The 71,660-nt window shown below is 34.6% G+C and overlaps 1 protein-coding gene across 1 annotated transcript; it reads left to right on the plus strand.

The window, feature by feature from the left end:
• Positions 1-39,486: 39,486 nt before the first annotated feature.
• LOC150109169 (major facilitator superfamily domain-containing protein 6-like protein A) lies at positions 39,487-58,617 on the plus strand. The gene is made up of 3 exons (XM_090405913.1): positions 39,487-40,916; positions 51,072-51,236; positions 57,686-58,617. The coding sequence occupies exons 1-3, from the start codon at positions 39,599-39,601 to the stop codon at positions 57,754-57,756; spliced, it is 1,554 nt and encodes a 517-aa protein (XP_090262039.1). The 5' UTR covers positions 39,487-39,598; the 3' UTR covers positions 57,757-58,617.
• Positions 58,618-71,660: the final 13,043 nt, after the last annotated feature.

Below are 71,660 nucleotides of genomic sequence, written 5' to 3' on the forward strand. Positions count from 1 at the left end.
TCCGCGATGAAGTGATGAACCTAGTTTCGTTTCCTGTGACTGGGCGAGCGAGAAAACCCACGCCTTTTGTCGCTGTATCGCAACAGATTCTCCAGACACTTCCGCATGCGTGTCGTTCTGTGCTCCACTGACAATTGCCAGAGCACCCAGCGGGAGCACACTTTTCAAAAGCCAAGGACATCGTAAATAATTTCGTAAATGATGAACTTACTCACGTTCACCATTTGTGCAATTTCACGCAGTTTCACTCGCCGGTCTCCAAGAGCGATGCCCTTAATGCGCAAAATGTTTTCTTCTGTCTTGCTCGATGAAGGCATTCCGCCCAATGTCGATTGTCACCACGGCACGCTTTAAATTCATTGAACCAAAAACAAAAGAAAAAAACTGCTTCTTTGACATCACCTTTTCCCCATACACAGCAACCATTTCACTCTGAATGTCATTTCGTGAAGACCCTTTTGCTTGCAAAAAAGAAGGAATAACTTTACGAACCTGTTTTGTTATCCGCCTACTTGCCAATGGATGTATGAGGCGACAGTAGCGCCATTGCAATGCAGTTCTTTTTGAACGTTATTAACAGAGCTATCTGTCCACCGAGTTTCATCTCATATCCTTTCACCATTATTAAGAAAAAAAAATGTATTACCTTACTTTTCGGAAACCCCTTTTATTTCGTATTCCTCTTTTAATTTTACAGTTTTATATATCTTATCGATAACCTCTTAGGATATTCTGGTATGCCTAAAATTTCTATATTACTATTACTGTATTATATTATTATTTTTTTCTTTAGTGTCCTTGACTAAATTAAATTGCATCTAAAATTAATCAAAAGAAGTCAATGGACTTCTTAAAGTCCATCTCCATATTAAATTTCATTAAAAAAAATCAAAGAATCGTTCAGTTATTTTTCATGCTGTCTACCGTGTCTTTCAGTGTGTATGATATATTTGTGATCTGCTAATCTTGATGTGTTGTAGCAGCTATCAATGCTTTTGGAGCAGATGCCAGAGTAAAAAATATCCAATCGTTGAGCTTACTTAAGGCAATTTCATGTTAATTCTACTTATATTTATGTACCTATTTGTTTTAGCATAATAGAGGTTTGACTTTCTTAGTCAGGCTTATCATAAAAGAGTCGTAGGGCATTCTAGACATTTTATTTACTTCATGGAGTCACCAATATGTCTGCTAAAATGATTTTTATACTTATATGAACAATCCAAGTCTTTTCTGTCTTCGCTGATTCTTTTCTAGCATACTAAGCGTTCCTTTTCACTTACCAGATTTATTATGTTTGTCATTTCCGTTTTTAATTATTTATTTATATTATTCATGCATCATAATTCTAAATATATAATAATATTTTATTATTATTAATTATTATTTATTAATATTAATAAGCAATAAGTCTTTGTTGCTTCCTTTTTTTTAAAGTTTATTTTAGTTATTTTTATTTTATAAAACCAAAATAGCACTACTGGAGTTTCACTGGGTTATACTCAAGGCTATTTCTCGCTATTTCTGTTTAAATGTCTGGGCTCACTTGTTGTGGAGTCTTGCAGTAAGTCGTATATCACTTAGTCTAGACACCCGAGTGTAGCAGAATGTAGTTATAAAAGTAAACAATACATTTTGAAAAGGATATAGGTAGAATGTGTTTAAATTCACCGGTAAATCCGCATTGTAAAACCATAAATACGGATTACTTTAGTAGACATATTATTATATATAAAATTTTCACTACAGATCATAGTTATGTAGTCACTTCTCAAACTATACCGTTTATGTATTTCTTATAGGAAGGTCTGCGTAATATGTTTCCAGACACCGCTAATAAATTTCAGCTAGAAGCAGCTTAGATTCCTATATAAATCTGCAACTTTACTTCTAATCTGACATACATATTCTGTACTTAAAGCTTTAAGCGTTCAAAGAAGGACTTATAATACGTCCCACAAAAGAAAAGCGGAAAGCGTAGTACATATTATTATTATTATTATGATTATTATTATTATTATTATTATTACGTGACACCTCCAGGGAGTCCAAGGACTCAACGTTGGGGGAGCACACTACCCTACTTCGCTAAATACATCTCATCCTCTCCACTACTACTTAATTCTCCAACTACTTCCATCAACGCCATCTATCGCCCATCATCACCAACAACAGTATTTTTGTCTGTAAATTGCGTGTGTTCTGGAGACCGATTTGTCTGTATGCGGGATGAAAAACCCGAGTTTCTGGGAGGGAAAAAACCTGCTACCACCATGTGAGATCAGCTAACTCACTATCAACCGAAAAAGTCCATATAGTTTAGATATAACGGCGCTAATGTTCAAAGGATTTAAACTTTTATAGGTGGGATTATAAAAATATCGTGGCAGACTTTCAGTATTGTTAATTTTTATTTTTTCCCCATTTTTTTTATTCGCTGCATAAATCCCATTGTCATTTTACACCTGCTTATCTAATGTTCAACGATTATTTCACCTGTCACTTGGTTATGGACGAATTTATAAGACTAACATTAATTGATTGAACAAACTCAGACTCTTAAGTTATATAAACAAATAACTCTACTGACCTGAAGTGGACTGTATTGGCTGTCCCAGTTATAAGTTGATTATCCACTTATCCATATTACCATCCACATTTATTGGTATTTATTACGTACATTAAAATACCTCAAATGTAAACAAGAGAATTTCTGAACTTTTTTTGTGTCTAGGGATATTCTAATTAGACTTCATACTGTTTTATTAAAAAGACATGTCTTCAGATTTACTTAATATTTAAATAAATTCAACCTGTCTAACTATGGCTGAAGGTTAGGAAACGATTATCCCTTGACATTCAGCCTAATCTTGAATATCAGGAAATACGCAGTATAATTTCTTGACCTTCAAGCTGCATTCCTTCCTCCACGAATTCCTTCTTCACTTTAGTTTCTGCGCAGGATACATTTATTTCATTTAGCATTCCTCCGATGAATAAAGTTGATCTCATACAGTGAGAAGGAGTGTCGCTTCACACTGCTCGTGTGAAGACTCAATATTTTATATATTTATTAATTCTTATGTATATCTTTTTCCGAACGTTGCTAGAATTTTAATACTGATTTGACTTGCTGCTATACTACAATTCATGATTCCATAGCTTTTGTTCCATTAATATGAACTATGTGTTTCCTTTTGAAATTCGATGGGTTTCATTATTTGCCACCGAAGGATTTCTAGCCTTTTGCATGGCGACGCATTCATTCATTATCTTACACGCAGTGCCGCATCGGTCATACGTGTGATATGACTTCCGGTGCTATTGCAGAAATACTGTCTACTAGGTCACGTGATTTTCTTTATTTCGCTGTTTTTGTATAGTCATACCACGAATTTATTGGTCGATGAAATTTATTGCCACCTAAAATCATTCAAAAAATCCATATCCACGGTGTGATTTGAAACTATAGCCTATTGCTTCAAAAACAGAAGCATTATCCACTCGACCAACCAGAATTATGTCTGTAATCAATGTTACAAATTGAGTTCCACAGGGTTTGAGTAAGTATCATTCACCCTTTACGGATTACAGGAATATATTCAGTTGTTCATAGTTAATAAAATCTAGGGATGATTATTCCGAATGATGCCGATATATCATTCCTAATAACGATCCCCGGATATATATTGGTCCTTCAGAAGATCTGAATAGGAGAGAAGGATGGGAAGGAAAATGACTGAAGTTAAGAGTTTACTGTAGCTAATTGTCGAGTTGTATTAATTTTTAGGATCTACAGATTTAATCTTGTATATTCTATTGATGGAGGAAGTATACAAGGTAAGTATTCTTCGTATGATGCTAGAGAAGAAGATAAAGGTTATACGAAATATTGTAGTGGTATGGACAACCATACCACCATATAGACAAAGAGATATGGATAGTTTCTATGAATTATTATTATTATTATTATTATTAGCGTAAGATGATACAGCGACCTTGAGTCCCCTATGGGATGTACGCACCATCTTATGAAACCAACATGAAGTTATTCGTTCTAATGTATTTTTGTCTGTCAGTTGCGTGTGTTCTTTAGGCGGGTTTGCCTATCCGGAGGGACAAAAACACTCGAGTTTCAGTGGGAAAAAAAACTCTTCAGCTCTGTATGAGACCGGCTAACTCACCTTTATTCGAAAGAGATCAGAATAAGGTTTTCCTCGCGTCATTGACGCGAATCGAACACAGGTCTTTCCGACCAAAGGGCATCGCCTATACCAACTGAGCTACGGAGATGAGATATTTTGGTGACTGAGCTCACCAACTGAACCCATACGGAGACAAAGTGAGCCTAGCAATGTTTTGCCTTGCCACTGTATAGGTGAATGTATTGGACTGGGGAGGGATTGAGACAACAATCGCTCCTAAGAAATTTCTAAAATTAGGTTTTACGGATCAATTCGGACAACCGCAGATCCATTGCCTCTGATACATCAACCATCTGTCTCACCTATTAATGAGAAGGACATTGAAGCTGAGTTCGATGTCCTTCTCATTAATAGGTGTGTGTGTGTGTGTGTGTGTGTGTGTGTGTGTGTGTGTGTGTGTGTGTGTGTGTGTGTGTGTGTGTGTGTGTGCGTGCGTGCGTGCGTGCGTGCGTGCGTGCGTGCGTGCGTGCGTGCGTGCGTGCGTGTGTGTGTGTGTGTGGTAGTTCCTTTATATAAGACGCTGATAAGGCAGCACTTAGATTACTGCACATAGATCTGGTTGTCTGGACTAGGAAATAATGAAGAAACACTTTGGAGAGGTACAGAAACGGATAATTAGTGTAATAACGGGATTATGAATTATCATATATGCGAATAATGATGTCTGCTACATCATTACGTCATATAATTTTTGTTCTGAGGATAGGAGCAATAGAAAAGACATGGGTAAGAGTCCATTTCTGGAAATTTCTCGTGTGAGGGAAAAATTAATTCTTGGTTGTAGTAGGAAATACTTTTGTGCTGACTATAGAGAATGTCTCTGGAAGAGCCATCAGTACTATAATCAGTACTACATCAGTACTAAAGAAGAAGAAGAAGAAGAAGAACAACAACAACAACAAAGACTTATGGACAAAAGAATTTCATTTTCCTAAGAAAATATTTACTGAACTTGAGCTGCAAGAATTACCTAATAAACCAACAACTCCAGTAACTGCAAATCATCAGGAGGTAGCTATATCAAACTTTGGAATTCAACTCAGTAAGCATCAAGTTGACAACATATCTCAGACTGTTTGACAAAAGTGCAGTGTAAAATGAAGTCTGGATATTGGAAAATATGAACTCCATAAATGATCGTAAAACACTACCACCATTAAAAGCTTTACATAAATCTAAGCTAAAACAGCTCCTCTTAGCCCCAAATGCTGTAATTAAAACCATCACAACCAACAGTGTAAAGGACACTGTCCTATACAGCACAGCCTATATCGTTACAGTGAATCTTGGTTGCAAACCGCAAGAGCAAAAGCCGAGGATGAAACAATCTGCACCATGGAAAATCCGGTTGGAAAGTAAAGTCATGCTGATATGAGCAAATTAAAGAAGGACGGCTGAAAAATAATAACATTAAAAACAAACTGATTAACACATATAATTTAGTCGACAATTGCTGAAACAATTGCTGAAACTACCGAAGAGCTAAACAAATTATAGCGAATGCACAGAAAATTAAAAGATATGAAGATTATTCTTCATATCTTTTAATTTTCTGTGCAAACAATTTCTAGAAAATATGTATAAAATTTCGACTGAACCAATGTATAAAATATGTATAACATTTCGACTGTCAATTCTTTAAGTCTTTGAAGAGACTTAAAGAATTGACGTTGCAAACAATCATTCACCAGAAAAAGAAGAAACACTCAAATTTTGGAAGTCAATCTGGGATAATCCTGTTGAACATAATAAATAAGCCCTCATTGATTAAAGAAATAGAATCAGAAATGAAACAAAAACAAATGCAAAATGTCATTACCTCTATAGAAATGGTCATTGCAGAAGCAAAAAAAAAATTAAAACACTGGAGTGCACCTCGCAGTGACGAACTATATGGATTTTGTTTAAAGCATCTAACCAGTCTACATAGTCGAATGGCAGAACAGTTTAATTATTTGTTGCAGTCAGTCTCAGTGGAAGACTGGATGACAGATCACTAACTTCCAATAACATGCCTACCAGCTATGCTTAAGCTGTTCACTGCAATCATAGCAAATTCCATATACAACTACTTATCAGATAATCTGATTTATCCGATTGAACAAAAATACAATTTTCCAAAATCTAGTGGAACAAAAGACCAGATCCTTGCTCATAAAATGATTCTCATAAAATCAAAAACACGAAACACTAACTTAAACTTAGCATGGATAGAATATAAGAAAGCATTCGATTATCTCCCACACTACTGGATCCTAAAATCACTACAAATATTTAGAATTAGCAAAAACATACGTTCCTTTCTGACCGCTGATATAAAATTATGGAAAACAGCTTTAGTAGTCAATAATAAGCGATTCGGTGATATTAGCATTCAATGTGGAATTTTCGAAGGTGATTCCTTGTCACCATTGCTCTTCAACATTTCTTTGATATCTTTGTCTATGATTTTGAAGAAAACAAAACTTGGATATGAAATTCCTAAATATAATATTAAAAATTGCCATCTGTTGTATATGGATGACTTGAAGTTATATGGAAATTCGGCCCAGCAAATAGACTTTTTACTGAACACAATTCACATTTTCAGTCAGGACATCAAAATGGAATTTGGTTTAAATAAATGCGCAATTTTATCTATTAAACGAGGGAAAAGTATTGTCACTAGTAATTTTAATTTTGATCAAGAGAAATATATAAAAGCAATTTCAGCTAACGGACACTATAAATACCAAGGAATATTAGCAGCCAATGATATTCTCCAGTCGAAATTAAAAAAAAAAAAAAGAAACAGGCAGCAGCAGAATACATCAAAAGATTTAGAAATATTCCCAAAACAAAACTAAATGAATTAAACATAATTATAGAAATGTATTCTTGGGCTATACCAGTGATCCGATACACAGCTGGCATAAATAAATTGAACAAAACAAGACCTGGACAAATTGGACCACAAAACTAGAAATCAACGACTATGCATCATGCATTACATCCACGAAGTGATGTTGACCGGTTATACCTACTCGTCCACCTATTCTAGGTAGATGAGATTGTTGCAAGTGAAACAGATTGTGGAAGAATACATTAGTTTAAAAAGTTACATCGACAACAGCTGTGAGCAAATGTTTCAAGCAATTACAAATGAGGGCCTTCTAAAAGCAATAGTAAACAAATCCGTTTACTATTGACAAATCGGTTCACCGATATGTGCACTGCAAAAATGAACCCTTTCATGGCCAATTTCTTCGAGATACTGAGGAAAAAATTGACGTGAACAAGATGTGGCAATGGCTACAATATGAATATTATTATTATTTGACACCACCAGGGAGTCTAAAGACTCATCGAGGGAGGGCACCTGCTCTACAACTCTGTCTCCACCACTCAATCCACCAACTGCACCAACGCCATCTACCGCCGACCACCACTAGTATTTCGAAAAACAATCACAAACATCCATGCCCACGACGGGATTCCAACCCGCAGCATTTTGGCTGGATAGCGGATACGCTAACCACCCGGCCAGCCTGGCTGGCATATTAAAAAAGAAACAGAAGGATTTGTTGTAGATCAGGATCAGGATCAGGGTTTACAAACTAATGCAATCAAAGTAAACATTTTGAACATCAATAATAACAGTAAATGCAGATTATGCGATCATAAAGATGAGACTGTAGCACATCTAATCAGTGCCTGCAGCAAAATAGCTCAAACCGACTATAAATACCGCCATGATCAAATGGCTAAAATAATTCATTGGTATGCATGCAAAAAATATGGCTTTCCTACTTCTAATAACTGGTGGCAGCATAAAATAGAGACAGTACTGGAAAATGAAACAGCAAAAATTCTCTGGGACTTTATAATACAAGCTGATGGGCATTTGGAACACAATAGACCTGACATCACAATTATCGAACTTCAACAGGTTTGGATTATCAATATTGCAGTATCCACTGATAACAACATTAACAACAAAGAACTGGAAAAAATTACTGAATATCGAGATCTGGCAATCGAAGTTGGGCGGCTGTGACTTAAACACACCAAAATAATCCCAATTGTTATCGGTGCACTTGGTGCAATTTCAAAGAATCTGTCCAACTGTTTATAAGAATTAAACATCAACAAAGTGCGTATGATCTACAACAAACCGCATTACTTTGGAACAGTCCGTATTTTGCAACGTTACCTGACAGACTATGCCCAGATTCGTGGGCGGAATCTGAATTGCTCTGTCACCAGTCAAATTGTTGTTTAAATGATATCTTGTTTTGACTGTGTATCAGTTATGTTCACCGCCTCAATAAATATAGTGCGATTTATTTGCAACATTCTCTCTCTCTCTCTCTCTCTCTCTCTCTCTCTCTCTCTCTCTCTCTCCCCTCTTTCTCTCTCTCTCCCCTCTCTCTCTCTCTCTCTCTCTCTTTCGTGAAAAGCGTTGATTTTATTCATAGTTCGGGCTTGTTGTTAATTAGTAAATGTTTGAAGGATATTGAAGGATGGTAAAGACTACTCACTAGTCTTCAAAAAGAGCTAATGGAACTCCGCCTCCCTTTGAGGAATGAAAGGCGTCAGATGATTTATTAATTTTTATTTCATAATCGTGGTTATTATTTTTCCACTCGACATTCGTAGAGAATGCATATCGAGATGTTCGTCCGGCTTTGGAACAGAGAAATCATTTTGTCTCGTGTGTGTCCGCCTCTTATCGGTTTCTGCAACAAGAACAAATTATTATTCCCGGCTGCTGATGAAATGTTCGTTGCATACTTTCACATATTGTGTGTACAAATAGAGTTTTGGGCATAAAGCCAACATAGAATATACTGTATATAATAAGCAATGTTGTAGATCTACAACAATACCGCTTATTATATGTAATAAGCGGTATTTATAGTCCGTTTGAGCTATTTTGCTGCAGGCACTGATTAGATGTTCTACAATCTCATCTTTCTGATGGCATAATCGGCATTTACTGTTATTATTAATGTGCAATAGTAACGCTTCTTTCATGTAACGAGGCTTTATTATTATAAAATGGCAGAAGAAATTCCAAAGATTCCACCAAACCCAGAATTGTAATCATGGTAGTACGGAATACTTGAATTTAATTTAGTTTTATCAGGTGAAAATTACAATTCAGTGAAGTATCAAGAGTCGATCGCATCAAAGGGGATCGTCACTTTGCTAGTAAAATGAGCGACTTAAAGATACTAGGCTCAATGAATATTTGATGTAATTTAGAAACTATTTTCCTGCGTGTTTTCTTTGTATTTATAATCTGGAATTATTATCCATATTTCAGAAGGTTTCATTGCGTTCCCTTCAAGCAATTGCACATCAAAAATGTGGCAACTTTTTGGATGGTTCATAGAAATTTTCGAGATGTAAAACTCCCTTTTAGGTCAATATCTTTCAAAAGCTGTTAACATTAAATGATGAATTAGAAGTGATAGAGTAGGCCATGAAAGAGAAACGGTGAAATTTATGATTAGTGAAACATTTCGAACCATTTACAAACAAGTTTCACAGTAGTCATAATTGAAAATCAATAGTTCAAAAAAGAAAAAAAAATGGAAACAGAATCAATATTCTTTCTAAAGGAAACGGTTGTAGGTTCTTCAATGTATAAATTGATGTTTAAATAATTGTGTACAGGTAGTCATAAAAATTCCTTTTGTGGACCTATGATTCAAATAATAATCTGGAAATTCTTCTATAAAGTTATATAATTGATTTTAAAACTTCAAATGGGCGATTAGATAACTTTCACGGATACTGTGATCGTATTGACAAAAGAAAGTGATGGGACTAAACGGATCATCTTTAGGTTGTAACGAAATATGTTATTTAGCTCCTATTTGTTTATATATATTTGTTTCCATTACAAATAATCTATTTTGTTATAGAGCATCTTTATTATTTGTATAAAACGAATACTTTAAATCAGTGCATACTTTACACAAATTCTTTGGTACTTTTTCATTTACATTATGCAACTTACATTGTGTTTAATAAGCTTCGGACCATCTATACATCAGAGTAAATTCTTACTGCTTTCAAATTACATAATAATTATATAGACTGAAGAGATGTACCGAAAAGCTATTAATTCAAATGCGTGACTCATCAAAATATAAAGAGGAGAAAAAGGACTGTAAAAGTTACTTAACGTATCATCACGTGAGTCTTCAAGTTGTGGCAAAGAATCGGCTGAAGCATGACATTCGCTCGCTAGAGTATGAAACCTTCTAAACTGCTATCTCATTATCCTAAACAATGAACGTCACTAGAGAGCATTCCAGGTAGACAGAACATATTCTTTAAACAAGTCATCTGGTGAATCTGATTCCAATGGTATGTTATCTCCGTAAAGTTAGGATCCTTTTCAAACAAAAACTGACTACTTCTCAGCTACAAAAAAAAAAAGTACATCGATCGGGAACAGTGAATTGCGACCAAATAAGGGGGGGAGATCAAAACTAACATTATTTTTAGCAACGTGGAATGTTTGAGTATCAGCAACTAACGACGAAGAAAAAGAAATAATGAAGCAACTAAACATGTGAACATGACTATCATTTTAGAACAAAAAGGGGAAAAAACCCTAAAGACACGAAAAAATGGAAATTATATCTGGAAACAATCCACATTGTAGTTGATCAGCTCAGAATGAAATTGCAGTTTGCCTTGATGCTGTTCTTTTAAAACAAACAAAAAAATGGAAAGATGCAATAGAATTTTACACAATAAGTGAAAGAATTAAAGTAGTAAAATTGAAGATGTTTAGAGGACATCTTATTATTTTTGGAGTCTATACACCAGACAATGGAAGACAAAAGAAGAAAAGGAAATTTTACGAAGAACTGTGTAAACAATAGATGCAACACAAATTTTAGTGTAATTACAGCGGGATATCTTAATGCAAGGTTGATAATCAACTCTTTTGTAATGGTAATGTTATAGACATTTTTGCGAGAATCTGATAAATGAAAATTGAAACTAACTAAAAAATATATAAAAATATATCTGGAATACTAGAAGGTTGCGGATCTCTTAACTATTACATAATTGTAAATAGAAAACTAGCACCATAGGTTCTACACATATACGCCTTCTGAGAAACTGACATTTTTCTGACCCTATAAAATACTGACCCCAAAATACTGATCCTATAAAATAAATAAAATTGAAGTATACTTGTGACAAGATTAAGATATCAAAAACCTTTACTAATAAAGAATAAATAAATTATAGAAAAGGCCCTTATTAAAGACGATGTATGTTGAAGATGAATGGGGAAATATAAAAATATATTTTTAAAAAAGGTACTGAACTTTAAGGATTAAAAATAAATAAATCACGAAAAACATGGTTTAAATGTTAGCATGAAATAAAACCAAATAGCACATTTTACTTATCTACACTAGAAGAAAAACGAGGCAGAAATGTATAGAACTCAAAGAAATGTAGCCAAAAACATAATAGGTGAAGAACATGAGGAGTAATGCGAAAATTTTATAAGGAACATTGAAAATTACGTTCACGGTTCAGTGACTATCTAAAAGCACCTTTACAAAGTCAATAAAGGACGAAGCTTTTTTTATGTCATGGTTTTTATTGACTATGGCAAATCACGAAGCTAACTGAATATCGAAAATACCTGATACAAACAAGTCAAAGCATATAAAGAACAAAAAATCATTTTAAATGACCATTCCGATGAATTGTTATTAATCAAGAATTAAAATTAGATACAATCATTATCTTTATTTACTCTGTATATAAATGACATCATACCTTAATGGAAAAAAGAAATTGATACAAGCATTAAGTTGTATTATCAAGTTTCTCTTGATGGAGCACTTTTTTATTAAAATTAAGCGATAATTAAGCGATAAAATTATCGCTTAATTATCGCTTAATTAAGCGATAAAATAAAAACTCATTTTTTTTAATTCTAGCAATATTCTGAAGATTATAATATGAAATTTTCATATCCTAAAACTAAAGCATTTTTTAATTGGAAAATTCTCAGTAAAACAAAAAATAGTTGTCTACATCTCGAACAAGAAACAGAGTTCAACTATTTTTGGTTCAGCATCAACATTACATTTAATAATGGAACTGACATTTTCAAAAGCTGAGTAGAGTTCAAAACAGATTCGAAGAAATGAGTAGAGCTTTAAAAGCAAAAACCAGAAAAAAAGATGAAATTTTGTCAAGAATGATCACAAGTATATTAATGTAGAGATTACGTAAGACCCTAACAAGATTATTTATTAAAATTTAAAGGAGAAATGAAATTCCTAACATAAGTAGAAAATTCTACAAGATTCGATCATATCAGAAATGAAGATATTAGAAAAATGTGGAATGTATACACCCTAAATGATAAACTAACTGGATGCTGAGAAAGATGGAACTATGTCGAAAGAAACACAGCGGGAATATCAACTCTGAAGCCTAACAGGCACTGTTAGGTTTCAAAGTTTCTATTAGTATTAGTAGTAATGGTAGTCATCTTACTAGCCTATTAGAATTAGTATTAGCCACCTTAATACACTATCAGTATTAATCACCTTAATTAGCCTTTTTCACCTTAATTAGCCGATAGTAGTAGCTGGTCGTACACCAAGTTCATATCACTGTACTTAGCAATATGCATTTTAGGACGCGGACGATCTTCGTTAACCTCCACAGGACAAAGGTAAGTGGACGCGTCAGTCCACTTCCGGAAATGCTAAAAAATTAAATGGATTAACTTTGTGGTTTAATCTTAGAAGTTACACGAAGAAATTTAACGAAAGACAGAAATAGTTCAACGGCATTAGAAAATAGAACGGGAACGCAGTTGCCTTTAAATTCTTAACTTGTTAAGGATATTTATTTTCTTAGCAGAGTGTACAACAATTTGAGAGCACTGTCAAAGTTAACATCATATTCAGACACGTTACTTGGCAATTATACTGAATAGAAAAAGCAGATTGCAATATTTTCTCCACTAAGATGGCAAATACTTGTCTTCATCAACCAATTTCTTGTGTAGCCTTGATACTGCTAACAAGCAACAAGTTGTAGTTTATTTACCATTTAGTATCAAGTGAGCCAAAAACATACAAATAATAAATTTTGCTTCTTGAACACATCAAATACGAATGGTCTGATTAATAGAATTTGTCATATCTGTGTAAATTTTATTTTAATACATTAATATATTAGTCAAAATATTTTTTTCATTTTCTTTCGAATAATCGAATAAATAATAAAGTTCATATATCAACTAGAAAAAGAGTTCTTTATTAAGTATTAAAAATGCATACTCTCATGATACATAAGTAGGTTGCAGTATTAATACTCTGAAATGAAAAACACCTATTTTATATGTTTACACATTTGTACTCTTCCATTCTATTTATAATCTCTAGTAACAAAAGCATTTATCATATCTGCTAACGCATTGACTCTTTTCTATTCAAACGCAGTCTGCCATCTTTCAAATAGTTCTTCTTCCAAGAAATAAATTCCAACCTTCAGCAGTTGTGTACGCTGTTTCACGTCTTAAATTAAAATACAAAGGCAATGGGCATTATTCCCCTGCTGTCGTCCCTGGACCGAATATTGGATAGTTTGATATCTAGACTAAACTCTATTCTTTTTCTTAACAAGTTCATTATACTATCCATCTAGCATATTGTTTCTTTGTTAGCAGTGCCATTTGTGCCAATAGTGATGTGGATGTGTCCTTTTGTATTTCACAAGAAATCTAAACGCTCTGTTTCATTCATAATCACTTCTCCCATCTCGTGCTTTCTCTTCTATCTTTCTTGCATATAACAGATGGGAAACGATCAGGACTTTGCACACAATTCTTGGAAAGAAGTCGACAGACACCATAGTTTGAGGAACAAACAGCCATGGCGACCACCATAATAAGTTGTAAGATCTTTTCGCTTCAGTTACTTCAACATTATGGGGCATAGTTTCCGCAAACATACGATAGCAATCAATGGGAATTTTGTACCATTCTTCCTGTAGGCATGTAATGAGGTCCTGGACTGTTCTGGGGACGGACGTCTATTGATCTCATCCCACAGATGTTCAAATGTTCAATAGGTTTGAGATCAGAGCTCCATGAAGGCCAGAGATTCATGTTTCAGTCGATCCCCATAATTCCACATTCAACGTGTCGGGTGACGGATGGCGATTTTTACATATTATCCTTCGTAGAACCCTACAGTTGCGTTCGGTGAATGTGGTGGGTCGTTCACCGCAGGTAATACTTGCAATTGACTCTAGTGCTTCCATCTCAGTATGGTATCACTGATTGTTGACCTGGGATGGTTCAATTTATCAACAATTTGTCGAACAGCTCTCCGTCAGCCATTTCACCCGGCCCAGTTGCACTGACTTGGGAGCATCATATTCCTCAAATTTATGCGGGCTACAAACATTAGACTCGTTACATGACACGATGCACCTTACCCATTGACTTCTTTCCACGGTGTACCTTATGTAGCTCATTCATTCATTTCATTATTGTTAAATTTGCTCTGGAAATTCGTGTGATTTGTTTCCGATTGCTTCTTGTCGATTATTTTATCTATTCCCCTCTCCCTTCAATGACGTCCATATTGTGAATTCGCATTTTTAATATATTATGATAAATTTTGCCCATTACAATTGGGAAATGTGTATAATTATCACAAAAGAATAATCACACGTATACTCTAAGCCAAGTGAAGTCACATCCAGTAAACTGTGGTTTCTGCGGAACTGAATTATTGTTTCTTCCCAGGTGTTCACTGCATGATGATAGCAAAGCACTTGGTATTCATTAATAATTTTGACATCAACGCTGCAAGTCTGGTCTAGCTCTATTTGGTAGGATTGGTTACTTCACCTTGTGTGACTCAGTAGCCATAAGCTGTCCAAAAATAATAAATGAATGAATAATATATATTTTATATAGAGGCCAAACATAAGATTTTTTCAAGCCGTTTCATGCCTCCGATAAGCGATGTGGTGGTCTCACACAGGACGATGAAATTCATCTCCGATAATCACGATCATGCGTGCCTATGAAAGGATTCGAACCCGCGACCTGTTCGGTGCAGAGGGAACACGCTAGCCACTCAACCAGCCACTCCGACGTTAAGAGGAAAAAAAATAATAAAATAAAATATAAATCCTCTATAGCCAAATCTCATTCACATGAAATTTCCTAAAAAGCCATGGTTATCAATAACTTCTGTCGCAGTTATAGAAGAATAATTCTTTTTTTTTCTATATCAGACATTTTGCTTTATGCCTTATCTATAGCATTCTACTCAACTATTTTCTGTTAAGTTCAAATATATCGAAGTACAGTAATTATTTCTCTCCATTTAAATTTAATAACTCTGTAAAAATATATTATGAAAGCGGAACAGTAGCAATATGAAGAATATAACCGACTTTGTTCTTTCTTTAATGGTCCCTTATCAGTAAAGTGAGTCTAGAAAACTTGTACTATTTTATAGGGTTAACCTATTTTATTCTGAGCCAATACATGCTCATTCATCTTTCAGAGAGGTTCCAAATTCCATTGTAAAAAAAAAATAACGAACGATGGATTTGCTCAAAGAAATTAAGAAACCAAGTTACTGATCAGAGAGAAAGGCTACAAATGGGAAAACACTTCTCGTGTTTTTCGAATAATCAGTAGGTTGTCACACTAGTGTGGTCGATGGAGAATAATTGCTTTCATAATCATTAACTCGCGTAAAATGAGATAGAAATCTGATCCTTTCCTAAAACTAAAACTTCCCCAAAACTCTATGGAAGTTGTATGTTTGTGTTACAAAATGCGCCTGTTTGTAGTATCCAATATGACATGATCAGTTAGTAACTTATTATCTTCATGAACTCAGCCGTGCGGAAGATATAGAGTTCAAAGTTTGTTTTAACAGACAGTGGGGGAAAATGCAGTTGTTAGTCATTTAGCTTTAGAGTACGGTGTTGTAGATACATAGTCAGTGAAACAACAAAATAAGAGAATTGAATTATATTCCGACGCTTCTGCCTCTTTGCATATTTGAAATAAGTCAATAAGTTACTTCCCTCTTGCCATCCTCTTTGTCTGTATGAGGTTTTAAATCATAAATGAATATTATAAAAATTTCCAATTCTAATTATGCGTGAAAGAATATACAATCATATCCATGTTTCCATTTTCCCATATTAAATCGAAATTTAAAAGAAAAAAATTAAATAGTTATTACAGAATATCAACATGAAGATAAAGGTAAGTACTTTTTGTGGTTTTTCTTCAAAGTAGTATTCACTAATATTTATGTAAAAATAATTACTCAAACAAATGAGAAATCTTCTGTGACAATCATTCATGGTAAATGAACAAGTAACCAACTTGATCGAACAAGACCTTATTCGTCTGCGTGGTACACAGTCCGTTGTCACTAAAAAAAATGCTGGAAAGTTGTAGTTTAAATGTGGGGACGTAGTTTTGACTTTAAACTTGAATCTCTTGTCATAGTGGGTGTTAAAGAAAAAAGTGGGCACTGAACATTATTTCAACATTCTTGGAAAGTCTGTATTTCCTAATCCATGGAGTACAAGAAGCTACACCTCTAATATGTAGTAATACGTTCAATACTACTGGATATGACTGCCATTTTGGTGGAGATAGCAAACTGGTTCACCAACTGGAGAATTCAAGTAAACCCCTCAAAAGCTCAGCCATGATGTTTTCAAGAAGAAAGATCTGCAACAAAGAAGACATCCTGCTCTCTGGTCAAAAGATCCCATGGCATTCAGAGACCAAATATCTTGGGGTATTGATGGATAAGAAACTCCTTTTCAACAAACACATCAATCTCGTTTGTTCCAAATCTTCCAAAGTCATAGCTCAGCTCTACCCATTGATCAACCGCAAGAGCAAATTGAACCTACATAATAAATTGCTTCTTTACCAGATGGTAATACGTCCAGTCATTACCTACGCCTCACCAGCATGGAGTCACACTTCAAGATCAAACATTTCAAAATTACAGAGAATCCAAAACAAATGCCTTAGGATGATCCTGGATACACCGTGGTTCATCAGAAATTCACAAATTCACCGAGAAACCGGCACTCCATACATCTCCTCTCTTCTTCGTGATCTTGCAGAAAAATTCTTCGTGAAGTCAAGTTCACATTCAAACCCACTAATCGTGCAAGCTGTCAATTACAATGAGACTGATTACTACAAACACAAAAGACCGAAGGCTATTCTTCTCTCAACTGATCATAGCTAACACTACTGCCCTCAGAGGGCGAGCTTAATTGCTCACAAATCTCCCATTCCCAAATAACTCTCATTACAGATAAAGGGAAATATGAAAAGCACTTGTGCTTCACCCATCCTGTCAGTAACGTCAATGGTCAATGGTCAATGGTTTGGTGGAGAAATGATCAAAAGATCTAAATCTATGATCAACGTTTTTTAGTGGCATCGAATCGGATAATATAGCATGCCAACATGACACGATGCAAGGTGCATCGTGTCATCTAACGAATTAGGTGTTTGTAGCCGGTATAAATTAAAATATGATATATGAAGTTCCGAAGTTATTGCAACTGTATCCGGGTGAAATGGTTGCTAGAAGAAAACTGACGGAGTTTGAAAGAAGCGTTATGATCCGATGCCATGTTGCAGACCTATCTGTTTGGCAAATTGGGCCATCCTAGGTCAACAATCAGAGATATCACACTGAGACGAAAGCGCAGGAAGACAATTCTAAGTGTTATTCACAGTGTAGACGACTCACCGCACTCACCGAACCTGACCTGCGATAATATTAAAAACCGCATTCATCTGACAACACGTTGAACGCGGAGTTCTGCGCATCGATTGGAACATGAATCTGCACAAAAATATTCTCAACCGAGGCTCACAACATGAGTTTCCATGGTGGAACAGTAACATGCAAGCCCCACATTAGCGGAACCAACATGAGCGTCGCCTTCAGTAGTGCAATGAGCGTGTTCAGTGGGGCGAGGAAGCTTGAAAAGCTCTGTTATAAAGCGACGAATCACGCTACAACCTCTACCGATCAGATAGACGCGTGTGTCGGTGTGTGTGGGTGGGTGTGGCTAATGCCCGGTGAATATCTCACCAGAGTTGGTAACCCCAACTATGAAATTTGGAGGTGGCGGTGTGATGGTATGGTCCTGTTTTTCCTGGTTTGGCCTCCGACCTCTGTTTATAGTGCCACGAAGATTGAACTCCGAGAGGTATGTGGACATTCTGGAACTTTTTTAATTGAAAACTAGCAATGGATTTATTTAAAGATTATTTATTTGTAATTTTAAGTATGAAAGTAAGTAGTTATATCTAAATTAAGATATGAGTAATGTTTGTTTTATTTTTTTTTAAGAATAAAATTGAAATCTTTTGTTTTTCAAATTTAAAATGTCACTATAATAATTTTACGAATCGTTATTCCACAAATTATTTTATTGCTTGACTATGAAGCAGTAATTTAAATCAATATCGGAGACTACCTAGCTATTAATCATGAAGGAGTGGTTATTTATTTAGTGTTTATTGTTCGAAATATTTGAAGTTAAAGCACAAACTTCAATAAGCACAACAGCTCTTTCTTACATCAGTACAAAAAATTTTAAAGGCCATCAAGACACTTTCTCTTACTCCATTATTTTATAGGTTTGTAACCTATCTGTACATTAATACTTGAGCGGATTAATTGTCGATAATTAGAAAATGTTGTTCTGTGGATCAAACGTACAACTTTTTCATGCACACCATCTATATACTTTCACAAAGAACAATGTACTCATGGAAAATTGGGTTACTTTTATACCTTTCTCTATATATTTTAGAGTCTATCTCCCATCTATCCATCTATTGCTATTTTGTTATTTCTTAACTAACATGTTACCAAACATATAAAGTTAATTATTATATTACGAAATAGGCAATCAAATAACATTCACATAATTAGAAACCGTTATCTGAGGGTCCCGTCTTTCTTACTATCATATTCTGAAATTACTCCATTACTGCATTTTGTAAGACACACCAAGACAGTAAACATATAATTATGACTGTTTTCTTGAAGTTACCTAACTTTTCATTAGATAGCCAAAAGGTCACTGACGTTGTTCTGTTGTCAAATGTCCCCCGTAATCTTTTCATTGAAGGGAAAACTTGGCGATATATTCTGATAAAAGAGTGAAAGGAAATGAGACTGCGTATAATGAAGACCATGTAAGTACAAATAACTCTCACTTTTCTTTCAATACTTGAAATAAGCATTGCTTGATGTGAGGACAGTACACAACATCCTCTTACAGAGGACAGTTTGTTTTCCTTTTCTTGATGTTATAATAAAAAGGCTGCAGTTGTGCTATTAATGCACTTTTCCTCCTGCAGTACGCATACACTTTTTACTTGAAATACATGAAGCATGACGAAACATATTTTGGCGAATTAGCTGTGCGGAATCAACTGCTAGTAGCTGTATGTCAAATGTTATCTCCGTAAAAAAAAATTCTGACATGCATAAATTCGTTATGCATGTCAGAATTTTTTTTAATGTTTAATTAATATCATTTCTATATATTTACAATTTAAATGATATTTACGACAAACATTTTAGAAAATAACAGAATGTTTACTGCAAGCCTCTTTTGGGATATTAATGTTACTTAAAGGGAAAAAAATGAAAGAAAATTGTCAGATTGAGTCCACAAGGCACAATTAATATATCCGGGGATATTGATTATGGATAAGGGATTATTTAAATCATTGCAACTGAATGAGCTTGTACATTATATGCGTTCCTTCTTTCGTAGTGAGAGGGTACTCGAACAGTGAAAAATATATTTAGATCTTCTTGTTAGGATTCCGTCTGAAGAGAGACGGAATCTAATACGCCCACACGGAATCTTTACACACACGCGCGCGCGCGAGAGAGAGAGAGAGAGAGAGAGAGAGAGAGAATAATGTTGTTCTATGAAAACGTAATCACAAACTGACGGCTCCAAGTATGGTAAAGGAAGTAATTATTTACTGCGCTGACATGAAAAACTATGATGTGGATGCCACTAGGTGACACTTGGGACATTCATTAAGCTTCATAATGACTGATATTGATCGATGCCGTGGTCCTAACGAAGAAAGAAAGAAACATAAGAATCCAATTACGAAGCGCTGTGAAAGTAAAAGATTTTTCTGTGATTTAGCAATTCCATATACTGCATCCGCCTATTTTTATAAAATGGATTCACATTCATACACGCTCCTAATTACAACTTACGTAGCTACGGTTTGAGTATTTATTTGCCATACTTTGGTTTAGTGCATGTTTTGATCTTTAACACTTGAATTAATAAACTTAAACTAACGGATAATTGAAAATAATTAGTTGGAGATGTTGCCAGTTTTATTAAAAGTTCGTCTTCAGTTTAGATCGTTATGCCTGGTAAACGGATTTTTTTTTTCTCTTAATGAGAATATTTTTTCTTCTGGTGGCTCAGATTTTATTGCTGTGAGATCTGTTTTTTGCTTTATCGTTAACCGTGACCTGATTTAATTTGTTATATTTGTTGCATTAAAAGGATTTTTTTAATTTACTGCAATAAATGTTTGACATGGAAACATTTCAATTAGAGTGGCGTCACCAGTATATTAAAAAAAAGCTAATGAGTTTTAAGACGTATGCACCACGATAACCTTCTTTAAGTAGATGTGGATAATTATGCCCAAATTAAATATTTCTTTTTATTTTTTTATTTCTCAGCAGCCAATGACTATTCTGCACTAAATTTCAGATCCAGGATCTCTACAGAATTGCTATAGTGACTGATTCTGGCCAATTTGTCACGCTAATTTGCATGTTAAGGTTGATAATAGAAAGGCGAAATTTTCGTATTATAATTCGTAGAGACTCATCGAGGGAGATATCCACTACACAACTCTCCGTCTCCACCACTCAATCCACCAACGAACTGCAACTGCACCAATGCCATCTACAGCCCACCGCCACCACTAATATCACAAACATCCATATCCACGGCGGGATTCGTACCGGCAGCCTTTTGGCTGGAGAGCGGATACGCTAACTAATCTGTCTACCACCACCTTTAAATTTCTAGCTTCATCTATTTCCGGGAGTACAGTGCCGTCAATGTGATACACGGATTGTAATCTATTTATCCCAAAATGCATACCTTTACTTTTCTCGACATTAAATTGATACCCATTAACTTTTGCCCATACTGCAAGTTCCTGCAGGTACTTTCAGTATGATTCCTTGCAGCAAACTTCCTACAAGCTCTCCATTATTACTCTACCTAATTTCGCACCATCAGCAAACAACTGAATATTTCCTTTCAGGTTATTTCCTATATCATTTATGTACAAATTAAACAGAAATGGTCTCAGCACTTAACCAATCTTGTGGCACACCACTAGTCACCTGTTTTCTCCTCGATTGTGCCACTCCATATACTACGTTTTGATATCTGTCCAGCAGCCATCCTCTTATCCACTTAACCAATGTCATATCCATCCCCATTTGTTTTAATTTGCATAACAATGTTGCATGTGGTACTCTGTCAAATGCCTTTGCAAAACCATCGTTTGGCCATTTCATTTCCTTTATCCAACTCAGCTGTAACTCTATTATAAAAAATAGTAAATTACTAAGGCATGACTATCTCTTCACAAAGCCATGTTGACTCTTATCCAGTATCATATTTTTATCTACCCATTCTCGAATTCTCTGTTTTTACCAATTTTGCAAGTATGTTTACCACCACGCCTGAGATACTGATTGGTCTATAATTTGCTACTGCAGTCTTACAACCTTCCTTATGCAAAATAATTATTTTGCCCTCTTTCCACTCCCTTGGAACTTCACCAGAGCTGAGACTTAAATTAAATTAAACAGCTTATTCAACGTTATGGCAAGTTTCCTTGCACATTCTCGCCAAATTCTAGCTGATATCCCATCTAATCCCACAGCTGTATTTACATTGAGATTCTGCAATGTCCAATTCATCAACCTCTGTTCGCACATTAGTGTCTGTCACTTAGGTTAAAGCGATAACCTCACTAGGAAGATATATGCTTGCAAAGTGGTCACTCAGTAACTCAACTATTTTATCCGCTTCTGTCTCCTCGTGACCATCATCACTCATTAAGGTTAATCTTCCATAGTCATTCTTCCTCTGACTTGACACATAACGAAAGAACGTTTTGGGATTTTCTTTGGCCTGCTTGTCTAGATTCTTTTCATAATCTAGACAAGAACGGTCACCTTTCTTGCCTGAGCCATACTGTTCGTGAGTTTGCTAGTCACCTTTCTCTTTATATACCTTGCACATCATTTTCTTCTTCTGCAGCTCGTGCTTAATGATATTACTCATCCATCTTACTCCTACCCGATTAACTCTCCTTACCCTAGGTACACTAGGGTAAGGAGGGTTAATCGGGTAGGATAACCCTTAACTATATCCCTCTAGATAACCCTTAACTATATCTCATGCCATACTAATATCCTTGCCCCACAGTGTTTTATGCCATGGTACAGATTTAAGCTTTTTCCTTCCCTTCAGTTTCTTTCACCAATTGGAGGCAATGTTGTCACCTTGGTTATGGATAGCTCTTCTAATCCTATGGCCAATACCCCTCCATAGTCCCCTCCATTACATGCTCCCTTAAGTAATTATCCCACAGCAGGTGTATAAATTCTATTTGCTTCCTGCCATGTGATCTTTCTTCCCTGCAGTCTATATCTCCATAGTCGAAGTCCTCTATAATAATCATTCGACCTGTACTCATTGCTAATTTGCATGTCTTCAGATCATCTGTGGAACTCCCTGGCCTATAGCAACGAACTTCTGTATGTTTTATCTTATTGGTCTTAATCTCACACTATCCCACCTGTCTCATATTCTTTTGGTTGCAATTCATCTACTGTCATCAGCAGTACTCCTCCCCCCCCCATCCTATCTTCTCTATCTTTCCTGAAAATACTAAATCATTCCCATTCAATCCCTATAACTACATCATCTGCTGTTAGCCAAGTCTCACTAATACCTATAACTTTTGCGAGGTTGCACTAACGAATGCCAGAAATTCCTCCTTCTTGATACTTCCGGCATTATTATATAAATATTGAAAACGGCAACATCCCTTTATTGTCCCACCGACCTTTACTTTCTGGACTGACTACCTTATTCATTATTTTTGCTTGAAAGAATAGATTCCTCACTTGGTCAGTGATAAAATGTAAGTAATAAAATACTCAGCAGTCCATGTGTTCAAAGAATAATAATATTAGGCCTACAAAAGTGAAACTTGCCGAATAGGCTTGAATAGCATACTTTGCCCAAATTTGTTACGCCGATTTCAAAAGTAATACGCATTTTTATTAGCGAGGTGTAAATATTTCTTTACCATTGTAATTTCAAAATTTTATTCTTTTTTTTTTAACATAATTACATAATTCGATATTTTAAAAACATGAATAAAACTAATAGAAAAATAAATAAAAAAATAGTTATTTTGTACAAGTAAATATTAATTTAGCATGGATTTTGTTTTTTAAAAAATCTCATTATTTTGTTTTTAATTTATCGTTCTGTGGTCTGTGTTCTTATGTAATGTACTTGTATACCAGTAGCTTTCTCTTTAAATGTTGGCAGTAATCGACAGTCATGCTGACGTTCCAGTGTGTGTGTGTGTGTGTGTGTGTGTGTGTGTGAGAGAGAGAGAGAGAGAGAGAGAGAGAGAGAGAGAGAGAGAGAGAGAGAGTAATTTTCACTATTGCATTCGAATATATGAAAGAGCCTACTATGTCCTTTATAGTATTTGAGCATGATAGGGAAAAACAAAGTTATTTTATGCTCCGTTGTACTTGAACTACTAAATTACAGCTAAACATCTTTTATATGTCAAAACTATGCACGCCAGTGTAATTATTTCGCAACTAACTGCATCGGCTGGGATTGCTATTTGGTTATTATTACAAATATCCTTGTTTGAACAATAGTAAGGGCTGCACGTTTATTGAGAAATGTTTTGAAAGTATGGTTTGTATCAAGAAAAAATAATTCTCGATATAAGTATATTTTTGGAAATCAGATTTAACGATGACGCGTCATTTGATTAGGAGCTACTGTTATTCGACTATTTTAAATGAAGTACTATTATCAACTATTATATAATCAACTATTATTAATCAACTATCAAAAAAATTAACAATTATTAAATCAACTGCTATTATTTTACTATTAAATCTATTTTAATAGTAAAATAATAGCAGTATTTACTATTACATAATAGTAAAATATTATTTTACTATTATGTAACTATTATAACTATTGTAACTATTACATAATCAACTACTGCTTTATTCTATTATTAAACAATTACTAAATCAACTACTATTATTTAATCAAATACGGTTATTCAACCGTTAAATCAACTATTAGTTAAGTTTTGGCAGGCATAGTAACCAAAGCCATTCACAGAATAGATTGACACTAACAGGTACTGATCATTTGTTTGTGTATTCACCACAGGATTAAAAAGTTCTCAGTAGTACAAATTATCGTAACTAAGGTCATGAAAGTACTGTTCCTCCCATACTTTCAACTGCTGCTGCAGATATTGAACTTGGGATTTTTCAATTGTCTGCTCAAAGAAAGGACTTCAACTTATTTCACAATATAATAAACAGAATGCATACGATAATGTTTCGAAAATTTATGAAAGATTAGATAATTTCAGACACACACACACACACACACAAGAGTGAAAGAGAGAGAGAGAGAGAGAGAGAAATGTTGTTCTCTTGTAACTGGACCGCAAACTGATGACGCTAATTTGAAAAATGAAGTCATTTTCTGAACGACCGTGAAAAGCTACGCTATGGATATCACTAGTGACACTTCTGACATTCCTTAAGCATCATAATGACTGATACTGATCGATGCCGAGGTCTCAACGATGAAAGACAGAAACTGATAGGATTCCACCAATTACGATGCACTTTGAAAGTAAATAGTTTTCTGGGATAACCATTTCCATATATATATATATATATATATATATATATATATATATATATATATATATATATATATATATATATATATATATATATATATATATATATATATATATATATATATATATATCACTTATTTTCTTAACGGGATCACATTCGTACAGGCCTGTAATTACTACATACACGTAACTGAGGTTAAAGCATTTATTTGGCATACTTTACTAGTTTGGTTTAGTACCTATTCTGATCCTTAAAATGTAAAATAACGGACTTAAACTTCACTGATAACATAAATTAATGAAATAGTGATGTTGTTAGTTTTACTGAGAGTTCTTCCCCTTGTTAACTATATGGAAATGAATATTTGACATAGGAAGGTAAGAACTTTTTTTTTTCATTTCCTTATGTCTAATGTCTGCGCGGTTAGCCTAGTGGCTTTGCGCTTCGCAACCATATGTCTGGGGAAGGAGTGTCCTAGGTTCGATTCCCGTCGGAGACGTGAGGAGCTGAAGGATCTTCCTCAGCCATAGCCAATTCCTCTGGTAAGACACTAATTCTAGCCAACCGGTCACTAATTTAAATGTTAAGGTCATCAACAATATAAAACCGCAATTATTATATTGTAACCAAAGAGACAAATTGACTGATATAGTATTTGACTAACTCTACAAGAAGTGAAGGGTTGAAACAAGGTCATTTTATAACGAATGGATGTCATTAAAAGACGGACTGTATTTTAATAACTTACTTTTAAATGCATTCCTACTCTTATACGAATGTTAATGGTTATATTCTGGATAAGATGTTCGTTTGTTGACTTCCGGAGATATAGGGAAGAGAGGTCATCGTTAACAGTTGTTTCGCAATCACATCTTTTAACGAAACATCTGATACGCACTATTATTAAGTTATTAGATGAATAGATTACTTACTTCAGTGCAAATTTCGACATTCAAATACCTTCGACAAAATAACTTCCTTCCTGTGTCAAAATAAAAAAAACAAAGAACAGCTTACGATGTAAAGATTGCGAAACAACTGTTAACGATGACCTCTCTTCCCCTATCTCCGGAAGTAGATAATTAAATTACAGTTAATTATCTACTGATGACATGCTTCTGATGTCACCTAACTAAATACAAAAGCGATATAAACTTTGGAATAAAGATAAATAATTACGTCATTATTATACGTTCTCTATTCTTTCGCATTATCTTCAACTTAATAATAGTTATACTATGTTATAATATAATATAGTGACACACCTTTCTGGCAATCGTATTATTGAAGTTCGCATATAATACAAATACATATATACATATAAAGAGCGCTTTATTGTAAGGATGATTGCTAAATTTTCCATTGTTCAAAGTCGAGTAAGTCAGGTGACATCAGAAGCATGTCATCAGTAGATAATTTAACAAGACAGAATAAAAGATTTTAACTGTTTCATTCGTTAAGTAAAAGCTTATTTTACTTAATAAACAAAAGCGCCTACGATGTTCTGTATAGCAGTTTTACGTGATAGGGAAAAATGCTTGTTATTTTCATGCCTCATGTATACTTGAATACTAAATTACAGCTAAATTTCTTTTAGATGTCATAAGCTATGCACGCCAGTGCAATTTCTTTGTTGTTAATTAACGGGTTCGTGGATCTAATATTGATCATTCCAAGAGCTATTATTAATATTTTGTATTTTATTGCAAATATCCTGGTTTGAGTATTATTCCTTATAAGGACTGGCTTAAAGGGGCGAAGCAAGAATGCTTTTCATATTCCCCGTTATCTGTAGCGGACAGTGTAGGGATAAGGTTATTGAGCTATTATTAAACTCTGATCATGGTAGGAGGGTAACAGCAATAGCCGAGCCTCAGTTAGAGCTTCATTAGCTACAGTATTGCTATCCATTACCCTCCAAGGGTATTGGATTGAATAAATCAATCACCGCATCTCACAGTCGATTGATTCAATTATGAGGGCAGCTCGTTTATTGAGGAATATTTTAAAAGATTTGGGGTGTATCAAGAATAAATAATTCTCAAAGTATATTTCTTGAGATAGGATTATATATTACTTATATATTAATTACTTATATATATATAAGTAATTAACAAGTAGCTTTCTCTTTAAATAAAATTATATAAAATTAAATAAATTATATAAATTTAATTAATTTAATAGTTAATTTTATTAACTATTAACACACACACACACACTGGTGTCCAAAAACCTAAGTACGAACACTATTTCTGAATATTGCAACCGCAAATTCAGACTAATCAATTTGTGGCAATTTGTATAACTGACGATTTCCAGTAGAAATCGGGTTCACAATGAAATTTTCAAATCGCGCGTAAAGGGGTTCGCGTGATAACCTTCAACAAGATAAAAGACTGCGCAGCAAATTGTGTTGAAGAAAGCTCTTTTCGTGAAGGAATAAAGTTGCAAACTTTTGTTTTATGTCTCAAACACCTCCTCTGGATGATTTCGCGTAGGGTTTAATTATTGGAAAGCATTACTGGAAAGCTTCAAGGCGGCAGAATTACGAATATTGGCTGAGAGTTTGGAATCTTCCACAGCGTTTTATCCAGGCTCTGGGCAACGTTTGAAACCAATGGAATGTATTCCAGAAGTTTGGCTAAGTGTTGTATCGCTCTACTATGAGGCACAAAAACAGATTTTTTGTTATTACAGGAAAAACAAAACAAACGCCGCACAACGGTAGTCAGCTTGCAAGTCGGTGCCATTCAAGCACAGTTACGTGGGTATCTCAACAAACTGTGGCAAGACGTCTGCGAAAAGTAGGCCTATAAGCCTGAAGGACTGTAGTCTGCATTCCTTTATCCACAACTCCTCACACATAGAGCACATTTTGAATGGTGCAGTATCCATAAAATTGGACAATGTAAAGACCTTTATAAAGAGCACATTAGAAAATGGTCTAATGTAATCTTTACAATGAGAGTCGTGGTAGTCTTTTCTCCCATTCCAGACGACACTCGATCTGGCGTGAAAGCGGTACTGCTTATCATCGTGGGAATGTTCTTGAAAGATACGGCGGTGCCAGGGTCATGATGTTTGGTAGGTCTTATGTTTAATGGACGCACAGAGCTACAAGTGCTGGAAAAAGGGACCATGACTGGTGAACGATACTGCAACAAAGTTCTTCAACGTCATATTCGATTGTTCCGTGGTGCTGTAAGCGAAGAATTAAATTTTATCGATGAGTGCCACAGCACATCGTACACGAGCAGTAAAGATTCTTCTGTAGACCGAGGATATTAATTGAATCTAACCCATTCCAAATGGTGCACATACTTAACCCCATAGAATACGTCTGGGACGCAATAGGAGATACATAGCTGCTCATAATTCCCCTCCAGGAAAAAAAGGACTTATCCTTGCTGTGAAGGATTAATGGGCCAGTTTGACTCAAGAACTCCTGAATCACTTAGTGCTAAGCATGGTAGGACGTTGTGAGAACTGCATCGCAGTTTGAGGTATACATATTCCATACTGAAATGCCTCACCGCATAGTTTTCTGTAAGCCTGTGCATTAATTCCTTAACTACGTCCTTATAAAAGTTGTAATAACTTTTTCTCAAAAATGTATTACAATTTAATTTGTACGAGATTTATAACACAGTTTTGTATAATATAATTTATTAGCATGCCGGCAATAAACTTATGTCCGCATTTGTCTGTAGTCATGATTTTTTCATATTCAAGTAAAAATGTAGCTCATCCTTAGCTTTTGGACACCTGTGTGTGTGTGTGTGTGTGTGTGTGTGTGTGTGTGTGTGTGTGTGTGTGTGTGTGTGTGTGTGTGTGTGTGTGTGTGTGTGTGTGTGTGTGTGTGTGTGTGTGTGTGCGTGCGTTCGTGTAATGCCCAGTCGAGGCATTACACAAACACACAACCATTACAAATGTAACTGTTTAGTGGAACTCTTATATCATCATATTATAAAATCAGTATTCACAATGCATGTCTTTCTCCTAGTTTACACCTTAAAAGTATTGCATTTGACATTCACTCTTAAACTGAATAAATCAGCCTCTTTGCTTTAATCATACTTATTGTTATCAAATTTTACATCTGTTTTTTTTTTAATGTAAGTATGGTACTGTAGAAGTGTTCATGAAAAGAAATGACAGAATTTGATAAAGAAGAAAAAATTAGGAGCGATAAATTCAGGAATAAATGAAGTTGGTTGCATTGTAGAGCAGTTTTATTTAAGAGGGACAATAATTTAACAAAGAAAAATATATACAACTTGGTTCTTTTGATATCTTCACTTTACTGTTTACATAAATCCATATAAAGTATAAGGGTGAGGAACTAGAAGGTTACTAAGAATTTGGTAGTATCATACTTTTGCAAATCATGCCAAGTTTTGAAACTGATTATAGCACATCCCTAGATACCCTTATCGCTAAGTGCACAAACTTGAGAAAATGGTGTAATTTCTCATTGCACACGAACGCTGACTCCAATTTTGAGTTCCATAAAACACACTGAGGTTTTTATTAAGCAGTCATCATCTCGACACCTACTCATTAAGCAAATTGCACGTATGCGCACAAAAGGCTTTTGAGTTATTTGTAAGAATTGAAAATTAACCTACTTACTGCAGGAGTAAGTAGGTTAATTATGAAATCTTAATAGGATAATTATCCAGTTTTAAGTAGGGTAATTATCAAAAATGTCGTTTAAAATAACTGAATTAAAAATATTATCACTACTTTGTCGAAACCCTTTATATATCCTAAGTTTTCTGATCATTCCTGGGTGTCCACTGAAAGAAATTCCGATTTCTGGGCAAAACATTCGACAATATCAGAAAATAAAATAATAAAATCATCGTAATAAATATCTACACTTTCCATATTATTTTAAATTGTAATCACCATTTATGAGGTCGCTTCCACATCTTTATAGGAAATTAACTATTTTTGAAACAACCATGAAAATAATTATCTGCAACAGATTTTCGAAAATTACCAAGTTTCTTTTAAGTAATAACATGCAATTCTTTGTTTAATTTTCATTTTGTTTTCTTTTGGTTTTAGTTTAAGAAATTAACAGAAGTTAAAGGAAAAACATTTAGGAGTGATGTTCGTTTTTAATGTTTTATTTATTATTTATTTTTTTTTGTAGATATTAACCTCCGTTATTATAACCAAACATTTTTATTATTATAACCAAAAATGTCACTTTCTCAATATTTTCATGGCTACGCGATGTTTTTGCACTTTGATCTATAGGCAGAACGTCAGAGAAGGATTAAAATAAATATTTTGAAGATTTCGAAGGACATTTCGAAAATATTGTTCCTTATCCTAATCATATCACTGTTTACACTATTAAGTGTTGAGCATTGAGAAAATCGTTTCAGTAATTCCAAACTTTAAGATTTGAATATCCTTATAGAAGGATATTTATAAACAACTAAATATTCCATGCTCATCGGGAAATTAAAAATTTAACTTTTAAATTAATAACAATTTTTATCATATTATTCACCTTAGGGTAGAACACTTAAGTCGAATTGTTATTTCAAATAAACCAACTATGCTTTGTTGGTTAGAATTATGGCGAAGAAACTAAGGCTATGAGGACAATTTATTATGTCTGTTAACTGAGTGTGTTCTCCAATCAGTTTGCATGAATTTTGAAAGGAAATCTCTTTCGCCTTGCATGAGATCGATACGCATTTCAGTTAAAAGTCCTCCTTTAATTCCCTCGCATTCCTAGACAAACAAGATTCTAACTTAGGTTTTTCCAACCCAGAATGAATTAGCACTTCGTCCTTGATGCTATGCTAAGTAGGTTCTTCCAGGTTTTAATGAATCCATTAAGTTATAAAGCATAATATTAATATTAAAGCCTCATTAAGTATCGCAATGATTCTCGAATCATAAAAAGATACGTTTCTTAACAGCATGCAATGCGTTTTTCAATAGCATTGTATGATAACATAATCCATGAACACAACAGCTGATCAAAGAATTATTTTCTTTCATTGTAAATTTTCAATAGCATTGAAATTCGTATTAAATAATTCTGCATCGTTTCAAAACCTTTTGTGCCAAAACAATGGAGACGCATTTTTACTCAGTCTTGAGGCTGGCGCAACATTCACTATTTGATTAGCGAATTTGAGTCCGAATACTGTCTAGTAAGAGCACCTCTATGAGGACTTTTCTGCTTAACCAAAAAATTCTAGCCAGTCTCTTAGAAGGGGTTTTACTTTCGGATATTTGCAGTTTTACTCTAGAAAAAATAGGTCAACTGGTCAGCGAACACACACACACACACACACACACACACACACACACACACACACACACACACACACACACACACACACACACACACACACACACACACACACACACACACACACACACACACAGTAATAAATCAGATCAGTTAACAGAGTTAACTGATCTGATTTATTATTGCTTTAAGTCCATTTGTCCTTGGCATTAATTCAAATGAATCTAACCTCTTATCCAATAAATTTGATCCGATTTCAATCAGTAATCTTTGTATAAACACTCTACGCATGTTTCGTAAAACTAACTTTCATCCAAGCAGAATGAAATAATTGCTTTACGTATTTCGAAGCGTTTACTTGACACTGCCTTGAAAAGTCCGCTTTAAACTAAGAGGACGATCTATACTGGGTTTCAATTCGAACTAAACCTGAAGTAGCTCAGTAAATTTCTGTAATGATCTGAATTGTAAATTTTATTGAAATGCATCAATCAAGCAAAATTCTATATGTGTAGGGACGAAGGAACCAAACTTTTGCGATCGATAATTACAAATTTTGTAGAAAGTTTTAAAAATACTGAAATTACAATATTTTGCAAACAAAACTGTTGTAGTCGTATGTTACCCTTTCGCGCAGGCCTACACATTTTATCGCGTAAGCTTCAGTAACCGATAATCCTGCGGAATAGGATGGTTGCTCCTTATTCCCGGTATTATCCCCTGTCTGTCGAAGCGTGTGTTCACGGGGCCGGTTTACCTGCTTTTTTTGGGAGGAAAAATCCCAGAATAAACTGGGGAAAAACCCTGCTGTCCACGCCCAAGACCGGCTAACTTGACTATGGCTGAGGAAAATCCTTAAGCTCCTCACGTCACCGACGGGAATCGAACCTAGGACACTCCTTCTCCAGGCATATGGTTGCGAAGCGTGTAACCACTAGTAATAACCATTTCATGATATTAACAATTGCTGTATATTTGTAAGCGTTTATGAATATTTAGTGTATAAATAAATAAATAAATCCTCTAATGCCAGTTCTTTCCCAAAAGAGAAATGAAAAGGGAATAGATAGTTTATTTGGTCTTAATTGATCCGTTACGTTTTTTGAAATTCGGTAAGCAGTCGGTTTCCCTCCTCCTCTGATTATCATTAAGGTTCAGTGCATTCTCTTAGTTAGCTAGATCACAGGCAATGCTGTAAAGTCTAAACTAGTAATTATTTGTATCTATTGATGGGTATTCCAGTCGATTTACTAACATCGAGTTATTAATTCGAGTTTCCCAGAAAGGCAAAAATGTCAATAGCTGTGCAAATTTTCAACTCCTGAATTTCTGGAAAAAAAATGCCTAGAAAGAGCTCCTCTAATCGGTGAGTAAAATCAAAATCTGATCTTTCTAATACACAACCACTGTCGTTGGACGTTACTATGAAGCTACACAGAGTTTAATACCATCATGATCCTCGTGGTGTTTATTAATACAAATTAATCACTGTTTCACCAAAATCCATTACTTTGGTGGAACAGTGTATAACCTGTATTGTATAACCTGTACTGAACTGAAACTTACTACGGTCCTACATTGATGAATTGGATAATTGATTGCGGGCTATATTGTGCCAATCGTTCAAGAGTCTGTCCCTTTCCACACAGCAACGCGCCAAATCATAAAGATAGTTTAAAGAAATAAATAGCACAATATGAGGATGTCTGTTGCAGTCGACGACCTGACATCCTGCAGAAAATCTTTAAGATGAGGCGGAATTCAAAATAATAACATGGCCAAGGCTGCTGTCCAATGGGACTTATATGTTTTCAAGGAGGAAGAGGAATATATTCTACAAAAATGAGTAGAAAATCTACCCCAGTCCAGATCGTACGGCCACGGGAGGGATAATATGTTATTAAATTCTGCCAATAAAGACTTCTTGTGTTTATATCCAAATGTGGCTCATTATTCTTGGGAAGACGGATGAAGTACGCTAAGAGACTCCTAACATCCGTTTGCTCTTATCCCTATGTCAAAAGGCCATTTCAGAAGAGACATTCAGTTATGGAATCCTCTGCTGACATGATGGTTAAACAAGAAAGAATATCTGCTGAAATGATGATTGTGAACAAGAGACGATCTCGATTTCGAGAAAGGAGTCATACTAAAGACTCCTAAGGAGTCCTATTAAACAGTACCAGAATTTAAGAAGTCTATAACAACATTAAACATCTCATTCACGAAGTTTCAGGATTCTTTGACCCTAGCGAAATCATACCTGGTAACGAATATGGCTCTAATATTATGGGTACTAATTTTAATCAAAGGCGAATAAACTAAGCCTTTGAGACCAATATATTGTGCCTGGTATTTGTATGTGTTCACTGGCTTATTTTTGTATGCTCATGCTAGACAGTAACTATAACTGAAAAAAACTTACAATACAAACAGGTGGGGTCCTACTCACCTGTTTATATTGTAAGGTTTATCAGCCTTCAATTAACTTTAGACGGAAATGGAAACCCGATGGTTTAAATAAAGTTATCAGAGAATGCGGTATACGAACAAATCTATGTCACCAAGCAAACATTAAGTGCATTAAAAAATGTTCTGTCTATTATTATAAGTGACATCAGTTTTTGATTTCGCTCTAACCTGTGATTTACAGTAGGATGATCGACATAGTCATACAGTGCAAACTGATCTTTTTTGGCATATTAGACAAAATGCAAAGCAGCATATCAGTGAGATAAGCGATGCATTGAAGTCCATCCGTTGGGGAATGGTAACATTAGCCTATAAATAAACCAATTCTTAGACTACTATTCGTGGAGATATTAATAAACACATACTCTGGCTTTCTACTTTTAGGTGGTCTATGCTTTTATGAACTACGATAGTAGTAGAACGCTTTTGTATATTTATCATTAATGATTAGTCTACTTATTTTGTTTACTTTATTTTCTGTTGTATTTACAGTATACAGAGATGGCCAATCGAAACCCTGAAAGCAAAATTCAAATATGCAGGAAATGGATGAAAATAAACAAACCGCTGATTCCATTAAAAGTTGTCCTTTTCTGCTGGTTTGCAGGCAAGTATTGTTTTAATCACAGCCATAAATATTAACACAATTGTTCAAAATACTGCTTAACAAATTAAAACAGTGTTTTATTTCAAGGTACTAAAACAGAATTAGCAATCCAAAAAAGCCTACGATAAGAAATCTCGATTAAAAACAACCGACAGTAGATACCATAAGGACCGAGTGTCAATAATCTCAGCCCAAATACTTGAGTATTAGGGCCGAGAGGAGGAAGAAGAGAGTGGGGAACAAATGTTCTTAACAAATGGTGTTAAATAGCATTCCTTACCGTGTATGTAAAATAAATACGCAAATTACAGTCGTTAAAATAACGTGACCTTATAATAAATGATCGCAAACAATCAAATATATTATATGTTATTTACATTATCATATTCGTTTCTGAAATTGCTGGAACTCTATATCGTAAAATATTTCTAGCGATAGTATGAACTTATTAGGACTAAATCTTAGTTTTAATGCTTATTCAATAGGAAACAATTGTATCCGATATTCGCCTTATGATACTATTTGTATTATAAGACAAACATCAGATACGAGATTCTGAAATTTGAAAATAAAATAAGTGTGTGTGTGTGTGTGTGTGTGTGTGTGTGTGTGTGTGTGTGTGTGTGTGTGTGTGTGTGTGTGTGTGTGTGTGTGTGTGTGTGTGTGTGTGTGTGTGTGTGTGTGTGTGTGTGTGTGTGTGTGTGTGTGTGTGTGTGTGTGTGTGTGTGTGTGCTTGTCATTCGATGAATTGTTGGTTTTCGACGAATTACCTTTCGATAACTTGTGTTTTCAATTAATTTCAGTTCAATGAATTGCTTTTTCAAGAAACCGTCTTTCGATCAAGTATTGTTCGATGAACTGGTTATCGATAAATTACCTTTCGGTAAATTGTTATTCTATAAATTGCATTTCGATTAACTGTTTTTGGTGAATTTTCTGGATACCATTGTGCCATGGCTTAGGAAAAATGAAGTTGCACAACTTAATTGGAGCACACAGAGTCCCCAAACGTAATCCAGTTAAAACAATTTTTGTAAAGTATATCATGAGATGAAGTGTCTTTCTTTTAAATATGAATTAAATAAAGTGGAATAACAGTCCAAAATTATCTGACTCGTGTTATCGGAGTATGGCGCACAGTATGGCTAGGAGAGTAAAAACTCAATTCAGGACTGCGTGAAAGTTTGGTTTCTCTGTAAAACAGTGCGTTCCAAATATTTATTTCAATGGGATGTATTTATGAAAATGATAGGTTAATGCATATTACGGTGTGGATATTGGGTATTAAAGAAAAATGATAATTTCATTAATTCTTTGATCACTTTGCTGACTTTATTTACATGCTTTTAAGATTTCCACACTTGAATGATATTTACTTAATAAGCGACATCATCAGTTTCAGCCAAAGAGTTTGTTGATGGTTTACAAATATTGGTTATCACCTCAGGATAGGTATTTTTCTTACTTTTCTGTATCAAAGTCTAATAGAAGGCAAGTGAACCATTTTAGAAACTGTATGTCAGTAGAGAAAAGACTTGCAACGGTAATTATCTGTTTGCGAAAAATTCAGTCTTACATAACTGTTCTCATAAGACATGCAGGACGGTATTTCATCCGCATTCTTTATTTATTCGCGAATATTCAGAACTCCTAGAATACGTTGCGAATTATCTTTATGAATCAAGGCATTCTTTACATATGAATTAGTAATGCTAGATTTTTAGAGCCTCCGTAGCTCAATCGGTATAGACGAAGCGCTTTGGTCGGAAAGACCTGGATTCGACTCCTATCCATGACGTGAGAAACCTTTATCTGGTCTCTTTCGACTAAAGGTGAGTTAACCGGTCTCATAAGGGGAGAGGGGAGTTTCTCCCAGAAACCCGGGTTTTTCGTCCCTCAGAACAGGCAAACCGCCCCATGAACACACGCTGCGATAGTCAAAAATACATTCCCACCTCCCCTAGCTGCAGGCCGATAACAAGCCAGTTAGGGGATTGTACTAACAAAAGCCGCATCAGTTGTGACACGCGACCATGTATTAGAAGCGGGATAGACGCGCAGAGGAAGAAGTGATGATGCTAGATTTTTACACCTCCGACTTTTCAAAACACTAGATTACAACATTTTAAAGTTGTAAAGGCATACTCTATCTCACATTGGGTTGAAATTTCTGGTTTATGCTTTTTGAATCACAGAAAATCGGAGACAAAGACTTTATTTGAACAACCGACTATAAGCAAGCAATTGCTTCAGGAAAACTGAAGGAATTAAGTAAATAATAACAAAAAATAAAGAATGCGTGAGAAGAAGAATAACAAGTACGTTTTTGTTTTCTTTTCTTACTTCAAAGGAGACAAATCTAGTTAGTAAGATCCTGCGGATGATAGATTATTTTCATATAAAAACAGTTCTCAATTTGTATTCAAGTGAACCCATATTTCATAAACGGAAAATATTACTGAAAATTACCTGTAATAGCGTACAAAAATGATTTTGATTTAAAATGAGAAGCTTATTAGCAAGCAAACAAATTTTATAAAAGAGGAGAAATTTTGATATCCACCATAAGTTTCATCTATATGTGTGTCTGATAATTTATCACGTGTTATTACAATGCTTGTCCTTTGCACTGTTTCCCATAAGCATGCGGAAATAGTGTCCCTATTATCTGTTTAAACAAATATCGCTGTATTCTGATAAAGCTAATGCATGACTTTCTTATCAGTATTTCTATCCTTCATACCTTGTAGTATTACTAAATTTTCTAAACACCTTGTCCAAGGAGAAATACCACCACATTTATTCTTATGAAGCATAGCACTGTCTCTTAAGGATCAGTAATAGAGACCTAGAAGTCAGCAGTCACATATTGCTTCGGGAGCCTTTCGAGCTGTTGATAAACATTGATATCAACAGTGATGTGAATCCTTACAGATCAATTACTAGATTACTATTTCGCTTACTATCTGTGTTGGTTATAACCAAAGGGAGGACAGGTGAAGCCCGGCGGTTATGGAGATTTTTTTTTCTTTTTGTCATGTTACTTTCTTCCAAGAAAGTTTCTAAAATTGTAGTTGGCATCGAGTTTTCTTTAATCATCTCTTTTATTTTTTATATTTTTATATAACCTGAAAATGCTGTAAGAAATCGAAGATGGAATTTTTCAAAACATTTTAGTTTCCCACCTGACCAATAACATTCAACTTCCGCTCAAAGACTTTCACATTCATTCGAATTCATGACGAGATCCAAATACACAGCCCGTAAGCTAGGGAGGGATGGTACCCTAACCACTTTGTCCACCAGAACTGAATGTTTAAGATCGCATCTACGGTATATTTTGTGGTGGAACCCTTGGCTTCCATGTTATGCTTCCGTGTTTCATTCGCCTCATTAGCTCTGCCAAAATATGGTATAGCTGTGCATTTCACAGTGTTTTCTGTGGACTGTTCCGGGGGGGGGGGGATTTTGCCTGTCCTAAGAAACCATAAAAATTCAAGTATAGCGGGGGATAAATTTAATCTCCCATCACACTTGAATTTTGAATTTTAGATGGGAGATGAATTTCATTGTCAGATGTAAGACCGTCGCCTCATTTATTGGGGACATTCAAGAAATGAAAATAATTTTTAAAGGCCTTAATCCAGCCACGATATTATTGTATTACGGTTTTCAACCTTTCGTGGATGAAAGTCGCATAAATAATTTACAAAATGGCATATAATTGGTTGAGAAAAGGTAAGCTATAATCGATGAGAAAAATAAAATAAAACGATCCTGTGACTATCGTTTATTCAAAGAGCTTCCGTAGCTGAGTTAGTTTCGACGAAGCCCTTGGGTTAAAAAGATCTGGGTTCGAACCCCGTCTAGGTGGCGATCTTATCAGGGTTCCCCCGATCTCATACGGAGACTGGAGGGATTTCCTTGTTTGAAATCGAGTTTTTCATCACATAAACAGGCAAAACGTGCAGGAGAAGATAAATTTCTGCATATTATACATTTAGACTTAAGTTTATCCTAAAATTATGGTTATGAAAGCCAATTTGGAAAGTTCCTGGACTTTAATGGCTTATAATGCTGCGAATTATTATTATTATTGCTTATTTAAGTTTAATTACACGCTATTTATGCATCTAGTCATAAATGCATGGAAAGTACGAAGTCTAGACTAATTGCCCTGCTGATATCAGATACCAGTAACATTATCAGGTTGGTATTACAGAGAAACTTAGAAAATTACATATACATTAAATGCATATATGACAATTTGGAAAAACCTATCCCAGTTATGCAAACTTTGGAAGTACCGCAGTACAGCACTGTGAACTGAATACTCATTAGCCAGATAGAGGAAGATCATGAAAGAGGTCATATTAATAGTTTTTGACAGCCAGTGCATTCGATAAATAACAAACACATTTCATACATAGAAGATAGCTTAAGAGACAAACCGATGCTGAACTTATAACGGCTGGATCACTTTCTGGAAATGATAATGACGGAGCTCATATACGGGAAAACTTGACCTAGAAAGGGTAAAATTTTTATAGTTTGTAGGCTACTTTTTTCATTTATCCTACGAATAGTATGTTCTTGTAATAAATTAATAGCTATTGAATAATAGTCTCCCTAGATCGTTATATTCCATCCAACAAGATGTAAAATATTCGTACTTAATATATATTAAAGTGCTAGTCATTACAGCTTTAATATGCCATTATTTTTTTCATATATATATATATATATATATATATATATATATATATATATATATATATATATATATATATATATTAATTTTTTTGTTTTGCTTGCAGCTCACCAAACTCTCGTGCCTTTCGCTGTAGTTCATTTGAAGCAGAGGGGACTGAGTGTCACTCAGACTTCTGTTATTTTAACATTTCTGCCAATTCCACAGATCCTCGCTCCTCCTTTGTTCGGAATGATTGCCGACAAACTAGGACGTTACAAGCCTGTACTGGTCTTCATTCTGATCATGTGCCTACTTTCCTCGTTAGGTCTGCTCTTTATTCCATACATATCTCCACCCGAATGTGAACAAGTGCCAATTAACATTTCTTGCAGCAACTCGGAAAACGTACAATTACTACTGAAAGAACATAATTGCGTTGATCGACCATCAAATGGCACTATTATCCTTCCTCTTAATGAATGCCAAATATCGTGTGATTATGTTCATTCCAATGTCATATGTTTCCAAAGCGAAGATGGAGAAGCGTGTGATGAACTAAACTTGAAGAACAGCACAGATATTCAAAACAATTTCACCTTCCGAACGACCCATCAAAATTCTTCTGAAGGAGTTTGCGCATACACTGTGGTTCCATTAATGTGGAATAACGTCAGTTTTCTTAAAGATAGCTGTTTTCTTTTCAATTCTAGCTGTGCGATGAGCTGTTTGGTTCCAAGAACGAGTGATTCAGATACCAATATCTCCAAAGTGTTAAAAAGAGAGTGTGTTTCCGATTCGCAAAAAAACCTCGTAACTATAGCAATAGCGTGTGCATTATTTTTAATCTACATGACATTTTCCCAGGTGTGCTTTCGGTTCACGGACTTCACAACTTTAGTGATGACAGAAAAATATAATGGAGACTTTGGTCGAGAAAGAGTATGGGCATCTTTGGCACCTGTTGTTTGGCCCCCTTTAGCAGGATACTTAATAGATCTTGCAAGCGAGCATTACGGAGAGAAGCAGTACTTTCCTGCCTTCTACATGTACTTTGGTCTTGTGGCTACAACTGCTATTATGGCCATAATCCTTAAACTGGAGGTCGCTGCTCCATCTTCACATATGTCAAGGAAAGCAATTCAACTAGTTAAAAATCCAGAAGTGGTCCTTCTTCTTGTTGGTTTATTTTACTTGGGAGCGATCCGAGGATTTACAGAAACATTTCTTAATTGGTTTCTTGTGGATCTGAATAGCCCCGGATACATTCTTGGACTGAGAAATACTGTGAGTGGACTTTTTGGAGTTCCTTTTCTGTTGGCGTTTAAGTGGTTGAGAAAATCAGTTGGTTTAGTGAATATGATAATCATAGGATTCTTTGGATACAGTATTCGATGTATTGGCTATTCTTACATGTACAACCCTGTATGGGTCTTGGCGTATGAGCTGTTGGATCCACTTTGTTATAACACTTACTGGTCGTCTGTTGTTATTTATACTGCAAGTCTAGCTCCTGAAGGGATTCAAGCTACGATACAGACCATCGTAGGAGCACTTTATTTTGGAATTGGTAAGAACGCACATTATATTTTTATTGTTATGCAATTTATAATATACTGAATACTGAATGACTTACGCTGAATCATTTACTATTTTAAACAAATTTCGATTATACTGCATTTAAAGAGCTACACAAAATATATTCAAGATTAAAATATCTTGAACATAATAGTGCAAGCAAATGACGCTTGCACTGAAAAACTTTGCGAACTTCAATTTATGGAACAGATCACAAAGTTATTGCACAAAACTGAATAGTCTATTCAGTTTTGTGCAATAACTTTATTGCACAAAACTTAATAAAAAAACTTTATTGTATTCATTAGGCGAATTACAAAGCATATTCTGTAACGATAATTAATAGTGCTTAATTTTCTTATTATTAAGAGTCATTTGTAATAATACAAAGTACAAAAATAACATCTATGGAGACTAAATATCTGATATAGTCATCTATCTGTAATCAAGACATTTCACATGTTCTCATGTTTAGGTTTATTTGAAAAACAAGTGGGATTCAGTGGAGCTGTTTTTGGTGACTTTTTCTGTTATTTTCTCAAACATTCAGATCATTTATTGCTGTCGCATTAGTTTGTTAGTACGCCCAGTTGTTTTCTTTATTTTCCATAAGCATTTTATTTGAAATACTAGAAACCATTCACATTTTTACTTCGATCATCTGAACGACGTAGTTCCAGCAACGATACAATTGTAATGAGTAAGATATATTTTAGCGTTTTTGTTATTATATTAATTTTCCAAATTTTTTTCAGTTATTTCGCTGAAGACCATCCTGTCTGTGTTAATTATATCAAGTGTAATAATTTTTTTTCGGTAAAAAGGAACAGTTGTACTTTTGATTCATTCAATATCCTGATTTTACCGTATATTTTTATTGTTACTGATTAAAAAGTGACGGACTGCCTTCATTAGTTTTACTGTTTTCATTAAAATTGAATCTTTATGGTAAATGTAATCTATTTGAATGTATTCTTTAATTTCTTCATCGTCATGTGTGTTAGGTTTTCTTTTATGTGTGCCATCGAAACTAAATGCTGAACATATTTTACATGGTTCAGGTTGGATCAGTTGAAAATGAACCCTTCTTCTTTTTCTAACTACTTAATAGTTGCTTCTTCAAGGCAAGCACAAGTACTGTTGGGCAGTCCTGCATCACATCTTTGTTAATATTCATTTATCTGTAAGAAGGTTGTATTTTCATATTCCTTTAGTGTTTTACAGCAGTTAATAAGCTGTTTAATGTCTTTGCCTCCATTGGTCAGTCGATATTGGCGAAGCCCTTCGATTGGACCTAGGTGTGAATCCCATCTAGGAGGCGGATAATCTTTGCCAGGGTATTTCAACTGAAGATGGGTTAGTAGAATAAGTAGAATTTCACCAGCCATTTGTACAGTGGTTGCTTTTCCCCTTTTGTCCATATTTCTTCTGTATTATCTGAGTTTAACATTTAGAGTTTCTGTATTCTTTTAAGTATGATCTACATCTTTCCGAAACACATTTTTTTCTTGACTTCCCTTTTATAGGATATTCTAAATTTAATCTTCATTTTTTGCTGAGATGAATTCGCGGTCAAGATCAATATAAGTTCACCATCTAGATCAATATTTTGTGTCATTTAACGAGCGTTGCACTCGATAATGTGTCACATCCAAGAGTACACTTTTTAATCAGAAATCTAGAGAGAGACGACTGGGACAATTTTATTTCCGTAATATTTTTAAATATAGAAAAAGAGACACACTATTTTTCGATAGTAATTATCTGTAACATGTAAATTCTTTTTCAATAATTTGAGAAAAGCAGCTAGCTAACCGCTCAATGTGTTGTGGATTCTATTTGAATCGCAGAGAGGTAACATACAAAGTAAAAACAATATAATAAAATAACCACAATGCAAAAACCTTTAAAGCCTGGTTCGCCTCTCCCTATCGTGCCATTTTTAGTTTCCATTGCTAATCTCATTGTCACTGTATTGGTATAATGTATTTTTTTATTGTGAATGCCACTTACGAAAAGTTGAGAACCCGTCATACTATTATAAACATTGCTCTAGAGACCAAATTTATCCTTTAGCAGACTGTTCAGCATCCCTCCCTCCCTCCGTTCTTGTCCTGTGGATCGACTTCATTATTTTCTTGAATAAAACATTAAGGCAAGTTTCTCAGCCGTTTCAACAAGGCGTTTTTGTTGTTATGCGTTTCGTCAACTCCTGTTATTCTTAATTTTATTCCTTTAATCACATTTCGATTTATTAACTTTCATTCCTTAGATATTTATTAGTTACCTCTCACCCAGTTTTCTAACTTATTTTTCCTTCAAGATTAAGTTAGAAAAACCTAGTTTTTTAACTTATTTCTCTCTCTCCATTAAATTACGGTATGTTTAATTCTGTGTTACTCTGTGCAATCTATACTAACGTTTTCGACTGCTTTGCAATATATGAAAAGGTTTCTTTTACCCTGCAGCAGTACGTATACAAATATCACGGGTACAGAAAATAAACGTGTGCTGTTTATTTTCTGTACCCGTGATATTCCATCTATCGGTCGAAGAAAAAATTGTGAAGTAAAAGTTTAAAAAAACAAAATCATTCTTTTAGGCGAAACTTGTTATAAACCATAGACGGCCTATATCCGCTTGTTATCACTTCCGCAGTTGAGTGCTTGATGAAAGGATAACTAGATTAGGGCAATAATCAATCACGTTTTGATTAGGAGCACGAGATCCCGAGTAGTTGTTCGAGATAAACTTCTCGGACAACTTTTCGAGGGTGACTTCGCAGATAAATATGTGGCGCTCTTTCTTACATTTCTAAGCATCAGGCTCCAGAACATTTTGTCATCTTCGTAATATTGAATTCTATATCCTTCCCAAATCCCCTGATGACTTTTATTTGATTGCGGTACATAACTTAGTTTTCTTACATTTATATTATCTGTATTCTTTCAGAAAACCTGCTGAGTTACTTGACAAGATCCTTCTACATTTCGTTTTGTTTTCTCTTTTATTTTAACAGGACTTCTTTAACGTTTCAAATCCACTATAAAGTTCTGAGTTTTAAATCCTTGTAGTCAACTTCTCACGTGATTCCTTAGCTGAATGAAATAATCAGTCATCTTGAGATTTTGCCAATGGGTTTCAGAGTTTCAGTTCTTTTCTTCAATTTTTTTCATTTTTTTTCTAAAATAAATTTGTATATTTGAGTTACCAGTTCATCTCTAAACGATAATTGACTTTGGTTATATTTAAAACGTTCGCATAGGGTTTCCTTTTAAATGTAATACTCATTTTTATTCTACTCAAAACTAAATGATGATCATTTGCTTCGTGTAGTTCAAAAATCTCTCGTTAGTATTCCATCCCGAATCTGAATTACTCCCAAGTTACCGTTATCATCAATAACATAATGAATAAGACCTAATTTTTTGTGCTGTAGCTTCATGTGAGTTTATAGGCATCATTATTTTGAAAAATTGTGTTAATAATGTTAGTCCACGTCTGTAAGCAGAAATTCAAGTACTTATCGATATTTTCAGCTTTATCCTTTTCTCAAAATTTTCGAAAAGCATTTTAGTTAAGATTCACTTCCCACACCGTCTAGTTTCCTATTCTATTTCAAACTTTTTTTTTGCACACACAACTGAGCCTTCGTAGCTCAATCAGTATACACGAAGCCCTTTAGTCGGAAAAAATCTGAGTTCCCGTCTTGGACATGAAGCAACTCTGCTAGGGCTTTTCAGCCGAAGGTGAGTTATCCAGTTTTATACTGTAGCGACATGGTTTTTATTCCAGAAATGCTTTGCCTCCGAAAACAATGAAATTGCCCCCAAGAAGACACAAGACACATAATTTACAGCTATATCAGACAATGTAGATTGCATCAACCGCCCTATAATAAGCAATATTAGGTTTCTGAGCTGTTAGTTAGTACGTGACAGGCAATTGAGCCTAATACGACATGGAAGGCAAGATTTCTGTAGATCCAGAATTTTTGTGGTATCATAGGCAAGAATACATGTAGTGGACTAATTTCCTATTTTGAAATTTTTCCACATCACTTCTTAAAATTGCATGACATGCAAGATTATCTTAGGGTTTAGTAATGAGCACTTTTTTATTCAGTTTCCTTCATCACTACTGCCTGCACATATCAGTGTATAGTTATTATTTAATATTTCTTAATGGTCTTAGTAACGGCAGTCAAGTTGACATGGTATTTCTGTAATTTTCTGGTGATGTTTCTTACACTGATGATGCCTTCATTACTGTTGAGTCCGATGTTCTTCTCTTAAGTCAGTGGTTCTCAAACTGTGGGGCGTGATACGGGGGGGGAGAATAGCTTGAAAGGGGGGAGCAGCATACTTTCCTACAGATAAAAATTAAAACTGCCCTAAATCAGTTTTAAAAATAACAACAAATAAAAATACAGAAAGAAAAACTTTTGATGATACAAGTTTTATTAGCAAGGAATTCCTAACTTTCAGCCAAAAAGCATTGAAGATCCTTATTCCTTTCGTAACAACCTATTTATACGAGAAAGGCTTTTCTGCTTTGGTAGCTATAAAGTCAAAGTATCGTTCAAGACTAAATATTGCTAAAGAACTCAGAGTGGCCATTTCTGATATTACATCACGTTTTGATAAACTTTGTTCTCAAAAGCAGGCTCATCCATCACATTAGACTTTGACAAATAAATGTTTGATTATTTTTACAGAGAAAAATTAAATACTTGTTAGTTAAATATTGTTTCATTTCAGTACATATTTTGGTTAATTGCACGTGTTAAAACTAATTTTTATTGTAGGCCTAATATTGTGATACTTTAATTATTTTGTGTCAAAAACTGTTAAATAGTATGTAGAAAACACAAAATAAACAATAAAACGTCAAATTTAATATGACTTCTATTTAGATAAATAAAAACGGTGGGGGGGGGGGCGCTGACAGTGTTTTCTCTTGTCAGGTGGGGCTCAGGTAAAAAGTTTGAGAACCACTGTCTTAAGTGATTTCCACTACTCATCCTGGTTTCTCTAACGAAAACAACATGACTTTGTTTAAGCCAATGATGCCCCGCTGAGAATGACACCTGATTATGCTGTATCATCATATTTTGCGTATGAATTAGCCAACAGAATAAATTTAGAAAAGTGACGACCTGCTAGTTTGTTTACTATCGAAGCAACGGAAGACCACGAACGGCGATAAATTGATTTTATGACACAAGTGTCAATTGGTTATTTACATTTCTTTTCCTTACATGAGACAGCTATTGGATCGTGTTGCATAGTTCGTGTAAAAAATGTATATTCTTTACACGAAAGGAACCTCATTTACACAAAACGTCTATTGGCTAACATCATAAAAATAAGCGGGAACAGACTGGAGAAAATACACGAGATTTTTTTAACTGTTATTGTTGAAAACAGATAGAAATAGCAAATTTTTGTAGATTTAAGAAACAATTATATAGATGTTGTGGCTGGGTGATAAGTTACTTTAAAATTAATGTATAATTTAATGTCTGATTAATCACTGTTGAACAGGTTTGTTAGGAAATAAAATGCGTTAGAAAAAGAAGAAGCGAATTGTGAAGGTTTATCTTGATATCTACCCATCTTTCATATCCTTATTGACACATCTTTTCCCAGGTATGAAGACAGCCGCCGAGGTCTTCAGAAAATATTGTCATTGCAGGTTTGAACAATGTTGGTATTTTTTCACTCTTCATAATAATAAATATACGTGAAAAAATTTGCATCTACAGAATATAGTTTTTTCTTATGCAAAACTGAAATTTGCATCTACATACTATAGTTTCTTAGACCACATGCCCTATGATTATCAAAGCAAACTTGAAATTTTCATGCATTCTCTGTACCTCAATGCAATCTAGCATTTTGATTTATGCCAAATTAGCGCTTATTATTTCAGAAATTCTTTTCTTTTCAAATATAAAACTTTTCAAAATCTTACAACAGAAAATAATTAATATTTTCTCTAGTATTAGTTAGGTATTCGTTACTTGTGGTATTTCTGGTTTTTATCTTAACTACATACTGTTATTTCTGATGTCAGTAATATATATCATCATCATCATCATCATCATACGTATCAAGGATTTAGGCCTAGCATGGCCTGTTCCGGCCTTAGAAGTCATCGTTGAATCGTTTAAGAGGTCGTCTTGGTTTTCTTTTTCCTAATGGCTTGTACTTTAAGGCTTGTTTTGGTAATCTTTCTGTTTTCATTCTTTGAACGTGTTCCATCCATTTATGTTTATATTTTTAAATTTTTTCTATTACTGGTTCTTGGTTTAATTCTTTCATAATATCTTCATTTCTTTTGTGATCAAATAGGGTATACTTTGCAGTTTTTCTCATAAACTTCATTTCTGCTGTTGTTAATCTTTGTTTGTCTTTTTGTTTTATTGTCCAGATTTCGTTTCCATACCTTAAGACCGGTAAGGCTAATGTATTGTATACTTTTAGCCTGGTTTGTTTTTGAACTAGGTTTGGTTTAAATATAGAGTTAATTACACCTGTTATTTTTAAATATTTTGCAATTTTTACGTTTATATCATTTTCATTTTCATATGTGATCATACATCCTAAGTAGTTAAATGAATTCACTGTTCTAAGATCTTGTTATCTAATACTATTTTAGTTCTTGCTGGATCTTGTCCTTTAAAGGCCATAGTTTTTGATTTTTCCGTTGATATTATCATACCATAATCTTTGCATATCTCATTTAGATTTAAAATAGCTTTCTGTAAGTTATCTTCAGAATTTGTAATTATTATTTGGTCGTCTGCAAAGTGGAGAGTGTTTAAGTTAACTGTAGGTGAAAGTTTAATTCCTTGATTCAAATAAATTTTTACTCCATTTTATTATTATTTCATTTAAGTAGATATTAAAAAAGTTGCTGAGAGGGGACATCCCTGTCGGACCCCTTGGTTTATCTCTCTCGTATATGATAGCTCGTGATTTAATCTTATTTGTATTTGATTATTTTCATATATACTTGTGACAGCTTTTAGGATATTATTTGGTATTTGTCTTTCTTTTAATATGTTAAATCATATGTTTTTTTTTAACTTTGTCAAATGCTTTTTCAAAGTCAATAAATGCAATATGTGTTTCTAAATTATATTCTCTTCTTTTCTCTATTATTAATTTTAGGCAAAAGGCTGGGCTATACATGATCGTCCTTTTCTAAATCCATTCTGTACCTCTAGAATAAAGTTTTCGGAATATTTCATTAGTTTGGTATTTAAGATTCTGGTATATATTTGTAACAGGAATTTAGTATACTGATACCTCTATAGTTTTCAGGGTCATCTCTATTACCTTTTTTAAAGATAGGAATCACAATTGCTTTTTTCCATTCTATTGGGGGGGGGGATACCAGTTGAGTAAATTTTATTTAAAAATAATAGGAGTCTTTCTTTGAATCTTGTTCCTGCGTATTTATATAGTTCTGAACCTAGCTTATCTTCTCCAGGTGATTTTCCGTTTCTTGTTTCTTTCAGGCTGATTTCTAATTCTTCTTCAGTTATTTCCTTTTCATTTTCGTTAATTGTTTGCCAGTTGTCTTTTTTAAAATATTTGTCTCTCCACAGTTCTGTGTAGTAATTTAGAAATTCTTCTAATTTTAATTCAGTGTTTAATTTTATGTTTTCTTTGGTATCTGCATTTAGGTGTTTCAAAATCTTATATACATTGGGTCTTATTTTATATAAATCATGTTCTAAATTAGAAACAAATTTATTCCATGATTCTCTGTCTTTTCTGACTTCTCTTTTAGCTATGGCTCTTATTCTTTTATATTCTATTTCATCTTCTAATCTTTTACTGCTTAACCATTTGTGATAGGCTTCTTTTTTCTTTTTGATTATTTCTTTGATTGTATCATCCCAGATCTTCAGTTTTTTTCTTTTATTGAATTTTTTGGTCTTTCCTAAGCTTTCATTTGCTGCTGCATTTAGTATTGTTTTTATGTTAAGCCATTCTATTTCTATTTCTTCATTTTGTTTTATTTTATCTAGATATTGGTTAATTCTTTGTTCATATAGCCATTGTACATTTGTATCATTCAATAGTATAGTTTTATAAACAAATGTTTCAATTTTTCTTTCTGTTCTTGTTACTTGTAGCCATTTAGGTGGTAATCTTAATTTTTATTTTGACAAGGAAGTGGTCACTGCTTATTTCACATCCTATGTTACCTCTGAGTAATATATATATATATATATATATATATATATATATATATATATATATATATATATATATATATATAAAACAGCCTTATTTGATGAATTTATCATCTTTCCTTTTTTCTGATTTAACTAGACCTTTATTAATGATTCATTGAGGAATGAGGCAGAGCCATTAACTAGAATAGTCATTGCTAGACAATATGGAAATCAAACGAGGAAAAGTATTTATTTATTTGGAATAAATTTGAGAAAATCGTATAAAGAATTTAAAAAAGAACATTGACGAAAGAAAACTAATACCCAACAAAAGTTACAGAGCGGCTTATATGATTTCAATAATACTATTTTTCTTCTTAATTCTTCACTTATCCAATCGAAGACAGATGATGCAATATGTTCACCCCGTGAAACCTACTTTTTTTATAAAAGAGACTGAATGTACCTGCCTCAGATTTACTCTTCTGCATCGTAATGTTGCACAGAAGAAATAAGTGGCCTTGATTAAGTAGTTAAAGAACATTCTCAAGTTTCACTAGAGACGGCACGATGGACGTGCTATCTCCAAAGAAATAGGATTACGGTTAAAAGGTCGTAGGTACCTGATATTGTCCAGGACTTCTCTTACATAAAAACTTACACTTCTTACATAAATGTAGGGTTAATCAGAAAAACGCAATTTTATCAGTTTTTTTAAAAGTTTTTGAAACACTTCTTCAAACCTTAAAACAGGCTGCGTTTTTTTATCATTTTTTACTAAAATATTCTAAAACGTATATACGATTTAATTTTTTTTAATAATAATAAGAAAATGGTGATGATGATGATGATGATGGCGATATCACTTAGACTGCTTCAGATTCATTTCATTATTTATTTAGTATATCAATTTGGTTTATTGCGATCTATTTGTGTCAGATTTTATCATTCCGATGCTTCGAAAAGGATATCAAGATGATATCTATAGAAGAATATTTATAGAAGCCTTTTTGAAAGTCGGTTAGCTGATCCTATAAGTAGGCTGAAGGGATTTTATTCCCTAAAACAAAGCTTTTTGTTCCTTTTTTGTGTGTATAATATCAGTTAATGTCAGAAGTATTGCAATGCTGGAGTGGATACATTTTTAGCAATTGTACAGATAATAAAAAGTGGTTCTAAGTGGAAAATTATGCCGTGTTTTTTTTTTTTTTTGCTGTTGTTTTGTTTTAATGGCGACTGCAGAAAGACGCTATGGCCAAGATGTCTTTGTGTCAGGAAATGTTGTAAGTGTCAGCCCAAGGAGGGAAGTCTGTCTGTCTGGTGAATCTGAATATAATTAAGAGTCAAGAGATCTGTAGTGAGATTTTTATTAAGAGGAATTATACAGCATAGAATAAACACTTCTAAATACTTCTAATAATCTCCGGAGTTCTGTCAATGTGGTGACATTCAAGGACGAGATTTGTAGCACGTCATTCCACTTCGTTCATCAGGTGTTCAGTTTGGTTCAGACTGGAATTTCTAAGTTTTCCTCATATTATCATCTTAATTTCGAAATTTTATCTTGTCCAGAATGTGGAAGCATACTGTTCCTTATACTATACACAAAATTGGAATAATTCCATACCACGAAAAACAATCGCACAATATCGCACATACTTTCATCGTTTAGAAAATTACACACTATAACACTGTCGCTTACTTGTGATTAGAATTGAATATGAATCAAGCCAAAGTCTTTTATTTGCATGGTTCCTGAGAACGTAGTTTATATTTACTTGTTATTTGCCTTATGTTTATACTTGTACAGCCAATATTTCTGATACCACAGTATAATATATATATATATATATATATATATATATTTTTTTTTTTTTAATTTTTGTTTGAGTGTTCTGTAAAAGAATTCGTTAAGGGTTTCTCATGCTTCATAAACTAATGATTTATGAACAGGTAGAGGAATAGGAAGTCTAATCGGTGGCTCGCTAATGAGTAAATTTGGAGCTCGTATTGCATTCAGATCGTTAGGGATAGCTGCAGGAGTGGGAGGATTTATGTATTCTGCTCTGTTTTACTTCGCTTTGCCAAAAAAGCATCAAGATAAGGAGACTAATGCAGGTAACTTATCTATCCTTTTTAAAAAATTAAAAATTTTAAATAAATTAAAGTTTAAAATTTATTATTATTACTAAATTTACATTCAGGCACCATGTTTGTCGCTTAGTTAGATTCTACCCAAAAATTAATCTACTATCGTGTGGTTGACAATAATATCATTGATCGTACAAATGTGGGTGTAAAATCTTAGGTATTATCTCTGTATTTTATCTAAATTAAAAAAGTTGGCATTAATAATATCGTATATTTTCCTAATCTTATAGAGCGATATGAGATGTAATATTTAGATAGATATACAGAGAGAGACAGAGAGAGAGACCATTTTAATGCTTAAATATTCGCACATGATTTTTTTTTCAGTGTTGGCATGATGTTAACTTTCCTGTTCAGGTGTTCCTGGTTGATTATGGAATAAAGTTCTGCATAACATAATATTAATAAATATCTACAAACTCATGAAAACAATAACAGCGATAATATTCCACGCAGCACTAAGTTTGAGGCTATTTGTGAAGAAGATATTCAAATCGTGACTCAGCTTCTGGGGACGATGAACGGCATCGCCAAATTCCCTGACTAGACTAAATGGGTAATCAGTATGGGTGACTTTAATTATCCAAACATTGATATTATGTCAGAGAAAACTCATGATAAGAATGAAGCAGAATTTATTGAATTATTCTGATACTACTTTCGCAAGCAACATACAAAAGAAAGAACTCGAGGTCAAAGTGTGTTATATTTGATCGTAATCTCAGAAGAGGTCTCAATTAATAATGTGACTGCTTTGTAAGCAGTTAGCAACAGTGATCATGCTATTTTGCCCCAATCTGTTGGTCGGTATATGGATGGTCCAATCAGGGCAGGTTACATGCTGAACTACAAATCTGGAAATTATGAAAACCTCAGGAGAATACAATCTTTGGCCCTGTGTAGTATTTACTGAATCGGAAAGGCATCAATAAAGCATTGGAAAGAGTAGGCCAGAAAAGTTACGAATTAACATAATTTTTGACATATTAAACCAGCGAAAACAATTACTATAATGTATATTTCATTAGGTTTAAGTAACATATTATTCTGACCTGGTATAACGCCTTAAGTTATAAACTCTATTCGTATCTAGGGTGGTGCCACTTTTTAACAGACGTTCTACTGTAAAATAATACAAAGTGCAGATAATGAATGACTAAACAGATGTTACGTCTTCAACTATTATTCATTATTATTTCTATCTGATTTACTATCATTCTAAATTTCTGAATAATCCATGATTAAAACTATTCGTTCAGACCATTCTTTATCAACGTTTTCATTGAATACTTTGAAGAAAATAAAATATTAGATATTCTCGACAGGAATAATATTTCGTGTCCTGAACATTATGAACATTATGAACATGAGGCAGGACATTTTCCTCCCAAAAGGGAATTATATATCCTCTCGCAAAACTAAAAGGCCTAGTTTTTCACAATATACAAGTCTCGTTATCCTTTTTTTTTTTTTTTTGCTGTTGTCGTTAATTTGACTGCAATTTTAACCAAATTGAACCTCTATTTAATCATTTCAAAACTATTTTAGACTAATGTTAACACACTAGAAATCATAGACCTTTACTCGCATCCTGCCTAATCCATGCATTTTTAAAGATAACATTTTCATCCATTCCCTTCAAGTTGCACGTGTATTTATTAATATTGTTGTCCAGTGATCTATCTTCACTTGTCTACAGATCGAATTTCTTATAACAGAAGTGTTATTAAAGGAATAGAATTAAAAGTACAGCAAACATAAAGTAAAAGGGACACAAACATATATTATAAATACAATTTAGCAGTCGAAATTACGAGTTACATTTAAACATCCATTCTTCTATCATTTAAAGAATTCATCGAAATGTTCTACAGCAGTCTTTAAAATTGTATTGCTTTCGTCTTTCTCTTTTGATTTTTTCTTGAATTTTTTCGCTACTGGAAAACACATTTTCACCGTCAGTTTTTACAGAGATCAAGAAGTCATTCAGAATTCGATCTCAACAAACAATAATGTGGTTTCGGGCTGAAAAACCTTTGACAGAAAGTGTTGGTCATCGCTGAAAATGAGTGGAACCATCCTTGAAAATTTGTCATATTATATTGAAATATTTAGTAGTATTCTCTAACTATGTGCAAATGCTCTAAATGTCTAAATGCTCTCCTAACATTGAAATCTTGTCATTTGTCTAATAAATGTGTAGTTGTGCATCTAACTGAAAGAACCAAATTTCTTACTCCTTCAATAGCATTTCGGCATTTTTATTTTTATTTTTTTTTAATATTCTTCGCATATTTTACCAATTAAAATATTTTCGCTTTTCACATTATTTGAGTCATATATATTGCTATATTATGTAAATATTTGAAGTGTTCCTACTGAAATTTTTTTCCAAAATTCACTCAAAAATGAATGCTAATTATTTGATTTTTGTAGCACTCACATCATTGTTCTTTAAAGGTATACAGTAATTTTAGCAAGCATTTCTTTTTCGATCGTTTCTACTGTTTGAAACGACGCTTAACTTTGGTAGTATCTGAATGTGTTATCTGAATCTGTGGAGTTCGCAGAACTCTACAGCCAAAGGAAATGCTCTGTCATCTATTCTGTTTTCATGCTCCAGTAATATTCGTCAGTGGATTATAAATACTTTCGTAGTTCAGCTTACTCTAGATCTTTGTTTCTCATCAGCCATACCGGTAACTATTCTAGACAGTGAATAAATGTCCTTCTCAAAATTTTGGCTTGGAGCCAAGAGCAACAATGCAAATGATTAGACCAATTGCAGGAGCTCAAATTTGAAAATAGCAATGTTGACCGGCGATAAGATCAGAAACACTGTTCTAGATTTGTTCTTGAGTATTATATCTTCTAAATAAATTCCTGTCTTCTGATATTTCTTTAATGCTATTTCTTTAAAATAAAAAGAAAAGAACAACATTCCAACTTTATATTTTTCTTAAACCGCAACGTTTTAGAAATTCAATTTTATATTAACTTTTCCTCATCGGATTACCAAATAACCAATTTTATCTGTTTACATTATTTCCATTCTAAATATGTATACTTTAATGGATACGTCTGAAACCTGAACATGATTCTGGTTATTTTAATAGTTTTTTAAAAACTCTCATCTGTTGCATAAAACTAAAAAATTTGATCAGCAAGCATAAGTCCTTAAAAGGACTGGCTTAAAGGGGCGAAGCAAGAATTCTTTTCATATTCCCCGTTATCTCTAGAGGACAGTGTAAGGAGAAGGCGTTATTGATATGGCAGGAGGGCAACAGCAATAGCCGAACCTCAGAACTTCATTGTCTACAGCATTGCCATCCATTACCCTCCACGTTCCAAGCATAAGTCCTTATAAGGACTGGCTTAAAGGGGCGAAGCAAGATTGCTTTTCATATTCCTCGTTGTCTGTAGAGGACAGTGTAATGATAAGGCGTTATTGAGCTATAAAGCTCTGATCATGGCAGGAGGGTAACAGCAATAATTAGAACCTTCATTGGCTGCAGCATTGCCATCCATTACCCTCCTATGGTCAATTACCTCCCAAACATAAGTCCTTATAAGGACTGGCTTAAAGGAGCGAAGCAAGAATTTTCCCCGTTGTCTGTAGAGGACAGTGTATGGATAAGGTGTTATTGAGCTATATAATAAATAATAAAGCTCTGATCATGGCAGGAGAGTAACAGCAATAGCCGAGCCTCAGTTAGAACTTCATTGGCTACAGCATGGCCATCCATTACCCTCCAAGGGTAATGCCTCATTGCATCTTACGGTCGATTCCTTCAGCTCCACCCAAACATAAGAATAATAACTAATAACTTCTGTGGCTTCAATCCCATGGATTATTATCCCTTCATCTCTATGAAAAATGGTTTAAATGAATGAGAATTTATCGAGCACCTGGCTCACCCATTTTAGGGCAGTGTGGGAGCGTCTGTACCGATGAGCAGAGCCGCTTTTGGACGCTTGTGTTTCCACCTATCGTTTTCATCGTAGTTAGATGACTCTCGAATGAGTTGATTGGGATGACTGGCTGCTTTGGTGAAATATGTAATGGCAGTATCACGGAGAAACATGTGAATATCAGAAATGGCAGCGTCTCGGTGGAGGAGAGTATTCCTGACAAACCACGGACCATTGAATATCATACGGACACATTTGTTCTGGATGACCTGTAGCTTTTTGATGTTGCTAGGAGGGGTGTGACCCCATGCCGGTGATCCATTACTTAATGTGGGTCTAATGATTGTTTTGTAGATCTGTAGTTTATTTTCTGTGTGAAACGGCTTCTTCGGTTGAGAAGAGAGTAAAGTTGCATAATTCCGGAGTTTGCCTTGCTGCAGGCATAGTCTATCTGAGAGTTAAAGTTGAGGTGGTTGTCTAGTTGAATACCTAAATATTTGGTGCTGGATTTCCATGGAATAGTTGTGTTGAAATGTTTGACTTCTCCATAGTGGGATGCCCTCCGTCTTGTGAAGAGAATAGCAGTACTTTTGTCGGCATCCAGAACTATTCTCCATTTCCTGAGCCATTTTTCCAGGTGTGTTGCTGTAATCTGCAAGCGCAGTGTAGCTAAGTTCGGCCTGAGAGAGATCTACTCAAAATTGCCATGTCATCCGCATAGCAAGCTGTGGTAGTTGATGTCGTGTTAGGGGCGTGAGCAACGAAGATGTTAAAAAGCAGCGGAGAGAGCAACGAGCCTTGTGGAACACCTGCAGTGATTCTTTTCAAAGAGGATTTGAGTCCTCTCAACTTGACCTGAAATTTCCGGTTTTTTTAGAAAGGAGTCGATAAGTTTGATAAGGTAGAGCGGAACTTTGGCCATAAATAATTTATAGATGAGGCCTTTGTGCCGAACCTTATCAAAGGCTTTTGCTACATCCAGAAAAACAGCTCCTGTATCTTGTAGCCAACTGAATCCAGTAGTGATAAATTCGACCAGTCTGTGAACTTGTTGTGTAGTACTGTGCCCGGTTCGAAACCCAAACTGCTCTTTCGGTATTGTGTTGTTATTGTTCACCACATCTCGAAGTCGATTAAGGATGATTTTTTCTGCAATTTGTCCCAAGCATGAAAGGAGACTGATGGGTCTGTAACTTTGCGGTAACTGAGGCGTTTTTCCCGGCTTATGAATGAGGATTACATCTGTTTGTTTCCATCGGATTGGAAAATAGTTTAGTCTGAGTATTGAATTTATGATTGCTACCAAATGCATGACAGCTTTGTGCGGAAGGGTCTTGATTGTTTTGTTGTTAATTTCATCTGGACCAGGGGCTTTTTTGTTGTTAAGCTTCCTAATGATTGAGTAGTCCTCTTTAGGCGCCAAACATAAGCCCTTATAAGGACTGGCTTAAAGGGCCGAAGCAAGAATGCTTTTAATCTTCCCCGTTATCTATAGAGGACAGTGTAGGGATAAGGTGTTATTGAGCTATTAAAGTTCTGATCATGGCAGGAGGGTAACAGTAATAGCCGAGCCTCAGTTAGAACTTCATTGGCTACAGCATTGCCTTCCATTACCCTCCAAGGGTATTAATCCCGATGTTCTATCGCCAAACATAAGTCCTTATAAGGACTGGCTTAAAGGGGCGAAGCAAGAACGCTTTTAATCTTCCCCGTTATCTGTAGAGGACAGTGTAGGGATAAGGTGTTATTGAGCTATTAAAGCTCTGATCATGGCAGGAGAGTAACAACAATAGCCGAGCCTCGGTTAGAACTTCATTGACTACAGCATTGCCATATTTAAAGGTAAAGCCGTCTCTAAAAATTCGGATGATCCCTAGGCCACTCAATCGTGGGCGAAAGTGACCGTCCATCTTTCGCCTTAAGAGAGCGAACTCAAACTCTCGAATCTCAGCGCCCCAGAGGGGTAACAGCAACAGCCGAACCTCAGTTAAACTTCATTGATTACAGCATTGCCATCCATTACCCTCCAATGGTATTGGATTGAACGTCAAACATAATAACCAGTCCTTATAGTCTTTATAAGGACTGGCTTAAAGGGGCGAAGCAAGATTGCTTTTCATATTCCTCGTTGTCTGTAGAGGACAGTGTAATGATAAGGCGTTATTGAGCTATAAAGCTCTGATCATGGCAGGAGGGTAACAGCAATAGCCGAGCCTCAGTTAGAACTTCATTGTCTACAGCATTGCCATCCATTACCCTCCCTGGGTACCAATTTTAGTCGCTTCATACGACATGCATTAGCTACATTGGTGCCATTTAATATAATATTTATTTTTTATTCTTTTAGGTGTATTTATTTTAGAATATTTTATTAATACAAAACTTAAATTGAATGTATCTTTAATATTTAGCTAGTAACACTATTAAATTGCAATGTTGTTATTTATAAATTTTAATTTACTTATTCAGAATATGATAAATATTATTCCTAAAATGCATTTCAGGTGAAGTGGACAAGAAGGAATCATCAGATCGGGAAAGCAATCATGACAAAGTGGCTCAAGCCAAATTATAAGTGCCTAAAGGTGTTCATTTGTAAATAGCATATTCGTGTGAAATTCAATATTTTTATTGTAATCATTCTTTACAAATATTTCTGGAGTTTCCAAAATTACTGGAGCAAACATTTTTGGACTTATTTCTCGTATTTATGACTATTTAATTGTTTAATTATTAACGTTAGTTTAATTAAAACTTTATGCATTCATTTTAATCAGCATATACATTTTATTTAAAAATTAATATAAGGAATAGAATAAATGTATTTTGTATTATACTCCCTACATCAGAATTCATCTTCATTTAAAGAATTACTTTTTTGTAAAAATATGTCAATTATATTTTAAAAAAACCCATTCCGATCGCGCTATTAGTAATCATGTACTGAAAGTATCGCTTGTTCTATTGCGAACAGATATTATAAATATAACTTTAGTTAAAGACGAGACCTCATTTTAGCTAAATTTATTTCCATTTCGGTTTCATTAAACTAGCACAATATTCACATGACTTGTTGTTCCTAGTCGCTTGACCGTATGGTGTAGTTTCAAAGGAAAGACTGGTTATATAAAATGCCCCTGGATAAATATCACCAAATATCAGATAAAAAATTTGCATGTCCAATAGTTTCAAGTAAGGAAACAAGTTCCTATACTGCGTGAAAAGAATTCATGCAGATGCTATTAGAAAAATGCTTTTGATCTTAACATTGATGTAGCATAGAATTCCCTATATTAACAAGAACGTTGATTATTCTTGTAGACACTAGCGGACAAGTAATATTTTAGTTATATTTTTCATAAGCTTTTATTTTCATAAATGTTTACATAGTGCAATGAGGTTGACGCCCTCGATTAAAAAATTCTTATTATTAACACTAAGAGCTATGGTATGACCTGTGCTATGAGCTCATTCCAACCTTTGCGAGGGTTCCCAGAAAAAGGTTGAAGTGATAGTCGTCCAGTATCTCGATACTCGCCAAGTGCCTTAGACGAGATGATAGTAGTGATGACTGAAATTAAGAGTCTTTCGTATTTTATCTACAAATAAAGATTTTAATCTCAGTAGATATGCAAATAATGTTCTTGGGGAATAAAGTGGACGTTCTAACTTTCTTTCTCCAACACACCCTGAATAGTTGAAATAAATACTAGAGAAAAAACAAATACTTGATATGTTTTTACACTAAAACATATCAAGTGTTTGAAAGAAATTACAGGTTATTACATCGTTCCTGTTTTTTGATCAGTTAATATATTCATCTAAATTTATGTCATTAAATTAAAACATTTCGAAAGTTCTTTTTTTTTTGTGACAGTGATCGCATACTATTCATCGAAACCGTTTGCCAATGATTCCATATAATAGATTCTGTATAAGATATTCGTATTTAAATGTTCCTTTACCTTTGTAAACTGAAACAGCGTGTGGATATTCATTGTCTTTATTTTTGTAATTAAAATAAAATAATATTCAAGTTGTTTTTATTGTAAAGAGCTTCCTGTTATATAATTAAAATAAAACTCCTCACACGATAGTTTTGTGTGCGGATTTTTATTTTATATTTCATTTTTACATTATCTGGAAACCCTGCTCAAAAGACCAAACATGGAATATTTTCAAGCCATTTTACTCCTCCGGTTAGCAAACGGTGGTCTTGCACATAGCGATGACATTCGTCACTCATGTAACAGTTCCCAAACATGACTGTTGAGGAAACTTTAGAATGAAGATGAATCTTATTCATAAGCAAGATGCAAGCCCCAAGCTTAGTTTTTACACTAACGTTCACACTGTTAAATTATTATAATGGAGAAAGTTTAGAGGAAGTTTCTGTTACTTTAGGTAATCATCCTGCAACAAACAAAAGAAATCATTGTTGCTACTAACCAACTTTTTCATAAACACAAAGAAAACTTCCATTGAACCACATATAAACAATGGTCAGCAACCTTATTAAAGAAGTAAATTATTTATTTAACGTATTTATATATCTAAGTCATTAAAGGTATATAAGCCCGATGCAATCAGATAAACATTCAGACAGATATGCACGTTGATTTTTTTTTAAATTTATCCCGATTCATAAGACATAAGAACTGTAACTGTTTAGTAGACCCCCCTCCTCTACTATAAATAAATAAATTCATTAAAGAATTTGATTTTCTAGGAAGTAAGCGAAACCATTTTTTTTCCAGCCTTAACTGCTTTTTTTTTTTTTTTCGTTTTTGTGAAGATTGGTTTCCATCCTTAGCCATCAATGATAGCTAGCCAAGACTACGATTATTCATAAGCATCCAACTGCTGCCATCTGGTGTTCCCTAAACGTAACAGTCTGTATAACTGTTTCAAATAGTGAAGTTCTAAGTAGGGGGGGGGAATAAATTAATAAACCCAGTTTTCGAAAAAAAAACGTATTTGCTTGTGCCAAAGATCAACTATCTCAAGAAAGGAGCTATGAAAAAAAAATAAATAAATAATAGAGAAGAAATTCCTGTAGTCAGTAACTGGAATCGAAACACGCCATTTCCATCGTCTACACGAGCACTTTTTTTTTATTTGTCATTTTTAAATTGTATAATATTTCTATTTTTCGTTAATGAAATGAAGTTCCATTTTCTTTTAGTACCATGTTTAATATTCTTTGTTGTTATATTCGTAATTTTATTATTACATGATGATGATGAATATAGATTGCAGCCACAGTTTAGATACTCAATTTCCTAATCAGATGGCGAAGTGGCTGCACAGCATACGTTTGTTTCTTCACCTGCAGATGTTCAATGAAATTGTGAAATCGAATTCTTTTCCATAAGTTTTTATGCGACCTGTGCAATACACCCACACGGCTGAATATATTACACAATAGAGGAATAAAAAGAAGGAGAAGAGAACCACCTTTCATGGACATCCACGTCACTTAAAATTCAAGCAGTGTGCTAGGTGGTCGGCTTGTGGTAAGCCTGAGCATACAGAGAGATAATTACATCTTTTATTCCACTACCATCGCGCGATGTTTTTTTTTTTTTTTTTAATGGGAATTTTTCAAACAGCAAATTCTGCCAGTAATTTTGCCGTAAATGGCTACAACAGAAATAACATCGGAAACTCTCAGTAAATTGACTAAAGAAAAAAAATCGACCTTCTTTTCCAAACCGTTTCCAGTATGAGGGGAAAGATCACAACAAAGATCACAAGATGTAACTTAATGTTTCCTACTTTCTTGGAAAAAGTAATTTCTGCTTACGCCTGACCCTATCAGCAGCTATCATCCGAGAGTTCAAAAATGTAATATGAGTATGTATTTCAGTGATACGGTTGACACATAAACATCAAGACGATAAAGCAAGTAGTTATCGTATCTTCAAGTAGTTATCGTGTTACGAAAAAGTACCGAAAACATATTTAGTAATAATTTGCTACTGAAGAATATAAATGGAGTGATAGATGAGAAATGAATTTTTCCATTTGTAATTCAAGAATAAAGTATTTTTAAAGCAAATCATCATCCTTGATTTGTTATACCTGTTATGATTTGTTTCGGCCTCAGATGCCATTGGCAAGTGTCTTTAATAGACAACCAAGTTTTCTTTTCCGAATGGTGGTTTATAATGAAAAATAAATATAGCACGTTTATAAATAATCTAAAAGGTTAAATCTAAAACATAATTGTAGGTAATATGTGAATTTGTGGAACAATATTCTTGGAATAAGAAAATATTTTAAACTAAGATGATTCTGTCAGAGAGAGAGAGAGAGAGAGAGAGAGAGAGAGAGAGAGAGAGAGAGAGAGAGAGAGAGAGAGAGAACCGGTTTTTTAAATGGTGAACAATAACATATTCGAACACGTTGAGATTCATCATGAAAACTTTCTGATTGAGGTTATGCTGAAATTAGTTCGATATTGTTTCAGTAATAATTGCTGAAAATCAAGTTTTACTTAGACGCTAATCAGGGACAACCGAAGGACTTTTTTTTTAGTTAGCGTGTAAATCCTTTGAATCAATCCAAAGTTTCAATCCAAAATGTTTCAAGAAGAAAGTTACCTTTCAAAACTATCAGAAGAAAGACTGATTAAGAGTGTCCCTTCGTGTAAACTAATTTATTCTCTTTCGGAAAATGGATTTTAAATTCATAGGGCTGCCTTTCGGGGTTCTTTGTTTGAAGGATCCCAGTAACGCAGCCCTATTAATATAAGACACTGAATAACATGAAAATGTGTCTCAGTGCGATTCGAAATACTCTTTGTGCGTCCACAAGATATGAATTTGTGACAACAAAATGATTTTTTAAGTTGATTTACTTGAAAGTCCCGATGATATTGGAAATGAAAGATAAACTTAAAAAGAAAATGAATAAAAATGCCAGTCATCGTGAATGTCTGTTCAACTTAGTTCAATTAAGCGGTGATGAGCTGACTGAAAACTTCGCAAATGCCCAGTAGTCTGTTTAACCAAATATACCAACGACGATCAAAATAAATATCGAATTAACAGTAATCAAACAAGCGACCTTAATTACAAGTATGCTAAAATTATAAATTTATGCGTGGGTGGTCTAAAAAAGTTCTCGGCCACGATCATAAATGGCAACACTATCGGCAAGATTTTTTTCTAAGTTTGTACATCTGTCATAAGCATCCATGTGAAATTGCAAGTCATTCTATCAAGTAGTTTTTTATACAACTGTCGGAAGCCAAAGTGTTGTCTGAATCCCTTGAAATGGATAAAATAGAGTATCGTGAGGTTATAAAATTCTTTGTAAAAGAAGATTTAACGCCAAAAGAAATTCATTCAAAGTTCACAAAAGTTTATGGGCACTCTTATCCTTATTTTCGACAATTAAGAAATAGGCTGCCGAGTTTAAACGCGGCCGTACTAGCCTTGAAGATGATCCACGTGAAGGATGTCCAAAAAGTGTAACTACACCAGAAATCATTGATCATTGTACGATATGGTATTGGATGACCGGCGAATCTAAGTGCGTGAAATTACTGAGACTATAGGCATTTCAAAAGAATGTGTATTATATATTTTCCATGAAGAATTGAAAATGAAACGGCTTTGAGCAATTTGGGTGCCGCGCTTGCTCACAGCAGATCAAAAATGCATTCGCATGAAAATCTCCGAACAGTGCTTGGAGCGTTTTAACAAGAATAAAACTGATTTTGTGCGTCGATTTATTACTATGAATGAGACTTGGATTCACCAGTACACACCAGAATCCAAACTGCAGTCAAACAGTGGACAGAAGCAGGTTGTTCAGCGCCAAAGAAGACAAAGTCGGTTCCATTAGCAGGAAAGGTCATGACATGGGTGTTTTGGGATGCTAAAGGCATTTTGTTTATTAATTATTTTGAAATGGGTACAATAATAGCCGGGGATTATTATTACGATCTTTTAACCAGTCTAGACGAAACAATTCGTGAGAAAAGACCCGGTTTGCAGAAGAAAAAAATCATCATTCATCAGGACAATGCACCTGCCCACAAAGAAGTTTTGGCAATGGAAAAATTAAGGTATCTGCACTATGAATTGTTGGAACATCCACCCTATTCCCCAGATGTGGCTCTCTCGTACTTCTGGGTCTTCCCAAAACTAAAACTCTTGCTCGCTGCTCAGTGTTTTTCTTCGAATCAAGAGGTGATTGCAGCTGTAGAGGAGTATTTTGCAGATCTTATTGAAAACCACTACAGGGACGGGATAATGGAGCATCGCTGGAATAAATGTATTAGTCTTAAAGGAGATTATGTTTAAAATAAAAAGAATTTTGAAATTATAAATTCGTTTTTTCATTGTTACTACGAGAACGTTTCAGACCACGCACGTATTTAATGTTCTACTATTCTACTGGAAATTATATTTGAAAGCTTAAAATACAGAATATTATAATTACATGACACCTCCAAACGAATCCAATAACTCATCGAGGGACGGTACCTACTTTACAGCTCTCTGTCTCCACCATTCAATTCACCAACTACAACGAAACGCACCCACAATCATCATCTACACCGACGCCATCTATCGCCCATCACAACCACAAGTATTTTCACAGAAATCACAAACATCCATGCTCATGGTTGGATTCGAATCCGTAGCTTTTTGGCTAGAAAGTAGATAGGCTAACCATTCCGCCAACCAGCCGGGCGATTAAAATAAAAAATCTTTCTATTAAATGAAAAGTGTAATATTAACTTAAATTTAATTTCAAATTTAAAAGTTAAATAACTTTTAGTAACAAATCCACACGTTGTTGGCATCAATTCTATTTTAATAATGATATCGTCTGGAAGAAATGCAAATATTCTGTGTGCTTCGTAAACTAATGGACATAACTTTTAATATGAAAATATAGAATTTCAAACATTGAATCTAGTCCTAGTACAGAGGATGCATAAATACTAAATTTCTTTGAGAGAAAGATGTAATCACCCCTTCACATTTAAGAATTTGCAGGGGAAAAATGTTGGAACTGTCGCTATTTTTTGTATCATTCATGTGACAAGGAAGATTCCACTGGAGAAAAATATTACTCACAAATCCAAACCAACCTGATTGGTTCGTTCAAATGCAATGGGATGCCAGCAGCGCCCGTTATGTTAGCCAAAATTAGCCAAAGTTTTCTATAATGATTGAATCAGTATAACATGATGCGCCAACATTATATCCCTTCGTCTTGTATTACTAGCTGCCATTTTTAAGGAGAGAGAAGCACTAAGAGAAACAGTAGCTGCGGTGCAGGGCATTAACCCAATGTAATACGTAGTAAAATACCTTGATAGACAGATGCAGCCAGGACTTCCTGTTGACGTTATCAAGTAGCTTACTGTTCGACCGATTTAGAGCTCAAGGCTGCCTGAACGTCTAGTAAAGCACAATTTAGTGAAGACCAGTGATTCAGGCACTCCTCTAAAATTGCTCCTAAACGAAATTTTGCCTAATTAGTTACCAACGTACTCTGAAAAGGTAAAAAAAAACATATACGTTGATTAAGTAACAGTTAAAAAATAAAAAAAGGAAAAAGTACAACCTGTTATGTCGTATGTTTAATTATCGTCTTCGCGACTTACTGAATTTAATATCAGTACAATGTATTGATATTAAATTTTAAGACTATTGGGAAATACGAGTATTAAGTCTTGGAAGTATTTAAATAGTTAAATATTTCTTACAAATCCATCCTCTTGAATAATGCACAAAACATTTACAAAAATTAGGCTATTGTTTACTTTATGCATACAAATTAAAATCATTACATTTTATAATGAGAGTGCAAAATATAATAATAATAATAATAAAGTTTGGTCATGTTTAATTATTAATTCTTTATTACTCAATCTCACGGATATATTCATTATTTTATTATGCCGAAAGTAAAACGAATGAAGTTATTTCTCTGACAACCCTACTCGATGGCACAGAGAATGCAGTAATGTAACTGTGTACTGTTATGTTTCATAGTATCCCTTTAGTCTTTCGTGATCATTATTAAAAGTTAGTGTACTGTTGCCAAGGCAACATCATCAAATCCATAATGATGAGGTGAATTTCAGATGTCATTTTAGGAAATTCAAGAGCTGCGTGGGTCTCGAGTGAGTCCAGTGAGTCCATCATGTAAAAGATGGTTGAAGTGTCCAAGACAGTCATCCTGACTGTTACATTCGCTAGAAATGAATTACCAGTGTAGAGAAATGATAGAATATTAACCAACCATGAAACAGAAATTTCATATGATACAATGTCAACCTATTTTAATATACATAGAAGTGATATTAGGCGAAACTAGTTTATCAAGACATCGCTTTCTGAAGCTAACGTTTAGCTCTAACACCGTATGCAATTTGTGTGACACCCTCTCTCTCTCTCTCTCTCTCTCTCTCTCTCTCTCTCAATTCATATAGTTCTGTGTACTCTTTCTTTTTCTTCAAATTAATTCTTATAAAGAAAGAAAAAAGTAAACACTGATAATACTGATTCAATTATAAAATATGCGAATAAAGTTAGGAATAATTAGTGAATAATTATAATTATCTAACTCATGGAATCCCAAAATTAAAAAAATAAAAGATTCATAGTAAATAGAAAGAAGCGTATTTTTTATTGTGTTTTTATTTAATTATATTTTATGTTATAGAAAATCTCTCAGCAATCCTCAGCGCAGTAGTGGGACGTAGCTCTAGATAAAGAGAGAGAGGGAGAGAGAGAGAGAAATACATGCGTTTATAAACATATCATAACAGAATAAAATTAACTGTTAATTGGTTTTATATTACCGCTAGTTATCTCGAACGAACCTAACCGGTTCGTATAACGGGAGGTAAGACGATATGGAAAACTACCCGCAATTCTTTCCCAATTATTATTATTTCTTACTTTAACCTCTCTTTATTATGCAAAGCAGCCTTCAAAACAAGGCTTTCTAAAACAGTAGTTATATTATATACCTTTGTAGTACTATTACTCTCGTCAGTTTACTTTCTGAAACCTCTGAGTCGTGTTCCAGATTCAGAAGAAAAAAATAGCAGTTGTAAAAATGGTAATTTTTACATCATATATATCCACGAAATGTGAAACCTGTAAACTTTTCTGAGTATCTTAGTGACTCATCATCATCATCAACAACAACAACAATCATGGGTTCAACTCCCATCTTGATATGATTCTACCATTGAATTCTATTTTATGCAGAATGACTCAGTTTATGTACAGTTTTCGCACCATCGGACGATGTCATTGTCCCATTCTCTGTTGGACCTTCCTCTTTCGTTTTTTCCTACAGTCATCCCAAACAGCAACGTTTTTAATTTCCTCTCATGATTCATTCTACATATATGGCTAAATAGACTTAGTTTCCTTTTGATTGTTTTCTAGATCAGATTTTCTTTTGTATTCGACTATATCTCTCGTCGTTGTTCACTTTCTGGATCCACCTTACTCGCAAGATCTTTCTGTAGCACTTCCTGTAGAATGCTAATATCCTCCTTTCGGATTCTCTCAGGAGTACCAGGCTTCACATCCATAGAGCTTGCTGCTGATACAGGTTTCCACAATACTCAGTTTATTGTGTATCTGTATAGCTCGGCACGTCCATATTTTGTCCATGGCTTTCAAACTTTAGCTCTTGCTCTGTCTATTCTACTTTTTACCTCTTTTTTGGGGTCCAAGTCATGCGTCATGTGATATCCAAGATATGTGAAGTGCTCCATATTTTCTAGTTGAAATGCTCCTATGGTAACTTTGTTCAGTAATTCCTGTTGTCCGAATATTATTGTTTTAGTGTTTTCAAAATTGACATTTAGCCCATGTCTTTTTCTTTCTTTCTGTGGTACTGTTTGCCGCGTCCGTTTCAGCCTTGCTGCGTCTTCTTCAATCAGGACGATGTCATTTGCAAAGAAGAAATAGTTTATCACCATACCATTTATTGGAATGCCTTCACCTTCTTATTATTGTCTAGTATTCTTCCCAGATGTGCGATGAAGATGATTGATGATATTGGGTCCCCTTGTCGTGTGCCTTGACTAGTGGCAAGCATTCACACCTGTTATTCTGATTGTAGCTTGTGCTTGGCTGTTTATATCTTTCAACAGGCGGATCAATTTATTCACGATTGATTCACCTGTTGAAAGATATAAACACAGCCTTGGAATCCTATGGATTCCAAGGCTGCCCATGTTATATTTTGATCAATATTATCAAAAGCTTTTTGGAAGTCCATGAAACAGCAGTATATCTTTTTGTTCTTTCTTTGAGCTTTCTCAGCTCGAAGAAAGCTAAGCCGTAGTCTTAATGCGAGTATTTGTTGCATTGTACTGCGATCTTTTCGGAATCCGGCTTGCTCATCAGGAAGATGTGCCTTCGTATGACCGTACAGGCGTTCTGTAAGTATTTTCATCAGAACTTTGTCAAGATGACCCATTAGTGCAATGGTTCTTTAATTTGTGCATTCTAAAGCACTGCCTTTCTTATGAAGAACAACCAGGACAGATTTTGATTTTTCCACTCTTCGGGGGCATATCCTGATCTCCATATTTCATTATATAGCACAAGCATTTCTTTTACAACCAATTCTTCCCCATGTTTTAGCATCTCGTCTTTAATGTTTTCATGACCAGGACTCTTGTTGTTCTTGAGATGTTTGATAGCCTTGCTCACCTTCTCCAAGATGTCATTTTCAAATATCTCTGCTTGTGGAGAGATTACTTTTAGTTCTTGATTACTTCTGTTGCAGTATTATTTAGTTGCTTTTTATATAGTGTCCGCGCGGTTAGCCTAGTGGCTTTGCGCTTCGCAACCATATGCCTGGGGAAGGAGTGTCCTAGGTTCGATTCCCGTCGGAGACGTGAGGAGCTGAAGGATCTTCCTCAGCCATAGCCAAGTTAGCCGGTCTTGGGCGCGGGCAGTAGGGTTTTTTCCGCCAGTTAATCTGGTGTTTTTCATGCCGCAAGCAGGCAAACCAGCCCCTTGAACACACAGGGATACAGCCAAGAATACCTTGAAGCATAGGAGTGACCATTCTATCCTCGTATTTCGGTTACGAAATCGAAGCATGCTTGGAAGGTTGTGGGCCTTAAAGGCCTGTTAAAGCCATTGGGATAGATAGATTTTTATATAGTTCGCTGCAATATGTTGTACATCCGTGTATGATTTTAGTCTTGTCCGTCAATACTTTATCATCTTCATCTTTGACTCCTACTGATCTTGTTTGCCACTTCCTATTGAAATTTCTTATAACTTTATAGGCTTCTGTAGTTTTTGTCTTCTCCATAGTACTATTCAATATCTTTGCATTAGTCTTCCAGCCATTTGACTTTATCATATCTTGCTGCTTTCCGTACTTCATTGTATTTTTGACGGTATACCTCGTATGCTGCCTCTGAAATATCACTTTTAAGTTTCGGTTTTCTTTTCCCTTGTACCAATTTCAGGGTTTCCTGAGTTATTCATTTCTGGTTGATCTTCTCTCTTTCAGGAATTACTTGCTCTGCCGCTTTTTAGTACTGTAGTGAGTCGTTCTCCTCTTGTATTTATATTTTGTGTTTCACTCGTGGTCTTAAGTTTAGTTTCTAATATGTCCTGATATGCTGTTCTTATCATGTCTTCATTTAACCTTGAGATCTCTAACTTTTTGGAACTTTCCATTTTACTTCTGTTTCAGTTTTAGTCTTATATTTGCGATCACTAAGCTGTGGTCCGAATCAATATCAGCTCCTTGCAATGGTCTGCACTTTTGAACTAATGTCAGTGGCAAATTCTAGAAGCATATCTGCATGTTCATTTCTTTCTCCATATCCAAATTTTCTCATGACCTTTTCCCATCCTGTGTTATTTCTGCCAATCTTTACATTCCAGTATCATCCAATGATGAGTATATCCTGCTTCGGCACCTCATGAATTTCTAGTTGTAGATTTCTGTAGAATATCTCAATGTCTTTATCTGTACTCTCCGCAGAGGGCGTATATACTTGAATGGTCGTGATATTAAATGGTTGGGCACTGATCTTGCAACCATTATCCTTTCACTAACCGGTTTTTATCCTATTATTGCCTGACAAGCCTTGTTACTCAGCAGGAAACCTACGCCTGCTTCATGTTTACTTTCGTTCCCTGACCAGAGAACTCTTTCACCATCTGTTTCTCCTGACAGTGTCCATCTCATTTCTGAAATACCCAAGATGTCACATCTGTATTTCTTCATTTCTTCTTGAAGCAGCTGCAATTTTCCAGTTGCCCATGGTGTGCAGACATTCCATGTACCTATTGATATTCCATTCTTTACAGACTTCAGTTTCATTTCTTTGCCTTTGTTTTCAGTAGCTGTTTTTCCGATCCAATGCTGATTGCTCGATTGAGAACGCAGACCTTGGTTGACTCAGTGGCGTCTGAGCAGGCATAAGTCTTTTTTATTTGTTCTTTGGCATCAGATTTCAATCGTATTTTCTCTTTACTGTCAGCGCATCGACACTTATCTGACAAACCCTCAATCTTCCTTGAAGAGCTTGGGAGAGATGTAAGAAAGAGCATGTAGGTTATGTTTATGCTTATGGAGGCCTAAGTTCGCCATGACGCAATACTGTCATTGGCCTTCTGTGGCATTTTATAGAGTTATTGGAGTTGTCCACTAACCCGCTACGTCCTGTTAGTGTTGCCGCTTTTTTGTCCGGGACTGCGTATTGGCTATTTGCAGCTCACCACATCTCTGGTGGCCATTCCCCTATCTGCAACCTGGAGACCCGTCCGGTAGCATGCAGCTTTGCCTCTGGGGGAAAGACTCCAGACCGTATCATGAAGTGGCTTGAAAAAATTCCTTCAATGAGTGGGGATGTGATCTCACACCGGATGATGAAATTCTACTTCTACATAAAGACTTTCATAAACATCATTGCCTACTGTGGGAATCAAACTCACAGTATGTTGATTAAAGAGTAAAGTTTCCGTCAAATTTCCGCAAACGCGGTAGCAATATTAGTTTACAAATGAAATATAATTTTTTATAAACACGAAATTTTTAATTTAAATTTCATTTAAATATTAATAACTTTTGAGAGTTTACAACATTAAAATGGGAATCCTCACTGCTAATATTTCAGAATGTTTACTTTAATGTGAATCTCGCCCACGAAATGTTGTGGGCCTATCAAATATTAGCACAATGGGAAGGCTAAGTGTTCAATAATTAAATACTCCAAGAAACTCTGCTCTACCAAGTAGGATTTCAGAAATGAACTTTTTCAGTTTATTTTAAGTCTCCAGTAATAAGTAGAATGTTGTCTGGCAGGAGACTAGCTATGAGATTCACCTTTCATGTAAAGACATTCACAAGCAGCCATGATAACAGATGGTTTCGAAAGAACTCTCGATTGCTGAATAGCGGACACGCTATCCAGTCGGCGAACCAAGTAATCATCTAGTAAGGAATAGAATTTCATTGGCAATAATTAATGTTATCCCTCAACCAATTACTTTGCTAAGAATTCTTAATGTAGAAACGATAAAGAAAATGCTATAAAGCTCTGCACATCATATATGAAAGCAGCTTCAGTGAATCGTAACATTTTGAAGATAACAGGATGCAATTATAGGACTGAAAAAGCTTATTTCACTGTGCCTCAGGATATTCTACAACACTCACGGTTCGTGGGATGTGTGTTTTATACTAAATCTAAGAAATTGCTCCATTGTGAAACTGCAATTAAATTAAAGTACCACATATTGTTGGCGTGATGGCTGACGTCTGTGTTTCCACAAGTTACGTTGTCATGTAAGAGTGCGTCTCAGATTGCTACCGGGGTTTCCTTTACCTTTTAGCGTATACGTTTACAGCGTTTTAGTTAGTAACTGGTTTCGATTCCATTATTTGTGTATTTGCATTCTTTCTCTCCCCTTTTTCGTTTTAAATTAACTTTCAAAACTATACGATTTGAATTAAATTTAAAATTAAATACTTAAAATTAAATTAATAATCAACTCAACGATTTAACGGACCACTCCGCAACATTATGCTTACATACTATGGCTGTATTTTAATTTAATTAAATTAAAGATTAGCAGTATGGCAATGCAAAGGAATCGCATCTAAAACGTGTGTAATCAAAATTTATGCAATTAGTAATGTTTAATTTGCGATGTGTAATTCAAAATTTAATTTCTTTCAATATTTTAAACAAGTCTGAAGATCAAGCTACCGGCCAAGACGTCTATAGACGTCAAGGTCATCATGGATGCGAAGTTGTAATACCATTGATATTACATTGAAATGTATGACGGATACGAAGCGTATGAGGATGCGTATTTTATCCATAATGGCTGGTTAGGTGGTTAAATCAAGCAATAGTTCAAGAAATTCAAAATCGTGTTAAATAAGAAAAATGACGTTTTTTCCATATCAGTTAAAACATGAAATCAAATTATAAAATCCTTA

This window comes from Typopeltis vanoorti, chromosome 2 (genome assembly GCF_054136105.1).
Source record: "Typopeltis vanoorti isolate ZY-2024b chromosome 2, IOZ_Tvanoo_1.0, whole genome shotgun sequence".
In the NCBI taxonomy this organism is placed as follows: Eukaryota; Metazoa; Arthropoda; class Arachnida; order Uropygi; family Thelyphonidae; genus Typopeltis; species Typopeltis vanoorti.

Coding starts and splice junctions, on each gene's coding strand:
- LOC150109169 (XM_090405913.1), top strand. CDS start 39,599: ATGATTGCCGACAAACTAGGACGTTACAAGCCTGTACTGGTCTTCATT. Junction 40,917..51,071: donor AGCACTTTATTTTGGAATTG/GTAAGAACGCAC, acceptor ATTTATGAACAG/GTAGAGGAATAGGAAGTCTA. Junction 51,237..57,685: donor AGATAAGGAGACTAATGCAG/GTAACTTATCTA, acceptor AATGCATTTCAG/GTGAAGTGGACAAGAAGGAA.